The sequence below is a fragment of the Panthera pardus genome, unplaced genomic scaffold (assembly GCF_024362965.1).
Source record: "Panthera pardus isolate Hobbes unplaced genomic scaffold, ASM2436296v1 HiC_scaffold_25, whole genome shotgun sequence".
NCBI classification, from domain to species: domain Eukaryota; kingdom Metazoa; phylum Chordata; class Mammalia; order Carnivora; family Felidae; genus Panthera; species Panthera pardus.
The window spans coordinates 52,401,178-52,473,266 of NW_026526821.1; the positions used below are offsets into that span (position 1 = coordinate 52,401,178).

Genomic DNA, 72,089 nt, shown 5'->3' on the forward strand with positions numbered 1-72,089 from the left:
AGTTGTATGAACTCTTTGTGTACTTTGGGTATTAACCTCAAATATTTTGTCCCATTCAGTAAGTTGTCTTTTCATTTTGTTCATGGTTTCCATTCCAATGCAGAAGCTTTTTTAGTTTGATGTAGATCCATTTGTTAATTTTGTTTTTGTTCCTTTTGATTTTGGTGTCATATCCCAAAAATCATTACTAAGATCAATACTGAGGAGGTAAACGCCTATGATTTCTTCTAGAAGTTTTGTGGTTTCAGGTATTTATGTTCAAGTTTCAATATATTTTGAGGTTTTTTTTTAATTTTTCAATGTTTATTTATTTTTGAGAGAGAGAGAGAAAGAGAGAACAGGGGAGGGGCAGAGAGAGAGGGAGACACAGAATCTGAAGCAGGCTCCAGGCTTTGAGCTGTCAGCACAGAGCCTAACATGGGGCTTGAACTAACAAACCACAAGATTATGACTTGAGTCAAAGCAGAAGTTTAACCAATTGAGCCACACAGGCATCCCCTATTTTGAGTTAGTTTTTGTGTGTGATATAAGAGTGATCAAGTTTCATTTTTTTTCCATGTAACTGCTAGTTTTCCCAGCACCATTTATTGAAAAGACTGTCTTTTCCAATTGTATATTCTGGGCTGCTTTGTCAAATATAATTGGCCATATTTGTATGGGCTTGTTTCTGGACTCTCTATTCTATTGATCTATGTGTCTATCATCTATCTATCTATCATCTATCTATCATATATCTACCTATCATTATTATTATTATTATTATTATCTATCATCTATCTATCATCTATCTATCATGTACCTATCTAGAGAAGGGGAGAGAGAATGCATGAGCACGAGCAGGGAAAGGGCAGAGAAAGAGAGGGAAAGAGAGAATCCCAGGCAGGCTCCACAGTGTCAGTGCAGAGCCTGATGCATGGATGGATCCCACAAACTGAGATCATGACTTGAGCTGAAATAAAGAGTTGAACACTTAACCAACTGAATCACCCAGGTGCCCCAATACCACACAATTTTGATTACTATAGATCTGTGATATAGTTTGAAATAAGACAATGTGATGTCTCCAGCTTTGTTTTTCTTTCTCAAGATGGCCTTAGCTATTTAGGAATTTCTGCTGTTCTATACAAATTTTAGGATTTTTTGTTCTGTTTCTGAGAAAAATGCCATTGGGACTTTGATAGAGATAGCACTGAATCTGTAGATTGCTTTGATTAGTATGTACATTTAAACAATATAAATTCTTCCAGTCCATGAGCATGGAATATTTTTTCATTTATTTGTGTCTTCCTCAATTTCTTTCATCAGTGTCTTATAGTTTTAAATGTACAGGTGTTTCACCCCCTTGATTAAATTTATTGCTAGGTATTTTGTTTGTTGTTTTTTGTTTTTTTTGATGCAATTGTAAATGAGGTTGATTTATATTTCCTCTCTCTGATAGAGCATTATTAGTGTATATAAATGTAACAGAATTTTGTAGGTTGATTTTGTATCTTACAACTTTACTGAATTCATTTATTAGTTCTAACAGTTTTTTGATGGAGTCTTTAGGGGTTTGTATATATAATATTGTGTCATTCTGCAAATGGTGACATTTTAATTGTTCTTTTCTGATTTTCATGCATTTTATTTATTTTTTTCTTGCCTAATGTCTCTGGTTAGGACTTCCAATACTCTGTTGAATAAAAGTGGTGAGAGTGGGCATCCTTTTATTGTTTTGATCTTTGAGAAAAAGTTTCAGCTTCAGGTGTGGGCTTGTCATATATGGTCTTTATTATTTTGGGATGTATTCCCTCTACACTTAGTTGCAAGTTTTATCATGAATTTTGTCAAATGCTTTTTCTGTATCAATTGTGGTGATCATATTACTATTATCCTCCATTTTATTATGGTGTTTCCTTATAATTTATTTGCAAATATTGAACCATCCTTGTATCTCAAACACAACTGATAATGGTATGTGATTATTTAAATGTATTATTGAATTAATTTTTCTTATATTTTGTTGAGGATTTTGGCATTTATGTAAATCAGGCATATTGATCTGTAACTTTCTTTTCTTGACACATCCTTGTCTACTTTTGGTATCCAGGGTAATGCTGGCCTCATAAAATGTGTTTGGAAGTGTTTACACCTCTTTTATTTTTGCAAGAGTTTTAGTAGGACTGGTATGAATTATTTTTTGAATGATTAATAGACCTCACTAGTGAAGCCATCTGGTCCTGTGCTTTTGTTTGTTTGAAGGTTTTTGACTGCTGATTTAATCACCTTACATGTAATTGGTCTGTTCAGATTTCTATTTATTCATGATTAAGTCATGGTAGGTTTTATGATGCTAGTATTTTATCCATTTATTTTAGATTGTCGAATTTGTGGGTATATAATTGTTTATAGTTGTCTCTTGCGATCTGCATTTCTGTGTTTTCAGTTTTGAAATCTCCTCTTTCATTTCTTATTTTTTTATATTTAAATCCTTTATCTTTTTTTTTCTTGCTGAGTCTAACAAAACTTTGTCAATTTTTTTTTATATTATCAAAAAAAGCTGAAAAACATTAAAAAACCCAACTCTTAGTTTCATTGATCTTTTCTATTGTCTTTTTAGTCTCTATTTCACTTATTTTCACTCTTATCTTTGTTATTTCTTTTCTTCCACTAACTTTGGGTTTTATTTTTCTTTCTGTAGTTCCTTGAGGTGTAAGGTTAGGTTATTTATTTGAGATTTCTCTTGTTTCTTGAGGTAGGCATTTATCATTATGAACTTCTATATTAGAACTGCTTTTGCTGGGGTGCCTGGGTGGCTCAGTCAGGTAAGTGTCCAAATCTTGATTTCAGCTCTGGTCATGATCTTATGGTTGTGAGATGAAGCCTCACATTGGGCTCTCCTCTTGATGTAGAGCCTGCTTAAGATTCTCTCTCTCCCTCTTCCTCTGCCTGCTGCCCCCTCAGAGAAAACCAGAACTGCTTTTGTTGCATCCCAGACATTTAGTATGCTGTGCTTCCATTTTCATTTGTCTCAAACTACTTTTTGAATTTCTCTTTTGATTTCATCTTTGATCCACTGGTTGTTTAGTAGTATACTGTTTAATCACATACTTAGGTATTTTTCAGCTTTTCTTCTTGTCACTGATTGCCAGTGTCATGTCATTGTGGTCAGAAAAGATAGTTCATATGATTTCAATCTTCTTAAATTTGCTAAGACATTTTAAGTGAACTAACATATGATCTATCCTGGAACATGTTCCCTCTGCCTTGAGAAGATTATGTACAGACACACCTAGGAGATATTAAGGGTTTGGTTCTAGACCACCACAATAAAGTGAATATTGCAATAAAGCAAGTCAAGTGAATTTTTTGATTTCCAGTGCATGTAAAATTACTACTATACTGTGGTCTATTAAGTGTGCAGCAGCATTATGTTTAAAAAAAAAACAATGTATGTACTTTAATTAAAAAAAAACATTATTGCTAAAGAATGCTCACCATTATCTGAACTTTCAACAAGTTGTAATCACTGATCACAGATCATCATAACAAATATAATAATGATGAAAATGTTTGAAACATTGTGAGAATTGCCAAAATGAGACACATAGAAATGAAGTCAGAAAATGCTGTTGCAAAAACGGTGCTGATGAATTTGCTAAATGCAGTGTTGCCAAAAACCTTCATTTTTCAGATTTCACAGTATCTGTGAAGTACAATAAAACAAGGTATGCCTGTATTCTTTCATGGGATGGGATGTTTTGTTAGGTTCTGTTAGTTAGGCTCTATTCGGTCTGTTATTTTCCTTTGGAGTATATTACACATCAAATCCATTGTTTCCTTTTTGGTTTTCTATCTGGATGACCTATCTATTGTTCAAGGTGGGGTATTGAAATTGCCTACTACTGGGGTGCCTGGGTGGCTCAGTCAGTTAAGCATCTGACTTCAGCTCAGGTCATGATCTCACAGTCCATGAGTTCAAGCCCTGTGTTGGGCTCTGTCCTGACAGCTTAGAGCCTGTAGCCTGCTTCAGATTCTGTGTCTTCTTCTCTCTGACCCTCCCCTGTTAATACTCTGTTTCACTCTGTCTCTGTCTGTCTCAAAAATAAATAAACATTAAAAAAATTTTTAAAAATTTTGAAATTGCCTACTATTGTATTATCATTTATTACTCTCTTCAGGTCTATTAGTATTCACTTAATATATTTAGATGCTCTTATTTTGGAGATATATGTGTGTGTGTGCATATATATATATATATATGTATGTATACATATATATATATATAGTTCTTGATGAATTGACCACTTTATCATTATCTAATGACTTTCTTTGTCTCTTCTTACAGTTTTGACTTAATGTATATTTCTTCTGCTATAAATGTAGTTCCCCTGGCTTTCTTTTGGTTTCCATCTTTTTCCATCCTTTTTCTTTGAGCCTATGTATATTCTTGAAGCTGAAGTGAGTCTTTTGTGGACAACATATAGTTAAGTCTTGTGGGTGTTTTTTATCCATTTTACCACTCTGTGTTAGAAAATTCTGATTAAAGAATTAATCCATTCACACTTGATGTAATTACTGATAGGTAAAGACTTACTGTTACTATTTTGTTAATTTTTTTCCCTGTCTTATAGTTTCTTTGTTCTTTTTTATCTGTCTGGCTGTCTTCCTTTACGAATTTTTGATTTTCTGTAGTCATATACTTTGATTACCTTCTCTTTATCTTGTACATATTTACTATGGGTTTTTGTTTTGTGGTTACCCTGAGGCTTACTTGGCACACCTTACTAATATAACAGTGTATTTAAGCTAACAACTTAAATTTGGTTGCATAAAAAACTCTTCACTCTTATTGTCCTGTCCCCGTTTTATGTTTTTGATGTAACATTTTGCATCTCTTTATATTGTGTATTGTTTAACAAGTTATTGCATAGCTATTTTTGTCTTTTAAGTTTTATTTATTTATATATTCATTTATAAAAATTTATTTTAGAGAGGGAGAGAGAGCATGAGTGCAAGAGAGGGGTAGGGGGAGAGAGAGAGAGAATCCTAAGCAGGCTACATGTTCAGTGCACAGCCTGATGCAGGGTTTTATCCCATGACCCTGGGGTCATGTCCTGAGCTGAAATCAAGAGTCTGCTATTCAAATGACTGAACTGCCCAGGTTCCTCCAATGCAACGCTATTTTTAATGCTTTTATATTTTAACTTTTATATCAGAGTTAAGTGGTTAATTCTCTTCCATACTACAATAAATAAAGTTTATTTTTGGTCTTTGATTTTAGATAGTTTTATTATAATACTTGTTGTCAAAAATCATTTTGGATTGAAATTATGGGGTGATCTATTAGCTTATTAAACTTTGATGTCCAAAACTCTCTCTAGGTTTGGGAAGTTTTCAGCTATTATTTCTTTATGTAAACTTTCTCTTTATTACTTTCTTCTCCTCTTAGGACTCTAGTGTAAATCCTTTCTCTTATTTCTCTTGTTTATCTTCCGATAACAAGTGCCACAGGCTTTCTTCATTCTTTTTCATCCTTTTTTTTTTCTGTTTGCTTCTCTGACTGGACAGCTGCAAATGATCTATCTCTGAGCTCACCAATTCTTTCTTCTGCTTGGTGCTGTGGGTTGTTGACGCTATATTACATTCTTCATTTTAGTCATTGTATTCTTCAGATCCAAAATTGTGTTTGGTTCTTTTTTATATTTTCTATATTTCTGTTGAACTTATCACTTCGTTATATTGTTTTCCTGATTTTGTTAAATCTTTATCTATGTTCCCTTGTAGCTCTCTGAGCATCTTCAGAATTATTATTATTATTATCAATGTTTATTTATTTCTTTTGAGAGAGAAAGCACAGTGGGGGAGGATCTCACAACTGTGAGATCATGACCTGAGCCAAAATCAAAATTTGGATGCTTAACCAACTGAGCCACCCAGGTGCCCACAGAAGAATTATTTTTAATTCTTTGCCAAGCAATTCTTGTATCTCCATCTCTTTGGGGTCCATATGTGGAAGTTTAAAGTGTTCCTTTGTTGATGTCATGTTTCCCTGATTCTTCATGATCCCCATAACCTTTTTCAGGTGTCTGCACATTTGAAGAAGTCATTACCTCTTCCAGACCTCATGATCTGACTTCTGTAAAGAAAGCTCTTCACCTGTAGGTGTGAGAATCCTGCAATGTACTGTGACACTGGGTCTAGTTGTGCAGGGCAATGTGGTGGCTCTAAGTCTGGGGTGGCATGATGTCTCCTTGGCCCAAGCCTCTGGAATCCACACTATCAACAACTGAATGGTTCTCATGAACATGGCAAGAGTCTGCAGTGGCTGTAAAGCCTATAGGGATCTTTAGTGTCACCTCCAGTCCAGTGGCTAAGAACTATGGCAGACAGCATTGGTGACTAGAGGTGGTGTTCTATACATACTTAGTTGAGGGGGCCAGCTGGAGACACCTGTGCAGTAGTAGTGGTTAATGGCAAACACAGTAGTGGGGGCCACAGCCATCAGCAAGGGTCTGGGTCAAGTGTGGGTGTGCTGGAAGCTGTGGGAACCCTGCATGTCAGCATGTATTCCTTGGACTTCAGAGTCTCCTCATGGGTGCATGTATGACAGTGGAAGGTGATGAAGGGAGCTGGGCCACTGGCATGAAGGTGCATAGCTGGAAGGGGTTGCTACAGGCAGACCCAGTGGTGCAGGCCAGTGAAAGGAGCTAGGTATGGAGCCAAGCTTACAAGCAACCGTGTGGGCTAGTTGCCAAAGAGCCAGTGGTGCAAGATGGTGACTGGAGATAGGACCAGATATGGGCCACAAGCATCTGTTAGAACCTAGGTTTTGGGGTTCACTTCTGTGTCTGTAAGACCTTTCCATGGACACATACATGATGGTAGAGGCTAGTGATTTGTAAATGCACAGCTGGAGGGGTTAGTATTAAGCATATACATTGAGATGGGGGGTCACATGCAGAGGTCAAGGCTGGTGTGTTGTAGCTGCAGAGGCCTCAGTTGGTGCAGCTCCTGGACTCCGTCATGGTGGGAGTAGAAGCAAGTAGGGAGGGACTCAGGAGGCTGGAGTCTGTGAATACAAATACCCATGGGGTGAACACCTGGTAAAAAGGCTGCTTTCCTGGTCATGGGTTTCTTCAGAGATGAAAGCTCCTGGGGTCCTTTGCAGAGCAGGTTACAGGGAAACTCAGTCATTCAGCATGGTTGGTACCAGTGTCCTCTGCTTTTATTCCTTGATCCTAGCTGTCTCTGTTCATCTTACTTTACAAGTGTCTGAGTGAGGTGACTTTGAAGTGAGTCCTTCATGTGGTACCCTAAAACCTAGGCAGGCTGTTTCCTCACCTTGGTCTGTCTTTCTTATTGAGGGGTCCTTTCTAGCTGAGGAATTCCCATGTGGTGCTCAGCAGTGCTGGTCTGAGCACTGCTCAGGGGGATGGGATGATGCAAGCAAAATGAAATTGTTCTTCCTTACCTTTTTGTGCACTTATTCTCAGGGTTTCCCACTGTGTTCCTGAAGTTTCTTAAGTGGACTCCTGAGATCTCCCAAGGATGTTTTTGTTCATAGATAGCTGCCCAATTGTTGATCTTTGTGGGGAGATGGAGGCTGGGGTCTCCTACTTGGCCACCTGGGTGATGTCCTGGAGTCTTTTTGTAATATGGTTTATTAAATGAAATCAGAATGTGGTTTCTAAAAATATGAATCATCTGCTTCCTAATAAATACAGTTAGAAGTTTTATGATTGCTTGATCTTTGATTTCTACTAGTACCTAATAAAATTGTTGCCTTATCTCATAAAATTGAATAAATGATTCTATTTCCACCTCAGAAACACTCTTCAGAACCTCAGGGCTTTCTTGTTGGCTAACCAAGCATAATATGTGTGTACTAGGTAATACCTGGAATTATACTTCTGACCTGTGGATTTACTAATATTCTCAGAGGAAAAAGATCTGAGTTCCATAACTCTCTAAGTATCTGTAAGTTTTATTTGTGTAACCAATGGGTTAATATTGACAGAGTAATATTTTTAGGGTATTGGATTGGTTTCTTTTCACATACTATAATAAAAACCAGAAAGGGGGAAAAACCAGAATGAAATATGTGTACAATTTTGTTTCTTTGGTACCCCTAATTAGCTGAAATATTTCTAGTAAGGGAACTACAAAGGGCAAAGGCAGGGAATCCTATGGTTTGCTTCCTCTCTATTCAATTCAATTTTTGACATATTTATAATGATCATAAATTAGGACACTTTCCCTGAATTATCTGAAGTCCTTTGTAAGATATGTCTGAAACCAACAACCATTATCTATAAGCAAAAGGCCAGACAAGATAAATAACTTCTAGATAAAGGATGGATCATTTCATGCTCTCATGGAAGCTATTCCTTCAGTGAAGAGGGAGAGATTAATCCACAGAATATGATATCTTATAACCATGTGCATTATGACAGTGGCCTTTGATAGGCAGTAGATTTTCCCTGTAAAATTAAAAGCATTCTCATTTTTTTCTGTTGTTTTATTTTATTAAGCTCTAGATTTTGTGAACACCTAAATATTGTTTTAGAAACCATGAAGAAGTTGTGCTCTTGAAATATTAGCAGAGTTGATGCTCAAATATTGAAAAAATACATTTTTGTAAAAATGGAAGTGTGCATAGCTCCTACTTTTTCATGCTTTGAAAAGGACTGCCTTTGTTTTGCTAGTCAAAGTACAGAGTAAAGATATAGGGCTGAGGAAGACAAAAATGGGTAAATCCCTTCCCAGGAGGAAGAAAAAGCAAGAGAAGGTCACAGAGAAATCCTGGCCAGAAGTTTTGGGAGAGAAAGAGAAGGAAGACAGGGCAGGGCCAGACGTGGTGGAATTTTGGACTTATGTGGAGAACTTATGACTGTTTGTGGACTGGTAGAAATTTCCTTTTGTTGCCTCTTCAAGATGGCAAATTATATTACAGTATATTAGACTAGAATTTGTATTTCTTCTGAATGGAACATACGACAGATTTCTTCTGAATTGCCATCTTACAGTCCATCATCTCTCTACTACCTTAGCTACATTTTTTCCCCATGAGGACAAAAGGTGACAGAAGTTCACATATTAATCAGATTGTTACTACCCATATGACATTATCTTTGATGTTTGAGTGGCAAGAGTGGGACTCTTCTGTTACATGTTATATTTTTTCAATCAAAATTGTGGGAAAAGGTTAATTTGCACTTTGTCATATAGATAAAATTTTGTTTCAAGTTCTAGGGAAATGCAGATTTTGCTCAATAAAATGAATACATGTTGAATATGGGGAACTTTCTAGTATTTGAGTAAGCTGACTCAGAAATAGGTGACTATCCTTCACCAGTATGTTCCAACATGGATTAAAGGACCACCTGGAAGGAGGGAGTAGGCAAACATTACTTTAGGGGTCCAGAACTTTAACCAACTCTTTCAAGATTCCAGTGGATCTCTTTTCCTAGAAAAACTTGAAAAAGGAAAGAAAACGATACCAACTATAACCTCTACCAGTGTACCTGCTTTCAGGGCCATGACCAGGACTCATGGTCTCCTTTCTTTGCTAGCCATCTTAAATTCCCTTTACCCTCACTAGCAAGTCTGAGGTTTTGATGACAAACTTGGTGACTCATGCAAGCCTCATCCCTGAGAGATATAAGGGTGGGCCACCTTGCCCCTTTTCAAGTATATTTGCTGAACTTTTCCCTTTATCCTCACAAGTAAGAAATGGAATAACAAAGGCACAAAGTAATCTCTTGAATGCTAAATGCATTCCTCCCTACTCTCAGGGGACAACAGCAGTTCTAGCTCCCTTTGATGATCAGGGTCAATATCCCCATTAAGATGGTGACTTTTCTTCTTGCTTGATAGAGCCTCAGTTAATGAGCTTGAAGTGCCCAGGAGATAGGGGTAGCTTTTAATACAATGGGATTCTTGCTGATTTCATTGGCAGAAGTGTTTCCCCTTTGGAGTCAGGATTTTCAACTATGCAGAGCTCACAGTCACAGGGATAGGTAGCACAAATTCCCCATTGGGTCAGTAGGGGTGTTGGTTAGTAGGCTCAGTTACGCTTCCCCCTTCCTTGGTTCCCATTTTTCCTACTGGGCACACAGTACCAGATAAAGGTCATTCCCAGGTATATACTGCATTCTAGAAAATGTCACTCTATTATCATAAAGTCTTTCCTCTGAAGCAGTGTTTCACCTGTACCTTCACCAGGTTGTTACACTCTGATAGGCAGGCAACTTCGGGGTAATATGTTGCAAAATATGACCAAAGAATCCCATGGACATAGGCCTACTTTGCACACCTCCTTTGCTATAAGTAGGTCCCTTGGTTTGATGTGAAGTTATGAGGAATCCAGTATTGGAGAAGCGATACTCTATAAACTCTTAGATGGGAGCACTGTCAAGAAAGTCAGCCAATATCCAGAAAAAAAACTATATATATATATATATATATATATACACACACACATACATATATATGTATACATATATTATACATATATATACATATACACACATACATATATATATATATATATATATATATATATATATATATTCTATCCTTTTCAGAATTAACTGCTTATTCTTCCAGAGCAGAAGAAACCCAGTAAAATCAACTTGGCACCACATGGCCCATTGGTTCGCTAAAAAATGATGCCATATCAGGACTCAGTGTTTCTGTAGACTAGACACTTGGGGTAGCAGTATCTAGATCAACTTGGTAAAAAGGAGCCTGTGTTGCCAGTACCATCTATAACTTCTATCCCTGCCACCATGGCCACTTCACTCATGTGGTCATCTTGTCAGCACTTGAGTGTTCAGTGACAAGGGGTGGTGGTGTCTTGTATGCTAAATCATTGGTGCTTCTTCCAAATGAGAAATTTTTTGATGGGAACACTTGCCTGAGGTACGGGATTTAACATCCTGGCAAGGACCACTGGAGATAGTATAAACTCACTCCTGGAATGGTTCCCAGAAACATAAAAATGTTTTGGCCTAGCTCAGTGAAGTTGAAATACCAGAATTACCATATTAGATAGTAGAGGAAGGGATTAAAACATTCTGGGAAGTGTGCTTTACTGGAGTGGAATACACAGTAGTGATGGAAATTCAGTGGTGTTTTCTTTTGTAGGCCAAGGCTAATGGTAGCAGGGGCTCATTGATAGCAGTCAGGGCGACAGGAGATAGGACCTCAAAACAGTAGAGTCAAAGTGGAGGTACTCAATCATAGTAAGTCAGGAGATATAATTATTTTAATAGGCAACAAGATTGGGTTAAGGGGGCATGACACATAGAAAGGTATGACAGTGTATGGCACACAGTGTTCCTGAGCAGTGAACACTACAGATGAGAGATGAAAACAAATGATTTTTCTTTGCTTACAGAGGTGAAGAACACAGTTGTCCCTCTTACCTTGTAGTCTCCTTGGAAGGATAATGGGCATGGGTTCTAATTCCAAACTTTTTGGTATTTAAATAAAATCTCCAAAATTCAGAAAAACTCAAAATTTGGCTTTTATGATCTAGCTCTTCCAAGATCTGAGCTTTGTTTCTCCTGAAATGTAAACATATAGCAAGAAAACACTCCAGTCTTCCCAACATCTTTGGGTATAATCCAGAGCCCTACTGTGGGCAACAGTCATTTAATATAGAAGTTTTCTTATACTTTGGGTCTTATCAATTAACTAGAAAAATGGCCTCAGAGATAATTCTCATGGTATTTAGAGTCACAGAAAGCTTGGGCACTCACAGGAATACTAAGATATCCAGAGAACTCTTGGAATCCCATTGTTCTATGCAATTGTGTCAGATGTAGACTCATGTAGTTGTTAAATTCCAAGTTAGAGTTATACTCTAAAGATCATCATTTACAAAAAATTACTTGGCACCATGAAGGGTCAATTAACTCATTCAAGATTAAACCAAGAATGAAGGGTACCATCTCCTAACTCCTTGGTTCAACTGGGATGAAGGTAAGAAAGTAAAATTTCTAATAGGTCATCAACATGAATGTTGAAAACTTGTTTTACTTTAGCTTATGTTGTTTAAAATTCTCTAAAGTTTTTCTTAAATTAGAAGGTAAAGTGAACTAAAATTAATTTTAACTTTTTCCTTTTAGCCATCTTTCTAAAAACAGTGATCTCAGAATTATTTTGAAAATAATAGATGTAAAAAAAGAAGACTGAATCAAATATTCATAAGGCCATTGTCAGATAGATGGGTTTATTTTATGTTATGTTTTAAAATCTCTAGTAGCAAGTGGTTTACTGGAGCTTTATAGTTCTCTCCAAAAAGTGAAATGTAGGAAATACTAAACTTAGTGTTATTTAATAGAAATTTTATTCTAAAAACTGAAATAAAATGAAAAGTAAGTTGTTATGAAATGGAAGCCAATGTGGGTTAGATTTTTTCTGAAGGATAAATGTTGATTCAACCTTAAGTAACAGAAAATAAATCATGCAGCATCCATTGTATCTATTCACGCTCTGTGAACACAGACAAATGTGGTCTGGGCTGCAATTGCTTTGCATGGATTCAGCCCAGATTGTTCCTTGCACTTAAGTCATAGCTCACACTTTATGCCCATGGCCATCTGTTCTTGGGACATTTTAACCTATATAGAGTAATATGGTTTGCAATACTTTTTGGATCCTGATGCTTTTAAACTTCATGTTAATTTCTATTGGTATCCGCCAGCGTATTTCCATTCCTGCCCAAGGATTAACATTTATGAGCTTCGAAGGCCAGCTTTGAGTAGTTTTTTTTTAAAAAAAACACAATTTGCTTTTTCAATCTCCTCTCATTTTTCTTATCTTAAAAAATGATTGAGTTATGTGATGCTTTTAAATGGAATGATCAAAAATATACAAAATAACTAAATTAAAGAAATTTTTTATTGACTTTTCCAAGCCTACAAACCTCCTATAGACTTTCCATTCCTTACTCTGAGCACAAAGGACTCTTGGTAGGTGGTATTGCCTGAAAATTCCCACATGAATAATGAGATAAACTTTCCCATAGATTTAGTCACTCCTTGTTAACTTTGTATTCATCCATGGACCATAATTTAAGTGCTTGCAGAACAGCACTAAAATTCTGTTACATTAGGTCCTTGAAAAGCCACATAAAGCAAATATAACCTGTAGCTCAATATATTTCAAAACATGACTCTTCTTTCTTCATCCCTAATTTAGAATCCAGGTTTAAAACTAGTTGAATATGACAAGATTCATAGGCAAAATAATTTCCCAAATAGCTAGATAGGTTTTGTCCAATTTTCTCAGTTGGAGTGCTATGTTTATATTTCCATATTTTTACATTGTTTGTGTTCTATCTAACCACCTAACCATTTAGTTATCATATAACTTCAGCCTAATAACAGATAAATGCAATCTTCATTTGGGAATCGGGCTGCAGGGGTTAAGTGGCTTGGTCATACCATTGAGATCCTCAGTCTAAGGCAAAGTAACTAGTGGGAGCTATATGTGTCTTACTTTGCCTTTCCACTCTTACCTAGTGTCTTCCAGGTTATGCCACAATGAGGCCAAAAGCCATGGAGTCTGAGCCATTCTAGTGCTATGGCTCACTCACTCCAGCTGAATTTTGTAGCAACACCAGGGGGGTTTTCACTTATTCCTCTCATTAGTATCCACTACTCTTATTATCAGGCTTTGGGTCCTACCTGGTTTATGTTTTTAACTGCTTCTAGTTCAAAATTAATAAACCAACACAGCATTTTAGCTTCAAAGTACATAGGGCGGTACTTATTTTAAATATAGAACCATAGCTTTTCAACCAAAAATAAAAACAAATTTACCATATGCTTTTTGATTATAGAGAATTTAAATATGAGGAGGGATGCCTGGGTGGCTCAGTTGGTTAAGCATCTGACTCTTGGTTTCGGCTCAGGTCATGATCTCACGGTTCATGAGTTTGAGCCCCACATCTGCACTCAGTGCAGAGCCTGCTTGGGATCTCTATCTCCCTCTCTCTGCCCATCCCCTGCATGCTCTGTCTCTCACTGTCTCTCAAAATAAATAAATAAACTTTCCAAAGTATTAAATAATAGGAGTATTAAATAATACCATTTGGGGGTTCTTCTTTGGGTCACTATACAAAAAATGAAGAAGTAATAATTTGTCCTTATCTTTGTCCTACAAAGAGCTTTGTAGCTCTTTGGATCTCTTGGAATATCTGCCTTAAGAGAATGCTCATGATCAAATTAAACTCTCTTAATACAGGAGTAAAATGAAGAAAGCATACATAGGCTCCAATATACATTGTCTTTTCTAGCTCCTAATTTTCTGTAGTATAGATTTGTGATAAAGCAAAATACAGACTCTCCAGTAGTGGGTCCATGATAGCAGACAAATTGGTATATTTCCTCCTATAACTATTTATTCTTTTCCTTAATTCATCCTGAAGCTCATCCTAGACCTCTTCTCTTTATATACCCAGAGGCACACATGCTTATGATTTAGGCTTAAGGGGCCAAGGTTCTTCTGAGGGTATATATAGTTACACGTTTAAAGACACTTTGATAGAGTTAGGTGAGAGATATTAAAGTACATAGAGAATAATGAGAACCAGTTCTTAGTGATTGGTTGTGTATCCCAGGTCAATAATTATCAAACAGCTATTTGATTTTTAAGATGCAGATTTCTTGGTATTAGTGGAAGAGATATTCTGTCTATTGATTTCTTTGATTCAAAGAAAGTACTGTGTGTGGTGGCAGAACTTCTTTTCCAGGAAAAATAATTCACATTGTTTTGAGACATGATATTCATATATTGCCCTAAGATTTATACAAGGTGCAACATTTCCATTTCATATTTATACAGGTTCCAGCAATGAGATGGTTTATTTCAATTCTATTGCATAGTTGCCTGGAAGCACCACTTATATTTTTTTTAAGAGAGGGCCCCAAAAAGCCAAGCCTAGACAATGATCTCCTGAATCTCACCAGGACAATTTAATACAATATCATTACATTGAAAACATTTACATGTATAGGTGAAAATCTACTTAATTTAAGCATAGTTTATATAGTATTGTGACAGACAAAAATATATATTTAGAACCATTATACATATCTGTCTGCTCAGGAGCAAACTTATAATAAATTATACATTATGCCAGGGTAAATTTTCTCGAAGACTAAAAAGAAAATGTTACACTTTATATTTAAAGTACAATGTTAATTCATTATTTCTAAATTAAAAAACCTAATAGCCATTCCACTAAATTCACTTATTTCAGGCTTACATTCATTTTACATTCACATAAAATTCATTACTATTAACTGTAGCAGTGATGTTGAATTTTGACACTGAGAGTTTGAAGGCTTATTGACATTTCAGTCCAAGCTTGATGTTTTAGAAAATATGTGTGAAAAAAACACATTAAAATCATCCAAGAAACATGTTACAATTATTGTAGAAGTATGAAAATAAAATATATGCTTTATTCTAATGCTTTATCCACAGGTATTGCCTCCAGAGGTTAATATATAGCCAGTGTCTAAAATGTTCCTGTCGTTTTATTTTCATGGAGGATGGATTTTTGAAAATTAAGTCCACTGAGCAAAGCTGGAAGTATACAAAGCCTCCAGCACTGCCCATGATGTCAACACAGAGCGAGGGATGAGCATAAGGTATTGTCTTCTGCATGTCACAACTTTGTTTCTTCCTTGGAAATGGAGAAATATGCATGCAAATGAGCCTAAGTAAACATCCTGTGATTGCTGTTTCATTCTTTTTGATCGTCAACATTTTTTTTGTCCTTTTAAAAAACCATCTTGTTAATATTTAGCACATTTGTAAGTGTATTTTATACTAAATTAGATTTTTATAAATCTAGTTTGAGAGTAGGTATGAAATAATGTGTCAAATAAAAATAGAACATTGTCAGGGTGCCTGGGTGGCTCAGTCAGTTAAGCTTGATCTCGCGGTTCATTAGTTCTAGCCCCTAGTCGGGCTCTGTGCTGACAGCTCAGAGCCTGGAGCCTGCTTCAGATTCTGTGTCTCTCTCTGCCCCTTCCCCACTCACACTCTGTGTCTCTGCCTCTTTCTCTCAAAAATAAGTAAACACTAAAAAATTTTTAAAAAAGAACATTTTTTATTGGCTTACATCATTTTAAGTTGCCTAGTTTTTAATGTTTTAGAGGAGTTAAACTTTTTTCCCTTTTTATCTTTATACTATTACAAAATAAGTGGAGTGGAAGAAATTTTCATTGTTAATATTTATTCTTTTTCACTGGATTTAAATATGGTTATTGCACATATTGAGCATATTTGGACAACTGTTGCCCAACAAAATTATGAACTATAACATCTTCAAAGAGACTCTACATGCCCGCTTACTCTATTACAATATGGGTGATGTCTTCTATGGAAGCTGATGCATAAATAAGTTGTACAAAAACTTAGGGTGATGGAGTGCATAAAAATAATTATTCAGGCAGTGTGTTGGAGAGCATGGTACATTGGAAAGACTAGATGCATCAGGAACTGTAGTCCCCAACAATTAATCACTTTTCCATGCCAAATGTTTCCATCATTGCACTTTGTCCTTAGTGAGATTCATGCCCAGTTCTCTCCATCCATGTCTGAGAACCTTGGGATTCCCACACCACTTCCAAAAATGTGCTCCTTCCAAGTGCTCTATTGGGTAATAGGCATGGAGTAGATTCTGAGCAGATAGATGAGTAAAAAGAATTCTCTTTTTATTTAAGTATAGATGATGTTTTTATTTATGAGAGAGAGAGTGTGTGTCACCTGGGGAGGGGCAGAGGGAGATAGAGATAGAGATAGAGATAGAGACAGAGACAGAGACAGAGAGACAGAGAGAGGGAGAATCTTAAGCAAGCAGGCTTCATGTCCAATGTGGATCTCCATGTAGGGCTTGATCTCACAATCGTGAGATCATGACTTGAGCTGAAATCAAGAATTGTACATTTAACCGACTGAGTCACCCAGATGCCCCAAAGTATAGATGATGTTCTATAAACATTCTGAATGCGACATCATATTCTCCATCAAGTTTTGATAAAGCATTAAAATATGGGATGTTACAGCAGGTAGAATTATCTAATTCATATTCTAAGAATCACCTGTGAATTTATCTCATGTGTCATTTGATGCTTTTAGGCAATTACAATTTTTTAAAAAAGGAATGGTAACTTCCTGAACAACACTTTCATACTTAACGTTGAACACTGAATTAACTTCATTTTGTCTATGAATTGCAAAACAGAAACATTTTTGGACAAAATGTTTTAGTTTAAATAAGTCATGGTGCCTTTCTTTATTTGATCAAATGCTCAGATAATTTTTTAGCTCATCAATTCACTCTGCTTTTGTAGACATAGCTCTGATTATTTCTATAATGTGGCTACGGGGAAAGCATTTAAAATTCTAAAATGGTACAAACCATTAAATAAATAAATAAATAAATAAATAAATATAAATATATACATATACATGTGTGTATATATATACACACACACACACACACACACACACACATACATATTTTTTAACTCCAGAAAAGGAGCAAAATAATATTTAATGACCAACCTCATGAAAGTTATGTGGACACCAAATGTTAAAATCGATGGCTTTTTCCCTTTAGGACTTATTTTTATTTTCTTCTTTCATCTGCATCTTAAAATTCACTGTCTACTTTGTGTAGTGATGATTTGTCTAGTACCTAAGACTGGCTTTTGCAAAAAGTGCCACAGAGTCACTCTCTTAACATTAAATCATCTTCACTAATGAATATCCAAAATTGAGAGGGTTTTATTTTTCTAGTTTTATCAGGAGGTGCCATTTGTCTCTCATTAACCTTAATTGGCGCTATACTGTTATCTCACCTTAGATAAGGCTCAATGTCACTTCCAGTACCAATTTAGATAGTAATATGGGACACTACTTCTTTCATCATGAAGCAAAACTTTATAAACTTCAGATGAAGACAAAAACCTGCTCTTGTCACTTTCTGCTTAATGGCCTTCTTGATTTATTGCTTTAAGGTTGTCTAATAATCATGCCTTCCATACTCTAGGTATGCTTCTCAATACACATGGTAGCTGTTGGGCATACTCAGAGCAGCCAGTGCTCCTCTACAAAGATGGATTCTACTTTTCCTATTACCTTGTGCATAAAGAAATTCCACGACACAGTATTTTGCATATGTGTTTGCTTTGCCTGTGCTCAGAATAATGTGTGTCACTACAAAGAGAAACAAATTGCATATTCAGCAAATGTTCTAGTTAAGAAGATGCAAGAATAGGTTAACCGTCAGGACACCAGGACAATCACCCATTAATTTCTTGCACCATTCATTTGAGTGATGGCAAGTTACTCTCTGAACTTCATCATGAAAATAAACCAGACCCACTAGTGAGTGCATTAGCAGACAAGGTCTAGATCAAGTCTACTGAATTTCCTTGGCTGTTTCATACCTACTTCTTTTTTCTGAATAAAGATAAATACTCTAACCCTCTGTTCTTTGAGTGGGGCTTAATTCACTTTTGAATATTTAACAAAAATATCTAGAGTCAGAATCAAACGAGGATGAGAAATACCGATGAGAAAGCAATCTGTTGCTTTCATACATGATTCCTTCTAACTTGGCTTGCATTTGTGCAACTGCACTTTTGTATGGATTTTTATCCACCTGAATGCTGTTTATTTTTTAAGTATATTTTTTATATGCTGCAACCCATCTTTCCTGGACTAGCCTGCTATAACACTCTGTTTGTGAAAGCAGTATTTCATGTGGATGGGGTCATTAGGAGTTATCTTCAGTCCCAGACCCTTCTGGACTTGAATCAATGTTGAGGAAAGCCTCCTTATTGGTAAAAGTTGAGCTGAGAGTTATGCTCTGTCGGGGCTTCACAGGTGCAAGTTCATCTAATTTAATATTTTCATTTTTGACCAGAATTGTCTTATCCATGTTTTCTTCACTGTGCCTTGCAACAACAGCATCAAACACATCTAATTTGGGTGGCAAGGTTCCACTCTCAAATAGATATTTGGCTAGATAGGAGATGCAAATGTTGGATAAGAACGAGGTAACCATGGAAAGGGTTTTAAATGGGAATCTCTGATTATATATGCCATTCTTATCAGGGTAATAACCAGGATAAAAGATCAAGGGCTGCAGGTACAGATATGGCTCCCCGCCAGTTATTCTCAAGAAAAGGCCAGACACATAACCTGCCACAGCCCCATATGTGTTGGTTCCCTTGACGAAGAGCACACAGAGCAGCTGCGGGAAGATGATGATGTAAACGAGATCTGAGCTGAGGTACCAGAGCCCATACACAGTCTTCGTCAGCAAGGCCATGGCTGTGGCAGAAGCTCCAAACACAAACACTGTGATTCGCATAACCCAGATGATTTCCTTGTCTGATGCCTGCAAGAAAATGCCACAGTGACAGCTTTTCACACGGTGCACTGGCTCATTTAAGTGAAGAATGAAATGCATTTCTGTGCTTTAAAGCAGGTCTAAACAATTCCCCTGGTTCAAATAGCTCATTGCAGGCAAAACCAACCTAAACGACAGTATAGGAAGCAAGCAATCCAGGTGGCTTCCCTGGCGGGCCTTTGGGAGAGGTTTCTGTGTGTCTTGTGCAGGAAGCACAGGTCAGCTGCACTTTTCTCTGAATATGCAGGGGGAGAGGTGAGAGGAGCTTATGTGCTGTCACAGGGGAATAATAATGCAAGAGATGGGGCACCTGGGTGGCTCAGTTGGTTAAGTGACTGACTTCGACTCAGGTCATGACCTCATGGTTCATGAGTTCAAGCCCTGCATCGGGCTCTGTGCTGACAGCTCAAAGCCTGGAGCCCGTTACAGATTCTGTGTCTCCCTCTCTGCCCCTCTCCCGCTCATGCTCTGTCTCTCTCTCTCTCAAAAAGAAATAAACATTAAAAAAATTTAAAAAAATAATGAAGAGAGGATTTTACGTACTTTTCATATTAAGGAATAGTTCTTATGTGGCCAGGAGGATGTATGGCCCACCCTTCTTTCCTCTCTTCTAGGAGTCCTACCATCTTTAAGGCCAGCCACCTTAAAAACATGTGGGGCCATTTTGTTAACTATGACCTAGAAAACTAGGGAAAAACAAAGAACAAAGCCTTAGTGAAGGAAGAAGGTGGGCAGGAACTCCTGGCTGTTCTGCACCCACTTGATTCATTAAGGACAATCACACTGAGAGGCTATTTTCTCATGAACATGGACTTGGGAGTTCAAGTGAAGGGTGGGGCAGATGCTACACAAATGACCACAAAATAACATACTCACCATGCTCTGCTTCAAGTTTCTTATAGTACATGATTAAACTCAAAGTTTTTCTAAGATGTTTTGGGTTTCATTACTTTCATTAGAAAGACAAGAAATGTGAATTGTAGCAATATGACTGTACCTCTTGAAAAATGCTTACGTTGGTTTGTTCCCTTACGTACTAACATGAATAGTAACATGCATTAAAAATATTCATATACAGCATAAATAAAATTCAGCATTATTTAATCTTGTGTGCTTAATCAGAGTAGGGTCAGATTTTAATATAGGATATTAGTAAATATATAATATTACAGATAAAATAAATGCAATGATGACAAAAGCAATAATGCTACACTGGAAAAGACTGTTCTTACATTTTGTCTGAATGAAAGCTGGTAGATGTTCCGGGCAAACATGGAACTTGCTGACAAGATAGAAGAATCTGCTGATGACATAACAGCAGCAGAAACTGCACCGAGACCAAAGAAAGAGATGTACACAGGGCAGAGGTACTTCAGAACAATTGGTAAAATCATGTCTGCTTCATCGTTGTCCTTGGGATCTAGAGGCTTATATGTAGTCTGGTTCCAGTCTGTTGAATAGAAATGACAAATATAATAATAACTAAAGAACCACATGCTCTTTATCCATTTGGGGGTCATCTTATTCTCTGGGAGCTTTTGAAATAAATTCAGAATGTATGAATTAGTCTGATCAGAGAAGTGTAATTAGTATAATTAGGTACGTTGGTCTAAGTAGGTAGGAAATCCATGTACTGGTCAAGTGAAATGGTCTTATATTCAACTCTGGCTTCTAATGGGTTTTGGTTACACTTAGCCCTATTCACAAGACCTGTTATCTATCTATCTATCTATCTATCATCTATCTATCACCAGCTATCATCTATCTATTCATTTATCTACTACCTGCCTATTATCTATTTCTTTTCTGCAGTTGTGACATCAAATTGTACAGAAACATAGAAAACATGTTATAAAACAAAAGCATAGATTATTTCTTCAGCCAGTTGGAGGTATGAGGGGACAAGTTCCTCCAAAACTTGGTTTTGGAGCTCCCTCAGCATTGTTTTTCTCCCAACTAAATCCCTTCTTGCATTGAATTCCACTTACTTGAAATAGGAGGCATGATAGATAAAGCAAAGTCCTTGTTTTATTGAGTAGAAAGTGCAGGTATGAGGCTGACATTTTCAGGAGGTTTTTGAACTCCATGTAATGGAACTCAAAACATAAAAGGCAAAAGGACTCCTGAGGAAGCAGGAGGACATGCGCATCAGAGGTGTACAGGCAATGTTTTGCAGCACATCTCTGGCTAAGTCTGTGGGCCAGGCTATTAAAAGCAATGAATCAGTTTGATAGTTGTGAGGATAAGGAAAAAAATGGGCAGAAGATGGCAAGTGTCGGATCTTGTTAAAGCAAGAAATAAAAGGAAGAATCACCATTGGATTAATCCAGTGTTTTGCAAACCTGAATGAACATTGGGATCTCTCATGCGTGCCTTTAAAATGCAGAGTCCTACATCCCTATCCTGAAATATTCTGATTGCATATGTCTGAATGATGATAATATTCAGCCAAATCTGGGAATTCACCAAATTATAGTTAATTCGATAGATTGACCTTTGGAGTAAAATTTAATTACAGAATACCATCAATTTATGTGATCTTCACAAAATAACACTGTGAAGCTGACTTAGAAAAACTACATACATGGGGCACCTGGGTGGCTCAGTCGGTTAAGCATCAGGTCATGATCTCACAGTTCATGAGTTCAAGCAAGCCCTGCATCAGGTTATCTGTTGTCAGCACAGAGCCTGCTTCAGATCCTCTGTCCCCCCCTCTCTCTCCCCCCCCTCTGAAAAATAAATAAACATTAAAAAAAAGAAAAAAGAAGAAAAACTACATACATAAATTATACAACTGTACATTTTCATACAGAGAAGAATGTATGTAAATGTTTGAAACATTTTTTAAAAAGCTAAAGTAGGCAACATGAAGTTTCTTGAAATATATAAAAGGTTTTTTGAAAAAATAAAATAGGTAAATGTGCTTTTAAGTTTTAAAATTTGAAACTTGGAAATTATTCCTGCTATTGATACTATAAAGAAAATAAAACACTGTACTTTTTTTATTTCAGAAAATTTAAGTTTTTTATCATAATTGAAGGAATTGCATGATCAATTAAACACGGTCAGCATTATTTTCCAAAATTTTCCATTGTTTATGCATGTATCTATGAATTAAAGTTTATTTAGAGAGAGAAAGAGAGAGTGTGCATGCATGAACTGGGGAGGGGCAGAGAGAGAGGAGAGAGAAACCCAAGCAGGCTCTGTGCTGTCAGAGCAGAGCCCAATGCAGGGCTTGATTTCATGAACCATTAATTTTTCATACAACTGAGTGTTTTGAATTATAAAAACCTATCAATTAGCAGTCTAAGACTCACCAACATTAATACTATGCTTCTCCAACAGAATCTCAGGTGAACCACTAGTAAAATATGCAATAAGATCATTTAAATTTTATGATATGTTTGCCTGCTGAACTCTAGAATTCATAGAAGGAATTACATCTTTAAATTTATTTTTTAACAAAGGTAATTCTGCATTGTGCTAATATGCTTTTGCATATTATTCACAGAATGGCTATGAAGGCTTCATTGTAAGGGTTACAAAAAATATCCTGTTGTGCACCACACAAGATGGAGAAAATAGTGGTGAAAAACAAACAAAAAAGTTTGTCTTTGAATATATAGTTCTTTACTGTTTGTACCATTATATGCTGAAGAATAAAATGGAATCTTTAAATGTACATTACTATAGCTCCTTTTTTATTTGCTGAACTTCTTTGATGGCATAAGTACAGGACTGAATAAGAGTGGTTTCCCTTGGATCCTACTATTTTTTTATTCCCCCATTTTCCACTGCAGTTCAAACCCATGCTTTGTTGAAGCCAATTTTACAGCATTCCTTGAGATATTATGGTACCAGAAACAACAACCAAGAATATGAACCTATTCCAAAAAAATAGCTGACATTGTGTTTTTCAGTGTGTTGCCCTACAACACACACACATACACACACGCACACATACATGCACATATGCATGAGTGCTCCTGATGGCCGGATCTGTTTTCTGATTGTGACATAAATGCTATCTTTTATTCAAAGGCACATAATCACCTTTGTCAGTCATCTTGTTAAGTGTTTGTTTATGTCATGGATGAACAATTGGAATTAAGAGTGTACATTATGAATCATGACTACTTCTTGTAAAAGTTAAATAATCTAATAAACAGCTGTACTAATTGAAAATAAAAGTATCCACATGAGTATCATCCTGTATCAACTTTACAAACACAGCAGAGTAAAAGGTAAGCTTCTTTAATCTGTTTTAATGACCTTTACCTACAGGACCCCTTTGAATTTGGATTATTCTGTTGTATTTTCATGAAATACCCTTGGAAGCTGCATAGCATAGATATATAAGCATCAAGAGTAATTAACAAGTTCAGTAAAATTAAGGGTGAGATTTAAAAAATGTTCTAGATAGAGGCTACTGGGAGATAAGCATTTCATAATGCTTTTTTTTTTTTTTTTTTACTGATTTTGAGTAAATTATTCTCTAAGTTACTTAGTGCCTTGAGTTTATCTTTATCTTGAAAACTTATTTATTTATTTCTCCAAGAAAGAAAACCTGTAATTAGCAAACTATAAAAAATGTAAATCAGGAATCTCAAGTTCAAAATGGTCTGTAGGTGTCAGGTAAATTTCTAAGCCAGTGGCTCTCAACTTGGGCTGCACTTTGAGCCACCAAGAGGCTTTAAAAACCACTGCTCTCAGGATCCATCTTAGATTATTAAAATAAAATCCCTGTGGGGCAGGATAGAAATGGGTATTTTTTTCAAGAGTCCCTTCCCCTCCCCAGATGATGTCAATGTGCACCTTGGTTGAGAAACATTGCTAACAGGATTACATAGACACAATTGATAAGTATACCAGCAAGGGGGGGGGGGGAAGGGCATGCTCACAAATGTTTTATTGGTGGGGAGAGCAATCAAATACTTTTTGGAGGCATGGAGCTAAAATACAATTGTTTGAGTGCTATAACAAATGTCTGTATATGAATATGATGAGAAACAATCAACTATGTGCGGATAAGAGGGAAAACGGGGGAGGGAGGCCGGTTGGGTGGTAATTGGTCACTTCAGTGAAGCCTCAGTGGGTCCATTAGTGAAGTTGCAAGAGATATACCTGTTGATGCTCCAATGGCCCCAATGAGTATGGCTGGTAAAGCCATCACCAGGCACCCAAAAGCTGCCAGGAATGACAACACTTGAGCATAGGTGGCTGAGGATGAAGAGAGGACCCTCTGGAAGTAGGCTTGCCATGGGATTCCACCCAGCATCTGCATGGGAACAGCAGGGACTCAGAATAAATTAGAGGCAAATAACATCTATTAGGTATTTTTTAAATAAGAAGTTGTACAGTTACATGCACAGTAGTCATTTGTATGGCTCTCATACATGCCAAACATCTCAACTGCAATCATCACATTTTCAACTGCAAAGAATTTCTTCAAGTTTTTTTCCTTCATGATTATATCACACAATCTTTTCTATTCTTTGGTTTCCCTACTTTAAGCTGCATTGCAACTACCCAGAAGCCCAGAAGCCTTAGCTTTGTTTTCATCTGGAGGTTCTTTTTTTTAAAGTTTATTTATATATTTTGAGACAGAGAGAGAGAGAGAGAGAGAGAGAGAGAACAAGCATGGGGGAGGGGCAGAGAGAGGGAGAGAGAATCCAAAGCAGGTTCCATGCTGTCAGCCCCGAACCTGAAGTGGGACTTGATCTCATGAACCATGAGATCATGACTTGAGCTGACACCAAAAGTAGGTCACTCAATGACTGAGCCACCCAGGTGCCTGGGGATGTACTTAAAATTCTTACTGAGGATACACAATCATAAACATTTTGGATATAGTGAACTATAATGTAATTTGTTGCCTGCTATAAAGAAGTATATACAGCTGCATGGCAATCAGGAACACCTGATTGAACACCTGTCAGAAATGACAGGGAGTCAGTTCTGAAGCACTGAGAAGGTGTCACTAGGCAGAGATGGAGAGAGAAGACAGCAGCACCTGGCAAAGAATCTAATGTGAAAACAAGAAGAAACAAACAAACAAAAACAATGAAACAACTATGAGACCACCATGTCTTTGGCTTAATTAAAGGTCAGGGTGTGTGGGAGACAGGAGGCAAGGGAATACCTTCCCCTTGATTACTGCCATGGTCCTCTGACTCTCATACAGTCACTGCTCATGAGTGAACTGGTGAATGAATTCCCCATATCACAATGTATTGAAGTTGTTTCTTTAATTGCCTCTGGAATGTACTGTTTATCATTGTCACACCTGTACCAATGAGAGTGCTTGTTACATATTGACTCCAGAACAATCTCCTCCTTATAAAAGCTATACATGTTCAAAAGTTAAAAAAAAAAAAAAAGTAAAATAATAAATTCTAAAATACATAATCCATGTCTCAAGTCTATATTTTTCCAAAACTTTTCCCTTGGTTTGCAACCTGTAAGTCAATACAGATCTTCTCTGACTTACAGTGGGATTATATCCCAATAAATCCATCATATGTTGAAAATATCTGAAGTCAAAATCAAAAATGCATTTAATACATCTAATCTACTGAACATCATAGCTCACCCTAGCCTACCTTAAAGGTGCTCTGAACACTGACATTAGCCTACAGTTGGACAAGTCATCTAACACAAAGCCTACTTTATAATAAAGCATTGAATATCTTATATAATTTATTGATTACTAGACTGAAAGTGAAAAACAACACGGTGTATGGGTGCAGAATGTTTGTCAGTGTATGTTGTTTACTCTTCATGGCTGGCTGGGAGCTGTGGCTGGTTGCCGCTGCCCAGCATCACAAGAGACAGGATAGTACCGCATACTGCCAGCCCAGGAAAAGATCAAAATTCAAAGTATGGTTTCTACTGAATTCTATTGCTTTTGCACCACCATAAAGTTGAGAAATTGTTAAGTCAAACCGTGATAAGTCAGGAATGTATGTATATCACTAACATTTTCTATGCCAATGAACATTCATCAACAATTTAGATGCTTATATGAATCTCTACACCATAAATTACATGCCAATCTCTCTGGATATTTAAGTCACCAGAGCTTTGTAAGTGAGGTGAAATCTGACCTCCACAAACAAACAGAAGCTCTGATGGTGAGGTGGAAGATGGGTGTGGAGAAGTGAGATTTGGGTGGGCTGCTGCAGGGAGACCGTGAAGGGCCATTACAATGGGCCAGGTGAGGAATGTTGTCAGTGAGCAGGTTCAGGGTGATACCTTAAAGGTATCCAGAGCAGGAGTCCATAAATCATAAATTTATGACAAGTGGAAGTTCAGAGAGACAATTGGAAGGCTGGAGACCACTCGTGAAACATTTGGAGGCTTCCTTCTGTAGTTCATCCATTCATTCATTATCTATTATTCCACTTTTCACTTGTGTTGCATTTTGAAGAATGAACATAACTTAGTCATATAATTTTTTGAGGTGGAAGAAACCTTAGCAGTCATTGGATATATAGCCTTATCTTCAAGATCTGTAAATCTGAGGACTAAAGTGTCGTGTAGGAGAAATAACTTTTGGGTCTTGATTCTCCATTTCAATCCTTCACTCAGACAATGGTGTGATTATGAACAAACTGCCTATCTTCTCTGTCATAATCTTCTCCTATGTAACCATAAATATATCTGCTATGCAGATATAAGTTCATACACACATAATATTTAACCCCATTATCCATTGAATTCATAATTATAATCCAATCTAGAAAAATGTCGGCCAATACATTTACAATCCTTGGGAAAGAAGCTCTCCTCACCAACACTAGAAACAACTTGTTTTCTTGTTTTCCTGTCTTCTTACCAGGAAATTCCTTATTGGGACAGACAAATCTGCCTTCAGGGCTGAAATTTACCGAAGTGCCATAATGACAAAGTGAAATTACAAACTATTGTGAACCCTCTAAAAAGGAAAAAAAATAAACAATTTCCCTTTAATTTTCATATAACTGTTAATCTATTTCTTACTTTGAAATCAAAATAAGTGTTTATTTTTGTTAGTAACCATTCCAAGTAGCAAAATCACAATACCTGGCAGTTTCTTTTGGTTTTCCCATTTTTCCTCAATCTGTGATCTGCCTTTATTTCTTCTGTGCCCCACCTTCACCACAAAGTCCTGTCAAGTTCCCAAGCTATCTCCAACTTCCCAAGACTTCTTTCTTGGGATCTTTCCTGAGGGACACCTCTTTTTCCAATTTCTGTCTGCACTAAAGGTCTTATGGCATGACTAACTTACTCAGTAATTAGAGACTGAATGGATTACTTATTTCAGAATAAGTGGGTTGTAATGCCTAAACCAAAAATACAAATTAAAGCTTTTAGAAGGCTTGGCTTCAGATTGGGGAGGTACCTGGGGGTAGGGCATGGTGTTCTTCACTTATAGCACAGCAGAAATGGGTACACACCATATATTACCCCATTGACATTGTCCCTTGAAGGCTTCACTCTCTCTCCACTTTGACACTAATCAGCTACCACAGTCAGTAAGTGGCTCCAGCCTTCCAACAGGAAGTAGTCAGTGTGGAAACATACATGAGCCAGTAGGTGACATATACATATAAGTCTTAAAATCTTAAAAATATGTTTGATTTTAGGAAAAATGAGACTGCATTCCTCAGGTAAGGGCATTACTTACCAACAACAGAAAACTATCAAGCCAAGTGTAGATTTCAAATGATTCAATGGTCCCCAGCCAAGGCTTTTGGTATTTGGTGTGCAGAGCAGTGTACCCAATGTCAGCAACTGCAGAATGTGACAGGGCGAAGGGGACACTGATCCACTGCAACCAAAGAGGGACATGAGACTGTTAAGCTACAATTTTTTTTACCTGTTTAACATATGCAAGGTTTCGCCACATATTTTGTTTCCTCATAGACCACATAGCTTGGTTGTTCCTCTTGTTCAGACAGAGGAGAACTTGGAATTAAGTTCTCTGCGGGATGCCATGAAATACTTATTTACAAAAGTTAGACTAACATATTATCTATACCTGTGCTTAATTACACCATTTCATATCAAATATAAGAGCAGTCAACAAATCTTTGAAGAAGAAAATATTAAATTTGAGAACATTGAGTATATTGATATATAAACACTTGTTGTTTTCTTTGAATTAGATAAAGATGTCCAATTTTTAACATGACAAGGAAAGACCTGATTGAGAACTTGGTGGATGACACAAACCTTCAGGCATGAGTCCGGTGCTAATACAAAAAGAAGGAAGTGAATGGGGAGACCATCTATATGGAACAGGGCAAAGAGGAGAACACACAGGATGTGCACACACATCTTTTGGGCTACAAGTGGCTTAGGGAAATGGGAAAGATAAACATAAATATATGGAGAGAAATTTGAATTGTAAGCTGAGGGTTGGTGTTTTGTTTTGCAGGCAGCTAGAAGCTAGTGGCATTTCTTCTAAGTTTTTTTTTTTAAGTTTTTATTTAAATTCCAGTTAGTTAACATACAGTGTAATATTAGTTTCAGGTGTACAATTAAATACTTACAAAACCAGGTGTTCATCATGGCAAGTGCCCTCCATAATGCCCATCACCTATTTCATCCATTCCCCCACTGACCTCCCCTCTGGTAACCATCAGTTTGTTCTGTATAGTTAAGAGTCTGTTTCTTGGCTCACCTCTGTTTCCATATGCTTGTTTGTTTTATTTCATAAATTCCACATATAAGTGAAATCATATGGTATCTGTCTTTCTCCAACTGACTTATTTTGCTTAACATAATACTCTCTAGCTCCATCCATGTCATTGCAAATGGCAAGATTTCACTCCCTTTTTTACGACTAATATTCCATTGTGTATATGAGCCATATCTTCTTTATCTATTCATCAGTTTGTGGACATTTGGGCTCCTTCCATAATTTGGCTATTGTATATAATGCTTCTGTAAACATCAGGGTGCATGCATGCTTTTGAATTAGTATTTTTGTATTCTTTGAGTAAATACCTAGTAGTATGATTGCTAGAATGCAGGGTAGTTCTATTTTTAACTTTTTCAGGAACCTCCATAATATCTTCCAGAGTGGCTGTACCTGTTGCTTTCCCACCATCAGTGTAAGAAGATTCCCCTTTCTCCACATCCTCACCAACACCTGTTGTTTCTTCTGAGTTTTAAAAAGAGTTTAGTATATTTCTTCTGCATTTTAATTTCTAGATGTGAACAGTGAGCTTAGGAGAAGGATAAGTCAGAAAAAGCAGTAGTACACTGATATGACTCAGGTAAAGGCCCGAAATAGAGTGATGATATTGGAAATAGAAAGACATTGGTACTAAAAAGGATTATGAAGAGAGATTCAACAGTCCTTACATTAGAGTGGTAAGAGAGTTCAGAGAGGGAAAATGAGCAGATGAACCTCATGTTTACAGTTGTGGAGCTCCAAGGATGGTGATAAAATCAACAGAATTGGAGAATTTGAGAAAAGGAAATGGTAAGGTGTGAGTTGATACATTAATTATGCATCCATGTATAGCCATTTGAAGGTTGGAAAACAAACCATTCTTGGCCTTTTATTCAGTCAGATCAATAGACCCTTAACTTATAACCAAGACAACTTGATTCCTTATCAGTTTAGTTACATTCTGTAGCATAAAAGCACTCTAACATTTATACCCACATATATTTGCCCTACCATCTTTCTACTGGCATGCTTGATTTATGCACCTGTGCATTTTAAGGTCTGGTCTCATGAAAAGCAATGAGAAATTACATTTATTGTCAATAAATAGCTTCATCCCCTGGGGTTGTGTTTGTTAGAATACCAAGTGCATCATGAGAGCTGTCATTGCCAAACCAACCATGCCTCCAAGGTTCTGAACAGAGATTTATTTCTGGAAGTGTATGATGATGCTAAGGAGAATTGTGAATTTCAGCACTGCCCACTTGCTTTTGGCAATTTAAAAATTAAAAAAGTAGGAGTCATTGAGCAAATTAAATATACTTGAATTCAATTAAAATATAAGTGAATGAAATTCCATGAAATGCACATCAATTCTAGGGGAAAAAGAGGAAATATTATGATCATTGCTAGCATATGTTAATTTAAGGCTGAACTGTAAATTTAGTTGTAGTCAGTTCTTTTAAATTTTTTCCTCCATTATTAATGATGCTAGAAAACAAACAAAAAAAACAAAAACAAAAAATGAGTCTGAGATTCAACTTAATTTTTCTGACTGTCTAGTGTGAACACTAGCATAGGGTGAAGAGCTTTTCATTATGAGAAAAATAAGGAAAAAAGAGGAGGCTCAAGGGTGCTTTAATCATCTGTGGAAAGTGAGTCATGATGTGCAGTCTCAATGTGCTCTGTCCGTGGCCTTTCTACAAGGGCACCACCCCTACAGGACACACAGCTGAGATAACATACACATGTCTGAACTCAATACAGTGCCCAGCACGGAGTGGTCACACCATTTTCTTTATACTACCTTAGAATTGTCTTAGGCATTGGATATTATATGGATAATAATACAGTCTTGACATTTTAAGATGTTGAGTTTGCAAAGGCTCAACATTGACTAAAATGTGCATCTAAAACACAAAAGCACTTTTAATATAATACCAACAATATTCACGTCTCCATAATTCAGTATTTTTTACTGAATAAACACACATATATTACCTAATTTAATCTAGAACTTACAAACAATACATAATAAATCTTGTGCCCTTTCTTTGTTTCGAGACCCCAAATAGTGATGATAAATATTGAAATCCACAGTTTTTCCAATGGGATAGTTTCTGTCTTATGAGCAGTCTTATGGAATTAAAACTAATACAGGGGAAGGTTAAAAGACTAATGCAGGTAAGCACCAACATTGACATTTTAACTGAGTGAAGTGTTTTTTGCTTTCAAACTCAAGGGAGAGCATACATAAGTTTCCATCAAATGTGGGCATGAAGCAAAGCAAGTCCTAGACCTTGCTAAGAATTAAACTGAGGGCATATTTTCTGTCAAAATCCAACTAAATGACTACATTTTTTCATCCAATTAATTGAGAAATTTAAAGTCTCAAATCATACACAACTTACTATGTATTGCTCATGATGGAAAATAACGTTTCTATTCAATTTTGCTGAGTTAGTATAAAATACCACATTATCTTTTAGAAAGAAGAAGGAAAGGAAAGGAAGAAAGAAAGTCTGTGAATGGCCCCACTTACCAGGCCTATGAAGATGCAGAAAAGCTGAACTACATCCGTGTAGGCCACGGAGTACAGACCACCCACCAGCGTGTACAGAGTGGCAATGAGCGCAGAAACAATGACAGAAGCTTGCACATCAACGTCAATGATCACGCTGATGGTGGCTCCTGAAGAAAGCAGACAAGAGAATGCTATGGTCAAGGTACTCAAATGGATTCCACTTTCTGTTCAAGGATACACTGAATGTTCAGTACCAGCAGGTAGTGCCTCTGTGTCATGTGAAATGTATTGGATGATAACAGCCAAAGTGAATTGTCATATCAAAATCTTAAAATCTATAATATATTCTTCCTTCCTGAAATTGGCACTTTGGTAACTTATATAGGTGGGGGCACCCAAAATTGATGATATGACCTCAGAATTCCATGAAATATATTAAATTTAATACCATTATAAGAACTTTCAAGGGCACCTGGGTGGCTCAGTTGGTTAACCATCCAACTTTTGGTTTCAGTTCAGGTCATGATCTCATGGTTGGTGAGTTCAAGCCCTGCATGGGCTGGCAGTGTGGAGCCTGCTTGGGATTCTCTGTCTCTTTCTCTCTCTCTCTTTGCCCCTCCCCTGCTTGCACTATCTCTGTCTCTCTCAAAATAAATAGACTTAAAAAAAAAAAGAAATTACAATAATTTTACTAGCTATCTGAAACAGACTTTAATTAAATATATGCAATGTATCTACTCATATTCACGAGATAAGCACAATCACCCACTTCTACATTTTACAATTAATGTTCATTTTCCATTTTGCATTAACTCTGACCCCTGCTAGCTTTTCTTAGATGACAGATGGTATAAAGTGCCAAGGTTTAAGACAACATTGTATGAGAAAGTAATAAAACTGGTAAATTTAATCCAGTCCTACTGCTAGGACACAAACGTATTGAACCCTAGATTTCAACATCATATTTTTTTTAAATTTTTTTTACATTTTATTTTATTTTTGAGACAGAGAGAGACAGAGTATGAACGGGGAGGGGCAGAGAGAGAGGGAGACACAGAATCTGAAATGGGCTCCAGGCTCTGAGCTGTCAGCACAGAGCCCAATGCGGGGCTTGAACTCACAGACCGTGAGATCATGACCTGAGCCGAAGTCGGACGCTTAATCGACTGAGCCACCCAGGCGCCCCTCAACATCATATTTTTAAGTAATTTTCCTTATCAGAATTTTAAACCTGCCTTAGAAATAAAATTTATGTTTTTCTTACTTTCTGACTGTTTATGTGTTTTTGATGTCTATATTTCCAATGAGAATATGAGGATAGGGACACTGGACCACTATGGTTCTTGGACTTCCAGTTCAGAATTCACCTGCTGCTTTACAAATCCTTTCTCCACCATTTTCAAAAGTTACATAGTTTATGTTTCATATTGTTAAACACAGCAATTATAGGAACCCCAACATACGTGCAACAAATCTGTGATTTTTTTGTATCATTAATTTCAATCTTATGTTCTGCTACCACTCCTCAAATGCATGCTAATAGCGTATGCAAACCACCAGAGACGAAAATCCATTTTCTTAAGGAGCAGTGTAAACTATTTTGATCTAAGATAACAATATAAAATATTTTTCAAGAATTTTTTTCTGAGTGATTTGGCTTTGGTAACAAAATTAAATTATTTTTATGAGTAAAAATGAATTAGTAAAAAGATAAGTCTGGTATTGGAGAATGAAGATGAAGGAAGGTGGTCAATTTGGATCAGTGCAAAGGTGGTGACTTTGGATAGCAGACTGAGTTTTTGCTTCATGTTGAAACCTTAGTTGTGATTCTTTGCCAATCTTCTTTTGGTCTGGTTCTTGACTTTAACAACATTTCTAAGTCATGTCTCAGGAATGAAAATTCCAATTATTACCTGCCTCTTTGGGCTGCTGTTTAACTTTCTACCGTTGTGACGTTTTTATTAATTCCATACCTCCAAAAGGTAGGGAGGGAGACTGCATGCTACAGAAAAAAAGATCACTGGACTAGGATTTTAAAGACTTGGGTCCTGGTAAATACTGCCATTTGGTTGTAACTCAGTGGTTTTAAAGAAATCACCAATTTTTCTATCACTATTAAGATTGGGGTTAATTTTTTCTCTAAAATATTTTCTAAATAATTCCATCATTTATAGTGACTAAAATTGAAGTTACATTTCCAGATCTGCTGTGAAATATTAGTTTAATCATGAGGCCATAAAAATAAACATACAATAAAGTTATAAAAATTCATCGAATTTGAGCTGTGAGAAGTATAAATACACATTTAAAAAAAAATGTATGTAAAGGATGTTGTCCATTTATGCCAAGAAGGTAGTTTAAAATTCTCCTAAGTTTCAGCACATTCACAAGAAGGTGATAATGTTATATTTGTCTATTCTTAAGTGTTCCAACTTATTTCTAATAGACACTAATTTTGAATTGTCCCACTATTATTTTTGAAGAAAATATGTGTTAATTTAGAAAGACACATTCTCTTTACAAAAGCATATATTCCAAACAATAGCAGCAATGTTTTTTATACATGTTTTTGATATGTGTGTGCATCTGTGTAGAGAGGGATATATAGATATCAACACATTTTACATATATAGTGACATAACACACAGATGTAGATACACACACATATACAATAATAAGTAACTGAGTGAAGTTTAGAGTTTGGTTTAAGTTTATATTTCAAAAATACTTTAGAAATATTAGTTTATTATTTTAACTCTCCCTTCAGGGCTCTGTTACATAAATTGATCTGTATTCCATGAAAGTGAACATTTTGTATTCATTCTGTTAGCTACTGAGCCCACTCCTTTTTAAATATCTCAGCAGGCTGTTCTTAAAACCAACATTTTCTAGTGTTAAAACCAATGACAAACTACCATTGCTTGTAGGCTAATGACAGCGAGGTGGGAAAGGAGATGTATTTTTACACATAATTTCATTAGGCTATAGGTGCAGTGGTAGTTGTGGAGAATTACTATATAGTACCTAGAAAGTGCAACATTTTCCACTGAGTTATTACAATATTTTATAGCTATCAAACTCTTTTCTTTTCTACATCAAATCATCCCTTCATTTTATAGTTGGAGACCAAGAAGATAAGATTATATGGGAGTTTAAAAAATAATGTCATGAAAGGAAGTATAAACTAATGTCTGACATTACAGAGGTCAGATCTGATGATAATACTGAAGCCGGAAGGTAAGTTTGTAGTATAGAATATACACCATAGAAGGAAATTCATCTTATCTTACTTTTGCTTTGACCACTTAGGGTCTAGCTATAGACATAAGCCTTTTATCTTCATTTGTAAGAAGAGATGGAGAGAAACATATGTGGATGCCTGGATATCAAACACGGACACAGCTCACTGAGGAAGGTTATGGAACTTCCAACTCTATTAATCTTCAAGAAGGAACTCAGCACTCAGTGAAATTTCCCCTTGATGAAAAGGCAAATTATTGAGCCTGACCGATCTTCCACTATCTTGTTTTCTAAACCTTGCAAGTGGGCTGAGAACTGATGGGCCAAGGATAAGTTGTTCTTAGCATTAATTGGTCTTAGTAGTAAGTTAGACCCTAAGAAGTCTCCATTCATTTTCTAGATCCCTAAACATATATACAACCCAGTACTTTAGGATGTACTGGGATTACACTGAGAAAAGAAATAATGTTGTTCTTCTTCTCCTCTTTTGAAGAAAGTATAGCCATAGATGATTCATTCATTCATTCATTCTTTCATTCATTTGTGAGAAGATTATAACTGTTAACAAGATACAAGTCCTATCTTCAAGAACTTTAGAACTCCCTTTGTGAGGTTGGATTTGGGCATGATATAGATAAACAGGCACATAATAATACAAAGTGACAAGTCCAATGAAAATAAAACTCTAGGTATCTAAGGAAGCCCATGGGAAAGGCATCTGGCAAGGTCAGGATGTCTGGCCCAAGGAAGTGACATCTATAAGAAGATTGAAGGACATTTCCTGGTTTTCTAGGCAGATGTGCAAAATTGTAGGGGGGGAAAGGAGTCCAAAGCAGAGGGCACCTGGGCTTGCACAGTGTCAGAGGCAAGACAGGAGGTCTAGAGTTCTGGAAAAGTAAGGAGGAGTGGGGGGGAGGATGATGAAAGAAACAAGAGACTAAGTCATAAAAAGCTTTATGGGCCCACTTAAAAGTTTAGAAAGGGACAGTAAAGGGACATGATCAGATTTGTGTTTTAGAAGGATGAGTCTGGCTACCATATGTAGACCAGAGGAAGAGGGCTGAACCATAAGCAGGGAGACGGTTGCATTAAATCAGGTGAGGGAAGCTGCAGGTAGCCTGGTTTGTGGCTGAAGGGAGTAAATTTGTGTATGTGCTGCTCATCAACCAGAGAGAGGCAGAGGTCCTTACCTAAGGCAGAGAAAATGGCTGCAGCCCAAAACATTTCTCCCATTAGTGCAGGAATAAATAGGAGCCCACCCATGCGTTTTCCATAGATCTGCTGAAACGGGTCTAACATAGTCACATATCCTTTGGAACGCATAGGCTTTGCAAAGAACAAACCACCTAAAAGAAATTAAAGTGTTTATGAGAAAATAAAAAATTCATAATATAATAGTCTTTGCCAACATTTTATTATGTTATAATTTCTCAAGGGAAATACATTTTTTAGAACATTTATATGTGTGGAGGAACCAGACTAAAATACACTGTGAATACAGAACCAAGACATACTTAGTAACAAAACATGACTTTCTTAATACGTTTGTCATTGTATGCATCGAAAGGGCCATTGAATAGTATATCTGAGGCATGTAAATTTAAAAACATGGACCAGCGTGGCATTCGCTAAAATGCCTTTGTATCACCCAGAATAACATTTAGACACTGATTAAGCACAAAATCCAATAAAAGTATTTTAAGGGCAAAAAATATTAGGAACTCTGTTATATAATATTCTTGACCTTTTCTTAGTTTTATTCACCAAAAGAAATTCAGGTACAATTCAAGTTGATTCATTGTTAATGATATCTCTACACTATTTTTGAAAGAAAAAAATCATACATTAGGAAATTAACTATTCTCTTGCCATCAGATCAAGGGACTAAAAACATATTCCATAATCAAGAGACCAAATAATCTAAGCATTAGTGTTACTGATTTCTTGTAATACCTACTTGAGAGAATTCTGGTAACATTTTTTTTACACAATAGTTATTTACAATTTGACTTGTTATTTCATTTGTTATTTGTACTCCTGTTCTTTATGCTTTACCGAGTGTGTCACTAAAGTTTAAATTTTCACTTACCTAAAATCAGACTCAGAGAATATCCAATTGGTGCCTGAGCCCAAGCTAGACCATAGTCTGGTACATACACTGCTTCAGCTGTCCCATTGATGTAACCTCCTCCGACCCAGGTGGCTGAAATAGAATGAAGAGTGAGGGAAAGACGCTGCCAAACTCCTCATACCCCAGACCTGCTCACGTTGACACAGTGGCCAGTAGCCTCCTGTGACTGCTGAGCACCTGAAATGTGGCTAGTCTGGATTGAAGTGTTCTGGGTGTAAAATATATACTGGATTTCAAAGACTTCATATGTGAAGGTGAATGTAAGGTGTCTCAATAATTGTTTTTGCATTAATTATATGGTGAAATGGAAACATTTTCAATGTATTGAGTTAAATACATTCTACTTTATTTTTTATTACATTATTCTACATTATACTTATTCCTCTACTTTTTAATGTTCTTTAAAAAAGGTTTGTAGAAAATTTAACATTACCTCTGCGACTCACATTGTATTTCTATTGGACAGTGTTGCCTGGCGTTTGTTGAGGTCAAGTTTCTTTATTTTAAGGTTTTTCTGTTTTAATTGTATTGATCTTTTCACATGGATCACGATTATCTTCTCAAGGAGGGGGCAGGGAGAGGCATTCACAGTTGTAGATGTATGTATTTTTTAAAATTTTATTTTTAATTAATAGGGTCACTTCTTAAACACTCTGGGTACATAGGATTTTGGCAGAGCTGTTCTGCATCCTAACATTTTACTTACTGTCTTGAATTATTAAAGGAGAGAGGACACTTTTACTCCAAGGTGTCCTAAAGTGACTTTAAATTATCTTTTTCCTCCTTCTTTTCAAGTACCTAACATATGCTTAGGACCTGGGCTGATACTAGAATTTGAATGTTGACTGCATACCCACTTGCATTCTTCATTCTAACCTGGGTCTTTTAGTAAGATATTTGATATTTCACAGAGAATAATAAGAAATATGTCTTCTCCAGATGTTATTTAATAGAACTCCTGTAGCATAACAGTTGAAGGAAGAGGTCAAGGGTCCAAAGAAAACACATGTTGGGTAAACAAGTTTGGGCAAAGAAGGATCTATAAACTCTACCATTTTCTCTGAGAAGGCAGTATCATATATGCTTCTTCCTGAAAAGCTAAAGTTAATGGAACACTTAAATCCTTATAGTTTTTTTTAATGTTTATTTACTTTTGAGAGACAGCGAGAGAGAAAGAACGGGGGTGGGGGGGTGGGTGGGCAGAGAGATAGAGGGAGACATAGAATTTCAAGCAGGCTCCAGGCTCTGAGCTGTCAATACAGAACCTGACAGAGGGCTCAAACTCATGAACCACGAGATCACGACCTGAACCGAAGTTGGTCACTGAACTGAGCCATCCAGGTGCCCCAAATCTTTATAGTTTATTTCCTTTTAAGAATATTGCCAAAATATCTAAAAGAATCCCTTGTAGAATGTGTGAAAAATTATGAGGAACATGGGCTGGCTTATCAGATAGGAGTCTGAATTCTAGGCTATATCATCCAACTGGGAAAAAAGTTTGACTCTGAAAAGTTCTCTGAAATCTCACAATTAGAATGTAAGTAAAGTAAACATGTATTTGAAACTATCAAAGACAAGTGTTTCTACTGTGTTCATTCCAAAATTTATCTGCATTTAATCCAGATACCAAGCAAAGAAGGGAATGTTTAAAGGTTAGTGTTTTTTTTAAAGGTTAACATGAAAAGACCTCCCTAGAAAAAAAATCTTAAGCGCATTTAAATGGAAATACAAAAACCCTAAATTAGGACAAATATGCATATATCAGCCCCTCTCATCTGCTTGCTAGCTTTTACATGGCTGTGAATAAATAACAAAAGCTATTATTTGTTATTCTCATTTTAAGCCCTCCTGTAAATTTAAACAGGGTTTCCCCCTCCACTAAGTGTCTAACTAGGACTTGAAGAAATTATTTTCACAGTCATAGAATCAGACTTGATCCTCCTTCTAGGAGAATCTGAAAACTAGGAAACTGGAACTCCTAAGAACACACTAGCAATGTTTCATTGCATAAAGGAAATGGTCTTATGAGCACAAAGCTTATAAGTGATCATTTTTCATTGTGTAGATGTCCTCTCCCTTATCCAAAAACAAAATTGGTGTCTGAATGATTGTAAACATAAGAAGTGAAGACTTGGTTACTTATCCTGGTTAAAGTCCATCCATTTTTATCACTCTAGTCCCTTCTATGCCAGAATTTGCTCTGCATGTTTGTATATTTCATGTCAGATTTATCAGTGAGAATAACTCTTTTAAACTATATGCATTTTTATTTTTTAATCTTTATTCTTTAACAAATATATATGATCAATGAATCTGACAAGGTGTAGATAATATGGTTCAGATTTTAAATGAGTTATGATATTGACCAAGGTTCTTTTCAGTTCTTAAAGACTGAAAAAAAAAATCTTTAAAAATTGAGATAGACTATGAAACTTCATATGAAATAATCATGATTCAAATTCTTCTATACACTTTAAAAAACTGTTAGGTTGAAATAATCATTCTAGATCATAAAAACAAATTCTGAAATATTACCTTTATGAACACAATAGATCTAATATTAAACTAGAGTCATAGAACACTATAATAATTTTCAATGAATAAAAACTTTGATGTACAGCAACTCATTTATTCTTTTCAACAATTTTTTGAGTGAAATCAGTTTTTATTGTTTTATTTCGCTTTTCTTCTCATTTTCTTGGTATAGGAGAAACCTGAAGGGAATACATAATCACAATGTTTTGCTTCACTTCAGATGCCAGTATCACATCTGGATCTTTAGGGTAAAAAAGAAGCATTGTTGCTATAATGAAAAATGAAAATTAAGATGTAAAGTTGTGCATGGTGTTCATCAGGATAATAAGGAAACAACATCTGAAAATCTATACCAACATTTCAGTAAACATACGCAAGTTGTAGGGTTATGGATGATTCTTAATCTTTATGTTTTCCTACTTATCTGTGTATATTAGATATCACAGAAAATATTTTGCACAATACAATTTGTTCTATATATGTGAGTATATAGAAAAATTGAGACACGGGGGTAAGAAAGGACCTTTTTACAAATGTTGTGCCTTTATATTCTAGAAAGGAAGCAAAGCCAGCTAGAGGCCTGCACTTGGTGCATTGCGGAGGGGTCCCAGGGTGTGGCTGCCAAAAGACCAGGGTTTGGTGCTAATTCTAGTCCTTACTTCCAGAGACCTTTCACAGTGGTCAAATATAAACTGCCTCATAATGATCATAAGAAACTATATACAGTTGAAGAAGAATTAAAGGAACATAAAATGTGCATGTCTGAAAAATAAAACCTATAGTCCATAAACTATTCTAGAACATTGTAGGTTTCAGATGGCCAGCAGGGATGCAGTCTTCACAGACTGTTCTGTTAAACTATTTCATATACAGATGAGTCATATTTAAATAGCACATCAGGATGGAAACTGGGCATCATTTGGATATGATTTCTCATGGGATATTTTCCAATGGGCCCTCAGAGTTCTGGTTAGTCTGGATTATGTTGCTAATGTTTAAAAACCTAGTAAGAATCAGAAGTGAAATGTTATTGTTAGTGAATATATATCAAATAATATTAAAGATATAATTTTAAATTGTTGTTTTTCAGAAATATTTTCAACAACAAATAAGAATATAAAAGAGAAACAAGTTACCACTTAAACAGAACCACCTTTGGGAACAGGAGGAAAGATATCAGCTTCTCTGAGCCCAAAGGGTTTTGAATAGGAAAGGGCTGCAGATGCAGGCTAAGGCATTTCAGTTGGGACACGCCCTAGCTTTCCCCCTTTTATATCAAGCCTCCTGGAAATCTTTTTTTTTTTTTTTTTTTTCCCCAGTGCTGTGGATTTTTCACATGTGATTATCTTCCTCTGAGGAAATTGGTTTATTAAATGGGAGGATTAGGTTTCAAAACAGGGCATCTCTCAATATGGAATTGTGTTGCCCCTAATTGATTTATTCAGTTGAAAACTATCATGAGTTAATGTTCACTGACATTCATCATTTAAGACAACAAAAATTCACAACTTTGTACCTGTATTAATGAACATGATGAGACACTGACTTTATCACATAGCTTGTAAGACTAAGACACTTTTCTCCTTTGTTTTTATTCTGTTCCCACCCACTGAACTGTCCGGATCCTCCAGATTTGTTTCATTGATATTGTGTCCAGCGATTTTTTATAAAATCATTTTGTTCAAGTACTACTGAGTTGACACCCACTTATTTTTGTTTCAAAAAAGTAAAATTATTTTTAGGATATGTAAGTAATGAACTTAAAGAATCCCCAAAGGACAAAGGCTAATGTTTGCTTTGTCACTCTGAGAAGCCAAGGAGGGGTGGGCAGCATGGACCAGAGGCATCAGAACCTACCTGTCATGGTAAATCCACCCACCAGCAGACCAATGTCTCGGCCACCAACTATGATGGCCTCGCTGCGCTCTTCTGAGCTGCCACTGTTTTTGGTTCTCCAGGCAGCCCATATTCCAACCAGCAATATTAGAAGGTAGAACACGATGATAGCAATCAGTCCTTCCACATGGAAAGCCATTTTTATCTAGGGGTCCAGATTCTTCCACAGTGAGCTACTTCATTAAGATTTCTGAAGAAAATACAGTAATGCATTATAAACCAGCCAAGCATGCATAAGCAGCTGGGAATAAACCAGCTGGCTCATGAAAGATCCTGTGCCACTTACAGAAAAAGCACATTGAAATCGCATATGACACTACCAGTTGCCAACACATGTCCACTATTTTATTCTAATTAGTATTTAACAGTTTAACATTGTTTTGAGCCTCCAAGGGGGAAAAAAAATAGAAATGGCTGTTTACCAAATGTAATCATGGTCACTTTTTGTGCTTAATAAATTCTTTTAATTTAAAATTAACCTTGTCTTGTATCGTAACTGAGACTCAGTCAAGATCATTTACAAAGAGGATGCATCTGGCTTTTGGAACTAACTTACTATTCCATCTAGAATTATTGTAAGACTACCCTGAGAATTCTAACATATTCTTACATTCAGTCATCCATTCATTCTTCCATCTCTCCTTTCAAACAATTGTAGGGAATGGTTCCAAAAGTAATGTGACATACAAATATCTGGGGAAAAAAAAACTTTAGGAAAACCAGTTTCAAAAGCACATCAACTCTAATTTTCAACAAGTGCCTGTGGTCCAAGTTACTGTAGCAACTATAGATGGTACATTGTTTAAAGAATGTACCTTTTAGCCTGCTCTTCTGGCTCTTCCATTGTTCTTTGCTCTTTTCATCTCTCCCTCCTCCTGAACTTAATGGTAGGTACAAGAAAACAATTTAAAAATACAGTATTGACTAAATATATAAGAGGGGGTCAAACGTATTAAAAACAAGACTTCTTAAGAGACATGTCAAATTCTAACGCCTTCACCTTCAGGAATTCTTGTTCTCTGTTATTTTTCAACCCTCGTGACCATGGCTATTTCATGCACTCGCCGTTCACACAAGCACGTTTCGGGGGGGAAATGCAGGTATTTGTGTTCGCAAGTGGGTGATGAGTCCTTGGGTGAAAGAATTAGCTTCCCTCTGATTCAGGGGAAGCAAAAGAAGCGCGGGCGGGCTGGGTGCGCTCCGCCTTTGTGAGCAACCGAGCTGGGAAGTTCTTTTCTGGGCCCAGCCTGGGGGCTCCCCAGCACCCTCCACCCAACCCCCGCCGACCCTCCCGCTACCCCTCGGTCCTTCTCCTGCGCCCAGACTTCCCGCCGCTGCAGCCTAAGAGCCTTGGGTGCCAGACAGTGGACCCGCCCGCGCATCCCCACCAAGAGGCAACAAAAGCCGAGTCCTTCCGACCTAAAACGCCGGCTGGGCGGCCACCGGGTCCCCGAGGGAGCGGGCTCCGACGCGCCCGGGATGGCTGCTCTGCTCCTACCTGGAGTCGTCGCCGCGCAGAGAAGTGCTCCGCCGGCTGGAGCTCCTCTCGGGACCGCCGCCCAGGCACCTTGGTGGTTGGGGGCTGTAAGGCTGCCGAGGGAGGGGGAGGGTCCGGGGTGCCAAGGGGCGAGGAGTAGCGCCAGGCTGCTGGGTTCCTGCCCCAGGTCTCCCAGAACCTGGACGCGCGCGGAGTTGACAGGTGTGGGCGCCCCGGCGGAGGACGCGCGACGCGGCTGAGGTGGCGATCGATGCCAGTATTGGCAAAAGTCCCCTTTATAAGGGTGGCTGGCGGGGGCGATCGTCAGAGCTGGGCAGGCGGACGTCAGAACAAAGTGGTGCTGGGGCGGGTGCCGGGGAAAGTGCCCTCGCGCGCGGGATGGGTGTGGGGGTGAGGAGGGGCGGGGGCTGAGGAGCTGGGCGGGAGCCCGGGCTCTGGGGTGGCTCCTCTGCGGGATCCCGAGCCCAGGCGGTGCGGACCAAGTGGCTGCCACTCCCTCTCCCCTCCTCCGGAAAGGAGGGCGTGTTCCGGAGGGTCATTTTCCATTCTGACTTCCCTGGGCTCTGGTTCGAAGCAGGGGATGGGGAAACTGGGAGGGTCCCAGGGCATCTTGTTTTCAGATGGAGCAGCGGAAGTCCAACAGACCGGAAGGGTCTAGAATTCTTGTCTTCCCAGACTGGCCCGAAGTGGTTTCTTGTGCCTCTCACGGAGTAGAGGGGCTATCTCCCACTGCGTCCCATGGGCCTTGGGTGGAGGCTGGTTCCAGCTGCCCTGGTGAGGGGTTCTCTGAAGAAGACTTTTCAGGAAAGTTTCCGAAGTCATTTTTAAATTCATATCCCTTTCGCTTAAAAATGGGATTAAAATGAAAGACTCTAAGAGTTGTCCAAAACAATGAAGTATCGCACAAGCCAGACAAGATAGTTTTCCTTGTAGATGTAACTAGGTTGCTTACCCACCCAAATCCCCTATTCTAGCGTCACAAAAAAATTTGCTGTAAGTTTAATATTATCTATCATTTATCTATCTATCCATCCCTAGATAGCTATATTTAATGCCTAGATTATTTACATATGAACGGATATAGTTACACATGCATAGCATAGAGTTATATTTATTTATCTAGATATATAGATGGATTGGTAGATATAAATATCTGCTTATTTTATACATTCTTTCTTGGGCCCAGCCTGGGGACTCCCCAAGCACCCCCCCACCCAACCCCCACCGACCCTCCCGCTACCCCTTATATACCCTTGTATATACCTTGTATACCCCTTATATACATTTGTGAGTGTATGTAAAAAGATAGAATAGCAACAAGTCCCTCTGGCCACGTTTTTCTTTCTTTCCACGTTGAAACATGCCAATGTATTAACCAGTGAAATATGAAAATCTAGTAACTGATAGAATAAGTAAGAGTAGTTCTTAACTACTGTCCACTTCTTGCAAGGTGAAATTTCACACCATCCCCCATTTTCTTATGCTGCATTTGAAAGTTAACTTTCAAATTTATGTCACTACCCCTTTTCTTTGTTCTCTGTATAAACACTAACTACATCAGATCACCTTGTTTGAGATAAGAAGTCCCATGGAATTCAAATTGAAATTAAGACAAGGGAGAAGGGTCTGCGTGAACAGTTATCTCATTTAGTTTGAATGATTAGCTCACTGCTTTTCTGGAAAAGGTTTAGATAACCTTTCAATGTCACTCCATTTTTTTTTTTTTTTACATGAGGGGTTATGAATTTAAGCAATTTTAAGGAACTGATAGAAGGAAAACATAGATGGAATTTCATATTATTACTCAAGTGTTTTTCTTTTTTTTTTTTTTAAGTTTTTTTAATGTTTATTTATTTTTGAGAATGAGAGAGACAGAATATGAGCTGATGAGGGGCAGAGAGAGGGAGACACATAATCTGAAGCAGGTTCCAGGCTCTGAGCTGTCAGCACAGAGCCTGATGCCAGGCTTGAACCCACAGACCGCAGGATCATGACCTGAGCTGAAGTCTAATGCTTAACTGACTGAGCCACCCAAGGGCCCCTCAAGTGCTTTTCAATAGAAATTCATTCATTCATTCTTGATTTTGTATTTGACAGTTATGTATAAGTCAATTTCTGATTCTGGACTTAGGCCACAGAGTAATTTCTGTCTTTCTTACCAGAATACACTTCAGGTCAAAATGATAAAAATCTTGTGGTTGTAGCAGGGCATATGTGGGCAGTGATAGTGTTTGAAATAGTGCACAAGGCTAAGGTCCTGAGGGCTAGACTCAAATCCAAAGAGGGACAAAAGAGGTGGCTGTCCTCAGAGAAACATCACCATGGCTTTCAGCTACAAGAATCAGGAAGGCAGCCAGGGCACAAAGCTCTCTGTGGGGCCCACCTAATCCACTTTAAGAAGCCAGATTTGCCAGCTTCTAGATTCAGTGCCAGATCTGGGAAGGTACGATGACCTTGAAGGTGGCCAAAACAATTCTGACCTGGCAGAGCAGCTATCTTTCATGACAGAAAGCACCAGTCGAAAATAACAATTGCTGATGTATTGAGCCTACTTCTGTGGAGACATTTCCTCATTTGCTGAGCCCTTTGAGCTCCTGCTTCTGATCTGATCAGGATGCTGCTTGTGATTTTCTGCTGTAGGATGTCTGCTCCAGACACCCACTCCTCTTTTGTCTTTAATATGCACCTCTTCTTCTGCTCTTCTAAGAATATGTGAAGTACATGGCAATGGAAGTTCAACTTCAGCTTTGGACAATAAAAAAAGAAGGTTTTGCCTTTCCAAATCATTTATTTATTTAACAGAAATTTCCTAAGCGCATTTTATGTTCCAAGCACTGTTCTGAGTACTAAGAAGCATGTGGAAAATTATATAGTCCCTGCCCTCAAGCAATTTATCATTAGTGAAAGGAAAGCAGGAACAAACAAGCAAAAGCTCTACTTGAATATACTATTATAAATACTGGCAAAGACGTGTCATATCTACGCACACAGATTTTAGAGAAAACACACAAAAAGGCTTTGATAAGACTGGGGTATTGTTCTTGGAGGAAGGGGAGATTTATACATTCAACAAATGCAATGTGAGGACCTACTCTGTGCTAGGAATTACGAAAGGTGTGAGGTGAATAGCCTGAAATGAAGACAGCCCTGTCCTCATCGAGTTTATAGTCTATGGCCTTTCTACTCAAACTATGGTCCATGAAACAAGTGTCAAACATCATCTCTATTTCTTTTTCTTTTGTTTTTATAACATTGGTAATTTGAGAAGGACATCACTTGGTATACACACATTGAACATCACTCAGATATGAATGACAATGCATAATAAGATTTTGAGGGATCCGTTTTCTTTAAGCCATTATCCTTCATCATGTCTCAGTTTCCTCATACAATTTTTACTTGAACCTTTCATAATTTCTAATTGATTACATTCAGCTTCACTTATAATTTTGCCCTGTCATTTGCAAACCAGGGTGATCATCAACAGTCACAGAGTACTTTAAAAACTGTGGATCCTAGGGCCCCACAGCAAAAATTATGATTCAGTAAATCTTGGGTAAGAGTTCAAAAATTTCTTTTTAAATAGACTATTTTTTAAGAGTATCTTAGGTTCACAGAAAAATTGAATAGAAGGTATTTCCCAAATACTCCCTCCCTGATATGTACACCTTCCACTGTTATCAATACCATCCTCAGCACTACCACAACCCAGTGGTACATTTGTTACAATAGATGGGCCTATACTGACACATAATTATCACCAACAGTCAATTGTTTATGTTAGATTTCACTCTTGGTGTTCTTTCTGTGGGTTTGGATAAATGTACAATGACATGTATCCACCATTATAGTGTCATACAGAGTAGTTTCACTGCCCTAAAAATAATCTGTACTCTACTGGTTCATTCCTTCCTCACTAACCTGTGGCAACCAGTAATCTTTTTGCTGTCTTCATAGTTTTGCTTTTTTAGAATGTCATATAGTTGAAATCAAATGGTATGTAGCCTTGTCAAGTTGGCTTCATTCACTTAGTAATGTGCATTTATGTTTCCTCTATGCCTTTCAATAGCTTGATAGCTCATTACTTTTTAGTGCTAAATAATATTCCATTGTCTGGTTGTATCAGTTTGTTTTTTTTTTTTTTTTTTTTTTTTTTTTATCTATCAACCTACTGAAGAACATCTTGTTTACTTCCAAGTTTGGGCAATTATGAGTAAAGCTGCTATGAACATCTATGTGCAGTTTTCTGTGTAGACATAAGTTTTCAACTCCTTTGGGTAAATACCAAGGGGCATGAGTGCAGGATCACATGATAAGAGTATGTTCAGTTTTGTAAGAAACTGTCAAACTCTTCCAAAATGTCTACACCAATTTTTACTCCAATCAGCAATAAATGAGAGTTCCTATTGCTCCACACTCCCAGCAGCATTTGGTGTTGTCAGTGTTCTGAAGTCTAGCCCTTCTAATAGATGTGTACTATTATATTTTTATTTTAATTTGCATTTACCTTGATACATATGACACAGATAATCTTTTCATATTCTCATTTTCCATCTGTATATCTTCCTTTATGAGGTGTTGTTTAAGACTTTTAGCCCATTTTTAAATGTTATTTTCTTGTTGTTGGATTTTAAGAGTTCTCTGTATCTTTTGTTGGATTTTAAGAGTTCTCTGTATCTCTATCTTTATTACCTATGTATTCATAAAAATTTTCTTCCAGTCTGTGTTTTTTTTTGATTGTCTAGACAATGTCTTTTGCAGGGCAGAAAATTTTAATTTAATAAAGTACAGCTTATCAATTATATCTTTCATGGATTGTGTCTTTGATGTTGTATATAAAAAAGTCATCTTCATAGCCAAGGTTATCTAAATTTCCCCTGTTATCTTCTAGGACTTTTATAGTTGTGTGTTTTACATATAGGCTTGGGATCCATTTTGTGCTAATGTCTGTGAAGAGTGTAAGGTCTGTGACTACATTCATGTGTGTGTGTGGGGGGGGGAGCGGGTTCAAGGACCATTTGTTGAAAAGCCTACCTTTGCTTAATTACATTGCCTTTACTCCTTTGTCAAAGATCAGTTATCAGTTGATTACATTTATGTGGGTCTTTTTCTGGGCTCCCTATTCTTTTCTATTAATGTATTTATCTATTCTTTCACCAATACCATTTGGTCTCATTGCTGTAGCTTTATAGCAAGTCATAAAGTTGAGTAGTGTAGGTCCTCCAACTTTGTTTTTCTCCTGCAATATTGTGTTGGCTTTTCTGGGTCTTTTGCCTCTCCATATAAACTTGAGAATCAGTTTCTCAACATCCCCAAAAATAACTTCTGGGATTTTGACTGGAATTATATTGACTGTATAGATCAAATTGAGAAGAACTGACATCTTGACAATATTAAGTCTTCCTTTCTTATCCATGAACAAAGGATATCTCTCCATTTACTTACTTCTTTCATCAGTTATATAGTTTTTATCCCATAGATTTTGTACATGTTTTTTTTTATTATATCTGTATTATTTTAGGGGTACTAATGTGTTATTGTGATTTTAATTTCAGATTCCACTTGTTCATTGTGTTTATAGGTATATAGGAAAGCAGAATTTTTTTTTGAAGGCTTCCTGGTGATTTTGATAATCAGCTAAGTTGGGGATCCTACTGCTTTTCAGGATGGAAAAAGTTTTGAAGTCAAACCACACAACTTTAGATGATATTTGCTAGTTATGGGAACTTCAGAAAATTATTTTGCCTTTTTTGAGTTTTAATTATTTTCCTCTAAAATGGAAATAAAAAAATGTGCAAGGTTATTGTTGATTTCATAGGAATGTAATGATTGGGACAGTATTTTTTAAAACACTAAGTGCAACACGTATTTTCCCACTGGTGATCAGTATACAGTAGGTAATTGCTGCCTCAGCTGTAACTTCTGTTATTGCTGCTTGATTCACTGTTGAACTGCTGATGTTCCAGCCTCTGATAGCAGTTAATTACACAACTATTGTGGTGGATAAATGTTCCTGACCATTTCCTTACCTAATGTTGAAGAAATGTTTTGCTAATAACCTCAGAGCTGCTTCAGAAGCTCATATATTACATGAACCACATCATAGACTAAGGTGCAAATTCTACTTCTTGATCCATTTTTAGCTAAAGCCAATTTATGCCTTTGTAGGTAGGGCTGGAAGGACAGGTAAAAATTCACTTTCATAGAGATACATGTGGAAGAGACATCCAACTTCATCATCTTCCTGACACTCAGTCCTCACCAACAGTCCCCAGAAACTTTTCAGTGAAACCCTCTTCACCTTGGTCACCTTGTATAAGGCTAACCCCTTTTCATCCAAGAGAAACTTCCATGATCCTTTGTCTACATGCAGCCAGAGTGATATGTCCCTCTTCCAGGCTGTTTTCCCATGGCACTTACTGCTACCTATTGATGGTCAACAGATCATATGTTTATTTTTCTATTAGCCTGTGAACTCTGTGAAGGGAAAGATCACATTCCATAAATTTTATCTAGTCACACTTAGCACTGTGCCTGGAATACTACTAGTCAAAAATTTAGTTGAGCTGAACTGCCTTATTCTTTTACAGAAGGAAAATTGAGACTCAAAGTAAATGAAGACCTGAGTGCATTAGAATAGACCTCCATGGGCTGACAATAACACTCAAATTAATCACTTGGAAACAAATCAATTAGATTCAAATGCAATTGCTAGCAAATGCCAAGTTTTTTCCTTCTATCCTTATGATAAATGGCACATGATGACTAAATCTTCATATATTTGAAACAAGAAGTTATATGGGAATTATATAATTGTATAGCCTCATCATAGTTTTTAAAAGTATAACAGTGATGAGTAATGTATTTTAGGGTCACCCTCTATTGGTGGTGTCAAAGTCATTCTGTGAAACCATTGTTATTCTTGGTAGTAGCAGAAGACATTTTTCCTTATGTTTTTTTCCTAACATTATATTATGAAAATACTCAAAAAAACATTCAAGTTGAAACACATATCAAAGTTAATACTTGTATAGCCACAATTTAGATTCTTTCAGAACATTTCTTTTTATGATATCTATCTTCTACCTATTCATCAATTTATCTCATTTGTTTGATGCATTTGAAAACAAATGACATAAGTACAATTCCCCCTGAACAAACATATCATTAACTAGAGTTCACTAATTGTTTACAGTTGTTTCCTTTCCTATGGAGGTAAAATTTACATGCACTGAAATTCATGAATCTTGAGAGTGTATTAGCTGATTTTTGGTAAAAGCAAAGACCAATGTAACCAGACCCTGATGAAGATATAAAACATTACTTTGCACCCCATAAAGTCTCTTATACCCCTTCTGAATCAATCCTTGCCATTGTTCCAGAAAGACAAGTGAAGTTCTAAATTTTCTTCTACTGTGGATTAATTTTGCCTATTCTAGAACTTCATGTAAATGGAACCACAATGTATGTACTTCCACCCAGCATATGTTTTTTTTTGAGATTCATCAACGTTGCTGACTGAATAAGCAATGTGTTCCTTTTTTGCTGTAATTTTCCATTGTGTGAATATATCACAGTTGATAATCTATTGATAGGCATCTGGGTGCGTTCAATTTTTGATTATTATGGATAAAGCTGCTATGAACAGCTATTTTTGTGGTTACAGGTTTTTATTCCTCTTGGGTAAATGCCTAAAAGTGGTATTTCTGGGTCACAGAAAATGTATACTTAGATTTTGTTTTTAATGCCAGATCATTTCCCAAAGTAGAGGTACCATTTTACACTCCCACCAACAACGTATAAGATTTTGCTTCATATCCTTGCCAGCATATATATATATATATATATATATATATATATATATATATATATAATTTTCCTTTTAATTTTGGCCATTCTGGCTTTATGTAGAGATGTGTCATTGTGAGTTTATTTTTCATTTTGTTGATGTGCTTAATGATTAATAGTATGTCTTCTTTTGGGGTACTTACTGGCTCAGTTAATAGAGAATGTGACTTTTGATCTCAGGGTTGTGAGTTCCAGTCCCATGTTGGGGGTAGAGATTACTTTAAAAAAAGAAAATCTTTAAAAAAAAATAGTATGTCTTCTTTTGTGAAATATACATTCAATTTTGTTTCCATTTGTGATGAGTTACTTGTTTTTAAAAAAATTATTTTGTTGTAGACCTTCTTTATATATCTATTTTACCTTTTTAAAAATGTTTGTTTATTTGTTTTTAGAGAGATGTAGAAAGATCGTGAGCATGAGTGGGAGAAGGGCTGAGAGACAGGGAGAGAGAAAATCCCAAGGAGGCTCCACACTGTCAGCACAGAGCTTGACATTGGGTTCGATCTCACAAACTGTGAAATCATGACCTGAGCCAAAATCAAGAGTTAAATGCTTAACAGACTGAGCCACCCAAGTGCCCCTATATATCTATTTATTTATTGAAGATCAGGAGTTTTTCATTCTGATCAAATCTAATTTTTCTCTTTAGTTTTATTAAAGTAGTTGAGTAGTTTTTTTTAGTTTCTAGTTTGTTTAGTTTCTTTTGTTCCTCTAAGACTTTATAGCTCCAAAGAATCTTCTCTAATATTTTCTTTAAAAAGCTTTATAATTTTAGGTTTACATTTAGTTCTATAATCTATCTCAAATTAATTTTGTGTATGGTATCAGGAAATTTTACATTATTAAAATTTTTTTCTGCCCCAATCTCTCTTTTTTCCACATCTGTGTCTCCATGAAAGATTTTTGAAATTTATTCCTCAGATTCTTAAGATTCTAGTTGTATTTTCAGTTTATCCCCTTAGTATTGCAGAATAGATCATTCTTATTGAGATACATTTAAGTTCACTGACTTTTGAAATTTTGGTGTGGGGGGTCATCTCTATTGTACTTTTACTCTATCCAATATTTTTTTAAAAACGCACACATTGTATTTTATAGTTCTGGTATTTCTACTTGTTACCTTTAAATTGTTATCTCTGCTGAATTCCCTATCTTTCCAGTATGACATATTTTCTTTATGTAGTCAAACATAGTTAAAAATAGGTATGTTAGTGTCCTGGTCTGCTAATGGCAGCATCTGGGTCACCTACAGTTTATTTCCTGTTACTATCTTTTCTACTGGGAATTTTTCACATTTTTTTTCATTATTAATTATGTTGAGTAGTTTGGTTTGTATCCTAGATAATATGAATGACAGATTTTGGATTTTGGTATATTCTTCCAAAGAATTTTGCTATATATGATGTTTTCATATCCAAATACTGGACTTGTCTCTCTGTTTTTAAAACATATTTTTAAATTTTAATTGAAGTATAGTTAGCTTACAATATTATGTTTCAGATGTGCAACATAGTGATTTGGCAATTATATACATTATAAAATGTTCGCCACAAGTGTAGTTACCATTTTTGCCATACAAAGTTATTACAATATTATCTACATCCCCTATGCTGCACTTTACATCTCTGTGAGTTATTTGTTTTATAACTGAGAGTTTGTCCCTCTTCATCCTTTTCACCTATTTTGCTCATCATCCCACCCTCCTTCCCTCTGTCAATACCAGGTTGTTCTCTGTATTTGTGATTTTATTTCTGTTTTTTTAAACAGAATATATATATATAATGTAATGTGTATATATGTGTGTATACACATTCCATTATATACATTATATATATAAAAAAATATATATATATATTTATATATATAATCTTCTTTATCCATTCATCTATCAATAGACAGATTTCTTCCATACTCTGGATATTATAAATAATGCTGCAATAACATAGGGGTGCACATATCTTTTAAAATTAGCATTTTTTTTCTTGGGATAAACATCCAGAAGTGGAATTACTAGATCATATGGTATCTCTATTTTTAATATGTTGAGGAACCTCCACATTGTTTCCCACAGTGGCTGTACCAATTTACATTCCTACCAACAGTGCATGACTGTTCCTTTTTCTCCACATCTTTGCCAACACTTATATCTTGTCTTTTTTTTTTTCTTCTTCTTCTTCAGAATATAAGACTTTATTAACTTCTTCAATGTAAGGTATGTTGCAGACTTTGAGTATGGAATTCTCTCTTGTCCAGCAAGACAGCAGATGCAGAATTAAATACAAGAGAGGCTAATGTCTGGGAGGAGACAAGAACCCCGAGTATGGGTCCTTGCTCCCTATTTATTAGGATCAGAAGGCTTACAAATGTGATGGATGTTCAGAAAGAGACAATAAAACAATGATCATTAAATCCAGTGTGTGAGAGAAAGGGGGTTTTGAAGATATGTGGTGTTAGGGGTTTGGGTCAATACAAAACAAAACCCTGGTGTTGAGCAGGTGGCTGTTTATGGCAGGCACCAGGCATCCTGTCTGTTTATCTTAACTTGCCTAGGGGGTAAGATAGATAGAGCATGCTACCTCAGGGTCAACAAGGCACTTTTCTTTTGCTAATTAGCTCCAGGCAGTTTCACCCGTCTGCTGTGGTCTATTGCCCTGTTTACCACTTCTCAGATGCTTTCATCCTGTGGAAGCAGCTTTCTGCTTTTGTTCTATGCTGGGGGCACTTTTTCTGTTTGTCTATTCTTGGATGCTTTCGTCCTAAACTGTGTTAAGCCATTGGTGCAGGCTCAGGGAATTCCTAACCTTACTCCCCAATAAGGTAGAACTACACTGCAGTCTAGATCAGTTCCTTTTGCAAGATTACAAATCTCAAGAATCTTCCATTCTACTTCCTTGGACTTTTCTCTATTTTTCAAAATGCATAATGAATTAAGTAGGATTATGTGTGGCTAATACAGAGTGACTTAAAGAAGAGAAAAGTTACTTCTCTCTCACATAAAAGGCCAGAAGTAGGTAGTTGCAGTGCCTTATCTACCTGAACAGCAGCAGTAGTCACAGGTTTGTAATGGTATTCACACTTACGGTACCCAATAGGCTTCATGGGACTGAACCCGGCACCAGGCTCACTTAATTTCATACGAACCAGCACAGCAGCTTGAGGCTTGTTGCAATAGGAGGCTCTACTCTGGCACCCAATTGTCAGTTCAGGTGTAAGGGAACAAGATGATTTGGGTGGGTGCACAAGCCACACTGGTTTAGAAACTTCAGTCTCCTCAAGAAGCAATATTTCTTGTAACATCCACGAGTGTAGTTTCCAGGGATTTTTGTAATAAGAAACACAGCACTTAAAGAAGCCCAAAGTCCATATTTTCCAATGGGCAGTGTTGTCATAGCCTTCTTGGTCTAGATACAGTTTACCAATAAGGGGATATTTTTAATTATAAACACTATTGCCTGACATCGCAGTTGACATTCTATTGTTATTTTATCTAGTAGATTTCCAGAGAAAACAATGCCAAAAGGTAATCTTGAAGTCATTTTACCAGGAAGAAAAAGATTATTATTAATCTATTAAAGGTTATTATTAACCTTCTTTATTCTTGTCAGTACAGGGCACTATCATCAAGATCCATTATTATTATTAATTACTATTATTATTATTGTTATTATTATTTTTAATTTCAGAGATACAGAGTGAGGTCAGGGGCAAAAGGAGAGAGAGAATACTTAGTGCAGAGTCTGACGTGAGTCTCAGTACCATGACCCTGGGATCATGACCTGACCTGAAATCAAAATTGGACCCTGAATTGACTGAGCCATCCAAGTACTACAGAGTCCAATATTCTATCTATTGCTCTGCCATTCATAACTTCTATTTCCAAGGTTACTTTATAGTCCAAAAAGCCTCCTGAATATCTAGCCACCATGTTCATGTTTCAGCAAGAAGAAAGAGAAGATGAACTGGCCCATTTCCCTTCATGCCTTAAAGTTTAAGGTAGCTTTCCAGAAGCATTTATCACTCAATACTTATAATTCCATGTCACTGGCCAGAACTTAGCCATGTGACCACATATACACATCGCTAACCAGAATAATTCTGGGATTTTGTTACAAACCCAAAAAAGAAAGAACAGATATTGAGTGAGGTAATTAGCAAGTTGGGTCAGAGATAGGATGATGGAAGAAACAGGAGACAGTCAAAGAATGAGAGAGACTTGACCATTAGTGGTTTTGAAAAGAGCCAGGGAATGTAGGCAGGCTCTAGAAGCTGGGCACAGTTCTCAGATGACAGCAAGAAAATGGGACCTTGATTCTTCAATTGAAAAGAATTGAAATCTGCCAGCAACTGAATTAACAAGGAAATATAATCCCCCACTCCCAACCTCCAGAAAAGAATGAAGTCCTGTCAACACTTTAATTTTAGCCCAGCCCATGTCAGATGGCTGACCTACAAAGCTGCAAGATAATACACTTCTGTCATTTTAAGCCACTAAGTTCATGGTGATTTGTGATGGCTGAAAAACAAAAGCAAAAACAAAAACAAAACAAAAAAACTTTTACACTTACCTTAATAAAACTTCCAATGTAAAGAACTTATCAGTGATGGGTCCCTATAGTCATTTATACCAAATTTTAAACTTTCAACTCATATCTCATCCTTAATGATTCTGGTATATTAAACTGTGCTATATTGGAAATGTGTGTATAGCCAACAAAACTAGTAAAATAGTAAAAAACTGAAAGTTACACGATAATTTTATATAAAAACTCCAAAAAGTTCATTAGTAGTTGTTATAAGAAACATTTCTTCTAGGAGTGATTTCTAAGGCAATAGAAGTGAGTTTTATGAGTTTCCATAAAAACAGAACCTCTGTCTCAGAAGAAGGGATATCAATAAGAGGACCAGGCTTCTCTATTTCCAAGTTCAGTGGTTTCCCCTGTTCATAACTCAGGTTTGAATTATCTTTCATTTTAATCTCTTCCTCTTCCACTTCCAAAGGTTTGTCTGAGGCTGAAGGCTTATTATCTTCATTTTCATGCAGAAAGCTAAAATCATGTTGGGTCTATAGAAGAAATTGTTGTCCTTGATTTGTAGCCATTCCACATCACCTGTTTTCTTCTCCTTCCCTCTTTTCTGTCAGAAGAGTCCTTGTCATGCTGAGTTTCTTCATTGTATGGCATTTTATCTTAGCACTGTTTTTTTATTGCCCTCTGTATCATCATATTCAACATTTTCTTCAGATACAATCCAGGTCCCAAGAGTGTCTTCATACTCTCCATACTATTCTTCATAGCTGTCCACTTGAAGAATGGGCCTCTCAGTGTCAATTCCTAGAACTTTGCATTTATTTTCACATTTTGATAGAAAGTCTGAATCAATAATTCCAGACAATTCCACCAAAACCCACTGCTCTACCTCTTCTTCTTCCTCTTCCTTCTCCTCCCAGCTCCTCTCATCAGTGGCCACCCTAATCCTGCACCTCTTTGGGACCTCTGAATCAGTGGCCATGCTCTCCAGGGCTACCATCTTGAGTAGAGGCCTATCTTGTGTTTTTGATCCTAGCCATTCTGACTGAGTCAGGTGATATCTCTTTGTGGTTTGGATTTGGATTTTCCCTGATGTTGAGCACATTTTCATGTACCTGTTGGTCATCTGTATGTCTTCTTTGGAAAAATGTCTGTTCAAGTCATTTTTCACTTTTTAGTTTGTGTGTGTGTGTGTGTGTGTGTGTGTGTGTTTATGTGTGTTGAGTTGTGAGTTCTTTAAATATTTTCAATATTAACCTCTTATCTGATGTATCATTTGCAAATATCTTTTCCCATTCTGTTGGTTGCTTTTTCATTTTGATAATGGTTTCCTTCACCATGTAATAGTTTTCTAGCTTGATGTAGTCCCAATTCCTTATTTTTTGCTTTTGTTTCCTTTGCTTTGAGGAGACAGGTCCAGAAAAATATTGCCAATACCAGTGTTTAAGAGTTTATTGTCTATATTTTCTGTGAGGAGTTTTATGGTTTCAGGTCTTACATTTAGGTCTTTAATTAACTTTGTATTTATTTTTGTATATGGTGTAAGAAAGTGGCCCCAGTGTCATTTTTTAGCATGTAGCTGTCCAGTTTTGCCAACACCATTTATTGAAGAGATGGTATTTTTCCCTTTTTTAAAAATATATATTTAAATGTTTATTTATTTATTTTGAGAGAGAGAGAGAGAGAGAGGCATAGAGGGGAGAGGGGAGGGATGGAGAGAGAGAATCCTAAGCAGTCTCTGTGCTGATGTAGGGCTTGATCTCACAAAATATGATATCATGACCTGAGCCAAAATCAAGAGTTGGATGCTTAACTTACTGAGCCACCCAGATGCCCTGATCTTGTTCCTATTGTGTATTATTGCCTCGTTAGTCATGTATTAATTGATCATGTAAGTGTGGGCTTATTTCTGTGCTCTTTATTCTGTTCCATTGATCTGTATGTCTGTTTTTAGGCCAGTACCATATTGTTTTAGTATTTGCTTTCTAGTATAGTTTGAAATCAGAGGATTTGATATCTCCAGCTTTGTTCTTTTTCTCAACGTTGCTTTGGTTATGTGGGATCTTTTGCGGTTCCATAGAAATTTTTGGAGTATATGTTCTGTTCTGTGAAAATGCCATTGGTATTTTAATAAGGATTTCACTGAATATATAAGTTGCTTTGGATAGTATGGACATTTTAAGAATATTAATTCTTCCAATCTGTGAGAAGAGAATATCTTTCCATTCATTTGTGTTGTCTTCAATTTCTTTCATCAATATCTTGTAGTTTCCAGAGTAAAGGTCTTTAAGTTCCTTGGTTAAATTTATTCCTTTTCCCATTTTAGGGGTGCCTGGGTGGCTCAGTCAGTTAAACGTCCGACTTCAGCTCAGATCATGATCTCACTGTTCATGGGTTCAAGCCCCACATGGGGCTCTGTGCTGACAGCTCAGAGCCTGGAGTCTGCTTCAGATTCTGTGTTTCCTTCTCTCTATACCCTTCCTCCACTCATGCTCTGTCTCTCTCTGGCTTGCAGAAATAAATAAACATTATAAAAATTAAAAAAAAATGTTTCTAGGTATTTTATTCCTTTTGATCCAACTGTAAATAGAATTGTTTTTATTAATTTCTCTTTCTTATAGTTCATTATTAGTGTATAGAAACACAACTGATTTCTGCATCTCAGTTTTGTATCCTGAAACTTTACTGTATTTATTTATTCGAATAACTCCTTAGTGGAGTCTTGATGGTTTTCAATATGTAGTATCATATCATCTGCAAATAGTGACAGTTTTACTTCTTTCTTAACAATTTGAATGTCTTTTGTTTTGTTTTATTTATTTATTTATTTATTTATTTATTTATTTATTCATTCATTCATTCATTCATTCATTGTCTTATTGCTGTGGCTAGGACTTCCAGTACTATGTTGAAAAAAGGTGCTAAGAGTGGACATCTTTCTTTGTTCTTGATCTTGGAAAACTTTTCTCCATTAGGTATGATGTCAGCTGTGTGTTTGTCTTATATAGTCTTTATTATGTTGAAGTATGTTTTCTATAAACTCACAGTGGAACTTCTTTCAAAATTGGAGTCAGTCCTCTCAAACCTGCTTCTGTCTTATCAATTAAGTTTATGTAATATTCTAAATCCTTTGTTGTCATTTCAACAATCTTCACAGCATCTTCAAGAGTAAATTCCATCTCAAGAAACCACTTTCTTTGCACATCCATAAGAAGCAGTTCCTTATCTGTTCAAGTTTTATCATGAGATTGCACCAAATCAGTCATATATTCAGGCCCCACTTCTAATTGTAGTTCTCTTGCTATTTCCACCATTTCTGAGTTATTTCCTCCACTGAAGTCTTGAACCCTAACAGTTATCCATGGGGACTAGAATCAGATTCTTGCAAACTTTTGTTATTGTTGATATTTTGACCTCTTCCCATGAATCACAAATGTTCTAAATGGCAGCTAGAATGGTGAATCCTTTCTGAAAGGTTTTCAATGGACTTTTCCTGGGTCTATCAGAGGAATCACCATCTATGGCAGCTGTATATAGACTTATAAAATATATTTCTTAAATAATAAGACTTGAAAGTCAAAATGGCTCCTTGATCCATGAACTATAGAATGGATGTTGTGTTAGCAGGCATGAAAACAACATTCATCTTGCTGTACATCTCAATCAGAGCTGTTGGGTGACCAGATGCATTGTCAATGACCAGAAACATTTTAAAAGGAATTTTTCCCCCTAAGTAGTAGGTCTCAACAGTGAGCTTAAAATATTTGGTAAACCATGTTGCAAACATATGTGCTGTCATACAGCCTTTGTTTTTCCATTTACAGATCACAGGCAGAGTATACTTCTTAATGGCCCTAGGATTTTTGTAATGGTACATGAGCCCTTGCTTCAACTTAAGTCACCAGCTGCATTAGCCTCTAACAAGAGAGTCAGCCTGTCCTTTGAAGCTTTGAAGCCAGGCATTGACTTCTTCTCTCTAGCTTGACTTCTCTCTAGCTATGAAAGTCCTAGTCCATCTTCTTCCAATAGAAGGCTGTTTCATCTACATTAAAACTATATTGTTTAGTGTAACCACCTTTGTTCACTACCTTAGCTAAATATTTTGGATAACTTGCTCTAGTTTCTACATCAGCACTTGCTGCTTCGCCTTGCACTTTTCTGTTATGGAGGAAGCTTCTTTCCTTAAATCTTATGAACAAACCTTTGCTAGCTTCAAACTTTACTTCTTCAGCTTCCTTACTTCTCTCATTCTTTAAAGAATTGAGTTGGGGTCTTGCTCTGGATTAGGCTGTGGCTTAAGGGAATGTTTTGGCTGTTTGATTTTGTATCCAGACCACTAACACTGTCTCCATATCAGCAATAAGGCTGCTTCACATTCCTATCATCAACTGCACTTATCCACTGTTCATTAGAAACACTTTTAATTTTCTTCAAGAACTTTCCCTTTGCATTTACAACTTGGTTATTTGGTGCCAGAGGCCTAGCTTTCAGCTTATCTCTGCTTTTGAATAGTCTTCCTCACTGAGCTTAATCATTTCTAGTTTTGGATTTAAAGTGAGAGTTGTGTGACTCTTCCTTTCACTTGAACACTTGGAGGCAGTTGTAAAATTATTAATTGGTCTAATGTCAATATTGTTTTGTCTCAGGGAATAGGGAGGCCTGAGGAGAGGGAGAGATGGCCAGTCAGTGAAGCAGTCTTAACACACATAACATTTATTGATTAAGCTCACTGCCTTATATAAATACACTTCATGGCACCCCAAAACAATTACAATAGTAACTTTAAGCTCACTGATCACAGATCACCATAATAAATATAATCATAATGAAGAAGTTTGAAGTATTACAATAATTACCAAAATGTGACACAAAGATATTAAGGGAGCAAATGTTGTTGGAAAACTGGTACTGATAGACTTACTGAACACAAGGGTGGCACAAGCCTTGATTTGTAAGACACATAATATCTGCAAAGCTCAATAAAGCGAAGTATAAGAAAATAAAGGCTGCTGTACATGAACCTATACGTGTGATAACATGGCACATGCATGAATACACACATTCACAAATAAGTACAAGTGAAAATAGGAAAATCTGAATAAGGTTAATAGATGGTATCAATGTCAATATCATTGCTGTGATATTGTAGTACTGTAGTATATGTACTACAGTTTTGCAAGATATCATTGGGGTAAATGAAAAAATGTTACATATCAGTAATATTCATACTACATATGTATACATAGTATACTATTCATACTACATATGAATGTATAGTTGTCTCAATAAAAATTTCACTTAAAAAATTTATCCTGTTTGTGTGTGTTGGAGGGGTGGGGAGAAAAGACACTCCAGATAGTAAAAACATTTGTAAATCATACGTCTGATGAAAAACTTGTGTCCAGAATATAAAGAATTGTTACATATTAGAGGTCCCAAGAGAGAAAGAGAACAAAAAGGACATATTTTATATAATTATATATAATATATAATATGTATAAAATTATATAAAATATATATAACAGAGCCAAAATTATATATATGTGTGTGTATGTGTATATATATACAATAGATTTATAATATATTATAAATATATGATAGATGTATATCCCAGCTTGCAGTCATGCAGAAAACAAAGCCAATCTTCCTCTGTCTTTTTCTCTGTTTAGGTCCTCACTGAATTGGATGATGCCTACCCATTGGGGGAGGGCCATCTGCTATATACTTAGTTCACCAGTTCAAAAGCTAATATCTTTGGAAACACCCTCATGGACATCCCTAGAAATATCTGGGCATTCTGTGGGTCAGTCAAATCGACACATATAATTAACCATTACACAACTCAATACTAAAAAAGGCAAATAACTCAATTTTGTAAATGGGCAAAGTATCCAAGGAGACATTTCCCAAAGAAGAATGACTAATGAGCATATGGAAAGATGCTCTACATAATTTGTCATTAGAGGAATGCATATTAAATGGAAGTCAAAACCTCAATGAGATACATACTTACTAGCATGGCAGCAATAAAAAAGATAACAGCAAGTGTTGAGAAGAATGTGTAGAAACTGGTATCTCACACATTAGTGGCAGAAACATAAAATGATACAACCACTTTAGAAAATAATTTGACAAGTTTTGAAAGCTTTAAATAATAAACATAATATACAATGCAGCAACTTCAGACAACTTAAAACAGGAATTCACACAAAAGTTTATATGTAAATATAAAGATTTATATGTAAATGTTCATATTAGCATTATTCATATTAGTCTAAAAGTAGGTACTCCAAATATCCATAAACTGGTGAATGAATAAACAATACATGGTATAACAATACAATGGAATATACTACTTAATAATAAAAGGAATGAAGTACTGATACAACCTAATACATGTATGAATCTCAAAAACATAGTAAGTGAAAGAATGCCAGACTCAAAAGACTGTATATTTGTGATTCTATGCATTGATAAGTCTTGAGTGGCAGAAAGGAAATCATTATTTGCCTGTGGCTGGTGAGCAGAGAGGGAATTAATTGCATACTGGCGTGAGGAAACTTTTTTGGGCTAAAGAAAATATTCTAAAACTCAAATGCAGTATTGTCACACAACTCTGTATATTTACCAAAAATTCACTGAATTACACTTAAAATACGGATTTCTCTTAAATACGGAGAACAAACAGGTGGTTGCCACAGGTGAGGTGGGGGGGTGGAGGTGAAATCGATAAAGGGGATTAACAGTACATTTCTCCTGATGAGCACTGAGAAATGCATAGAATTGTTGAATTATTATGTTGTACAAACTAATATAACACTGCATGCTAATTATACTTGAATAAAAAAAAAGATGCGTTCATGATATGTAAATTATACCTCAATAAAACTGCTATAAAATCACTGATATATGAAACATGGATGAATTCCAAAATCAGTTTGTTGAATGTAATATGCCTTCAGAGAAGAGTACAGATTAAATGAATGCAATTGCATGAAATCTGGCAGCACTGATTTGTGGTGAAACATAGAGCACTAGTTCCCTCTGTTGGGGTGGGGTAGGCGCTGGCTAGAAAAGAATGTGAAGGAATCTTCTGGTGCAATGGCGGTATTTGATATCTTGACAGCAGTTCGCTAGTTGTTTGTGTATCTAGATTTGCTAAATTTTTTTAAATGTATACTTGAGACTTAGATGTTTCATTTTGTAAACTCTACTTCAAAAAACATAAACAAATATTGATATTCATAATGAAATGCTTATGGGTGAAATATGTCTACAACTTACTTTGAAATCCAGAAAAAAATAAGGTAGAATGATTGATGGATGGAAGGATGAGTAAATGTGTGAAATTTGCAAATAATCACAAGATGTTAACTACAGAATCTAGGTGATGAGACTGTGCATGTTTACTATACAGTGCTTTCCATTTATTTGTATGTTTAAACATTCTCATGATATAATGTGGAAAAATAACACAATAGGTATTGCTCCAACTAATAGTATTTTGTCAAGGTCGTAAGCCAATTATATTTAAGACCAGTATATTCTTTAATATATTTGGTAAGTGTAGGAATCTTCCCCTTTTTATTGAGAAAGAATAACTTGTAATTTTCTACAAAATTGTTAATATCACCAGAGGTTTGTTCAGTGCTGTTACTTAAATCTAAAAAGAAGTGTTAGGATTGCCACTACATGTCTTTGTTTCTATTTCAGATTCCAAATAAACCATGGAAATAAGATGATCGTCGAGAAGCAAATGGCTTGGAGATCTACAGGATAAAATTTCAGAATCCTCTAATTGATCATAGTTTTCAGCTTTAGGGCCTGTTTGATTTACAGAATTGAAGTGAACCTGGAATGTGATATCTGGAATAAACATTTGGGTCAATTATTTAATGATTTATGGTTTGTTTTCATTAAAAGTTGTAGCCCAGTACCAAAAAATTTATTAAGGTAATTGGCTGTAATAAAAAGAGAAACATATGCTATATGGAATGTAAGAAACAAAACAGATGAACATAGGGGAAGGAAGGACAAATATGATAAAAACAAAGAAGGAGGCAAACCTTGAGAGATTCTTAAACACAGAGAACAAACTGAGGGTTGAGGAGGAGATGGGGGAAATGGGTGATGGGCATTGAGGAGGGCACTTGTTGGGATGAGCACTGGGTGCTTGGTGTAAGAGATGAATCACTAAATTCTACTCCTGAAACTCTTATTACACTATATGTTAACTAACTTGGATTTACATAAAATTTAAAAAAAAGATTAACATAAAAAGAAGGAAAACATGTGATTAAACCAAAATTGTATACTTGCATTTCATGTTTAGGCTAGATACTTGAAACTTTTCCTTTTATAAATCTTTTCTAGTCTTCTTGCAAAAAAGGTAATTTTAATAAATTTCAATGCCACTTACTCTTAGGAGGATATAATTACATTTCATTCCACCCCTTTATATTTGCTTAGTTTTTTGACATAAAAACTTTTTCTGTGAAATTATCAACCAGGAAATAAAGGCTTCTGTTATACTTAATAATAATTTCTTTCTCTGCATACATATGTGAAATTATATGTGTATTTTATTGTACTATATGTTACTTAAAAGGCAGAAGGCTTTTGTTTTTCAAAACTACAGTAACATTTTTCCTGCATCCCTTTAAGAAGTTTTCCATTAAATTTAAATTATGCTCTTTTAAGAGAATAGTATTATGGGTGCTTTTCATTGATTGCAAAACCTTCCATTTACAAAGAGCATAGGAACATGATATATGATGGATGGGCTGTCAAATGAATTGAATAAACTGTTGCTAAAGCAACTTCAAAATGAGTCCATGAGCTACCTGAGCACATTTGGTCTTAACCGGTTTTTGATTGCAGTAACAATACCATATCTTGACCTTGAAAAACAACACATTTCTTATTATTGCAAATATAATTTAAAACAATGCAGATTCACTCTCTATATTTCAGGTATCATCAGTAAGGATTTGGGTAACCGGTTTATAGCACTGAAGTCAATAGGGGATTATAAATGCCAAGAATATGGAGAGAAAGCAAGCTCTAATGTAAAATAAAACCAATCAAATAAAAACTCTACAATTATCATTATTCCAATAGGAGAAAAATCAATATCATGGTTTTTTCAATGAAGTTTTATTTTAAAATACTTTTAAATTCCAGAAAACCTCTGATAGTAGAGGGTATATACGACACTCAATTTCTCTTACTGTTAGTATCTTACATTAGTATGGTACATTTGTCACAATTAACTAATATTGATATATTATTATTATTAACTAAAACCCATAATATATTCAGACATCTTTAGTTTTTACCGAATGTCCCTTTCTGTCCAGAACCTTATTCAGGATGCCATATTATAGCGAGTCATCATGTCCCCTCATGTTTCTCTAGACTGTGGCAGTGTCTCAGATTTTCCTTATTTTTGATGGCCTCAACAGTTTTAAGGAGTACTGGTCAGGTATTTTATAGAATGTACCTCAATTGGGTTTGATGTTTTTCTCACAATTAGACTGTGATTATGGGCTTGGGGGATGTAGGCCATTGGGGGATGTATGATATCATTCTCATCATTTCATATCAAGCATACATGCTATCAACATAGTTTCTCACCACTGATGTTGACCTAGATCACTTGGCTGAGATAGCGTTTTTCACTTATCTCCACTGAAAAGTTACTCTCCTGTCCCCTTCCTCTTTCCATACTATACTTTTTGGAAGGAAGTTACTATGTGCAATCCACTTTTAAGGGGTAGAGACTTACACTCCACTCTTTGAGGTGGGAATATCTACATAAATTTCTTGATATTTTTCCACATGGAAGGATAGAATTATCTCTTCTTTTCAATCTATTCATTTATTTGTTTAGCCATTTATTTATATTGGTATTGTCTCAAGGATATTTGTTTTATGCTCTGGGGTTATGATCCAAAATAAAATTATTTATTTTGTTGCTTAAATTATTCCAGCTTTGGAATTAGGATCTTTTGCCATGTCCTTTTGCCATACTGACATTGGTGTGTGTGTGTGTGTGTGTGTGTGTGTGTGTTAGCATTTCTTTACCTTCTACCACTGCAAGATGGTCCAAGTTCATTTAATACATTTCCTGTCCCAGTTGTAGAATAAGTAATTTTTTTCAGGAAATTCTAGTTCCTTTTATGGAGAATGGTATTACAAAACAAGATATGGTCTCTGGGTGTGCTCCTTGTTTCTGAAACATCATTGCTTCTACTTATCTCAGATAAGAGTTTGGAAATATGTATGAATACTAACCATGTTTACACATATATCTGTAAGTATTCTACATATATCTCTTTCTTTCTTTCTTTCTTTCTTTCTTTCTTTCTTTCTTTCTTTCTTTTTCTATTATCTATATATCATCTATACCCATCTATATTTATATTAAAACATGAATTCATACTGTTGTCTCCAACTCAAATCCAGGACCACTTTCATCATTCTTTCCATTGTTATCTCTTTCCTGTAACTCCTAACTCAAACAGTGATAAACTTGGTTTCTATCATCTTCTATCAACTTACTTACTTGTTTAATTCCAGTGTACTTGTGTAGTCATTTCATAATTTCAACATCACTTTTTAATGATAAAACAAAATAATGTTAGCCAAGGCCATCCTTGAACTTTGTATATTTTTCTATAGTAAGATAAAGGACTCTGTACTAAGGACCCACAAGAACTATTTTATGCATTTAAGGAAGTTAAAATCCAGTTAAAATGAATAATTGAAAGTAAACCTTAGATTTTTTGTGTCTCTAATTCAAATGAATTATTATTAATTTTTGCTACTTAGAAGTACAGAGGTAATTAAAGGAAAAGAGATAAGCTAATTCCTCATCCATCACTCTTGGGGCTAGAAAGAATTAATGTCCCAATTTACAGTTGAGAGAAATTTAATATTACAATGAAGAAGCCCTGCTTTAATCCACCAGACATAAATACTTACACTTTAACCATGAAAGAGTTTCCTGTATTCTCATCATCTTGACTTCATCTAGAATATATATGCTATCTTTCTTTTGAGGACTCTTTTTTAAAAGTTTTTTTTTTTTTATGATATTTTTGAGAGACAGAGAGATAGAGTGTGAACAGGGGAGGGGAAGGAAGAGAGGGAGACACAGAATCCAAAGCAGGCTCTAGGCTCTGAGCTGTCAGCATAGAGAGCCCGATGCAGGGCTTGAACTCACGAACTGTGAGATCATGACCTGAGCTGAAGTTGGACACTTAACCGACTGAGCCACCCAGAAGCCCCTTTGGGGAACTCTTATGTTTCAAATTACGGAATCCTAGATTTTTAAAAGATAAATATTTTAAAAGCTGGAAACTATAGGCATACCTCAGGTCTCTTTGCTTATTTTTTCCTAAAGATTGTTGATTTAATCTTGATATTTGAAAGATTAAAACATCTATAAGCATTAACGCCTCACTTAATTCAATTTTACAAAGTCTGTGAATGTGCATCTAATGGGCCATTTGGTGAGTCTTCTCCAATTCCTAACAGTAAGAGACATTAATCATTCCTTACACAGAATCATCTGGATTTTGCATCATGTTCTTCATATTGTAATTAATGATTAGAATCTGTTTGCTCTGTTCATGCTGAATTTAAATACATTCTGTTAATAAATGTTTTTGACATTAAGCATTGCTGCTCAGTAAGGAAGAAAACAAAAATGAGCATTGTCTTTACTAGTTGGGTGTGGGTATTCAGAAGATATTTGATACAAAAATTAATAGAAATTAATACTGAAATCATTTATGTCACTAACTCCCTTAAATAAATTAATGAATAGAAAATTTTCAAATAGCACTAAGGATAGATATTCTACCTATATTCCCAATGCAAAATAGTTTAGAGACACCTTAGGTTATTAAAAGGAAATTAATTCTTTATGCAAAGAATTTAATTTTGTTTCAGACAATAGTTAAGCCTATTTGAACTATAAATTCCATTTTAGACACTTTTATGTTTCGTTTCTATTCAGATTAAATTTTATTAGCTGCATGCAATTAGTCTGTAATTAATTACATTTAGATGGTTACATAAGCAGATCTAATTATATGTTTCTGTTAATGTTAGTTATAGATGATTTAGACACATGTACACTCTCCTGCTGGTAAAATAATCCATTTATTCTTTCTACAAATATATATCACCTACCACGTGCCAGGCTTATGTGCACTTTTATGTGCTTATGTGCACTTATGCAGCTTTTAAACATTTTTTTTTTTTGCATTTGACATAAAAGTTGCATAATAAAAGTAAAACTTTATTTAAAGATGCATATAATCATGCTATTGTGATCCTCTGGGAATAAGTATTTCTTCAAACTCTGCTGTTATTCTGAGTAAGCAAAATGAAGCACGTATCATCATTTGTGTTTTTCTTTGCTCAACCAGAGATTCTCACTCTTTTGTATACAGCAACAAAGACTATAGAATGTCATCATAGCTGTGCATTTCTAATGATTGGCCCAGGGCTTGTCACTACACTTATTTTCTACTTTACAAAGTATTTCAAGTCGTGCGGAAGGACTTCCAGAGCCGAGGGATAGTTGGCTGTGCGTAGCAGCTCAGCGCTTAGCTGAGCCCAGGCCCAGAGGCCAAGGTCAAGGTGATACTTGGTCAAGAACTAACATCCCCACCCCCCTTCCCCCAGGAGACAGAGAGCCCCGCCCCACTGCCCCCCCCTCCCCCCCCCCGTACCCTATCAGAGGTTCACCTGCCCCTTGCCTGACTGCAGCTCAGATCACAACAAGGCGCAGAAGCTAGGCCCTCACCTGTGCAAGCCCACAGGGAGAGAGACCCGCTGTGTGTTACCACGAATGGTGGGGCAAAACCTTTGTCGGGTACTATCTTCTGAGCTGTCATGTCCTGATTCACCGTCCTGGGAAAAACCGTTTGTACAACTAGTGGCTGTGATCACAAATTCAACACAAAACCAAACTTGAAGGGGCATTGTGAATGCAGACATAAAAATCAGCAAAAACGATATATATGCACTTTCGAAGGTTGTGAGAAGAACCTTTAAGAAACCCCAGCGGCTACGAATCCATCGGTGCCAGCACCGCATGCAAATGCGTACAAGAAAGGTGGGACACTCACTTTGCCTCATCTGGCAGGCTGAAAAGACACATGGGAAGGCCACGACGGCTCTGTGTGTCCAACAGAATGCTCCTTTGTGGCAAAAACGTGGATAGAGCTTCTAAAACATGCGAGAGAAACCCATAAAGAGGACAGAAAATGCAAAGTATGCCAGAAAGCACGTGAACACAAACATTCCCATAAGCAATATATGAAAACCCAGACCCCAGAAAGGAACTCATGCAGCTGCCAAGAGAGCCCTGTGAGTCAACCTGTGCACTGCTGCGTCTCATCTGCAGAGCCACACTCTCTCTTCTCAGGAGGAAAGGCGCGCGCTTGCAGGTGAACCAGGCAGCTGTGGCTAAACGTTTATGATGGAACAGAGTCTCACTGGGCATGCTGTTGTGCGTGGCCATGGCAAGAAGAAAATGAAGCTCAAAGTAAAACTTTCCCTTGAAAAATGGGGTTTGGCCCCTCGTCTCAGTGGATATAATCCTCCTAACACGAAACAAGAACAAGGTTTATCCTCGCCTGAACGTGGTGCGTCACTGAACTGTCCTGAAAACAAGGTGCCCTGGACGGTTGGGATACTTACCCCAACCAGACATCAGATTGCTTTGTTCAAAGGACTGTAGACCGGCCGGCTCAGTTATTTCATCCCAGAAAAACATTTTTGCTGATTAAAATCACTGATGCACAACAACAAAAAGAAAATATTTCAAATGAAAATAAATGTGGCAGTATTATAAACAGAATAGTCTTTTATTAAAAAAATAGTAACAATTCTTTCACTTATTAGATGCTCTTGGGCTGTGCCTAAGGCAACAGTTTTGACCCACTTGCCTGTTCTCTCTACCTCTACAACATAAGTCATTATATCTGGGGAATAAAATCCTGGAGGCGGGGGGAATGGATAGGACTTTCTTTTTCTTTCCATCCCAGTAATTATCACTAGTAAAGTGAGTCTAAATCTCTGACACAAATGGAAATATACAAGGTTTATTGTTACTGTTATTATTGGCATTAGTGACATACCTTCACTGAGGCTTCAACTCTTCTTTACTCAGTTCTCTGGCATCACCTGGTTTCCATATGGCTCTTCTGGCAACAAAGTGGTGTTCTATGAGCTGGATTCAATCTAAATATCTGCTTTGTTTGAGCCACATAGTTTTGGCCTATCTGAACATCTTGAAATCAGATTTCACATAAAAATTCAGATTTCCCATGAAAGTTGAAAGTCTGACCTGGCGGGTTGTTAGTTCTCATAGGACAATACCAGGCATGGATGAATGATCACTACTCCCTTGAAATGTGGAGCCATAGACCTTAGTGACCGCTCTGACTTTCCTGAGACTAAGAGCAAACATCATCTTGCCTTCCTTTTTTCATATGTATTTTGCCTTTTATAGAGTGAAGGTGAAAAATAAAATGGCTCTTTCAAAAGTAGGAAAATAAGAGATAGAGAGGGTCAATTGTTTCACCATTTCTATCTCCCTTAATTGTATTATTTGCCTGAAGCCCATACATTCTAGTTTGTGACCTCTAGTATACTTGAACATTATTCTGAACAAGTATGCACTTGTGTACATATGTGTACTGGAGGTTTCATTAGCTAAATTCTATGCAGTGGCCATTGAATGAATGAAATATTATGCACTCATTTAGGAACTGATTTTGCAGAAATGAGGGAGACATGATATTATTATAAAGGAGTGCATGGTCCAGGAAACTATCATGGAAGTCCATAATAATTATTTCCTAACTAATTTTACTTCTTTAAAATGTACTTCCTTTTATTGTGTGTTACATGATAATCTCTTGAACGAGAGTTGAATTTCCTATGTCATTAGCTGTTAGTACAAATATATACTAGTCTTTAGATAGGAGCCAAAATAAAAACTCACATGTTATATAGATACTCTCCATTTAAGTCTGATAGAATTTCCCAAAACTTATTGATAGTGTGCAGTGAAAAAATTTGATAACTGATTTATTGAGGAGGAGAAGATTATTTCTACTGAGGAAAAAGTAATCCTGGCAAGAATTATAGAGTTTCCCTTGAGAAAAGGAGAATATCCTCCAAAGAAAAATAGAACAATTCATCTGTCATTACTTGAGCATCAGTCAGATCTATGAATGGATTTATAATCTTGTTTGAGACAGGAAGTAAAAAAAGGCAAACATCTATAATTTCAGGCAGGTGTCACCATCACTAACTTTAAACAATTTCATTGTACACACTGGGGGTTCACGAAATCATGGTGTCTATTTCCTAATCCATCTGCTGGAAAGGGTCCACCAGAGGGAAGTCAATTCATAAGTCACAATGGCAGTGGCTTTAGCTAATGCCCTTACAATTTAAAGCTATAAGTGATTGCCCAGTTGAGAGTCCTCGAGGCGATTATAGGTTGGTTGATGCACTATTAAAGGTGAGGCTAGAGACTCTCCATTATGGAGAAACAGAGTGAAGCTGAGAAAAAAAATCCTATGGCTTGCTTTGGAAAGTAGCTATGGAGTAACAATGGTGGAAGTTTGATATATTCTTAGGAAAGCCATAAAAAATTTGCCTCCCCTACAGCACAGCTGTATCCCTGTTTCTTTCTCTTTTCTCTCTCTCTCTCTCTCTCTCTTAAAACTTTTCCTGTTTGCAAATGGTTAAAGCAAAACAGTTGTAATAATTCAGGAACATCTGAGAAAAGCAAATGTTTAATCTGATGTCCTTAATGCCTCCAGAAGGAAAAGAATACTGTGATCTGATTGCTTCTTATTGCTGACAGTCTTTTTGTCTTTAGAACTCAGATCACGTTAATAATTTTTAAAATAATATGACTAAAATGTCATTTCTCATGTCTAAAATTGGCAAACATTAAAAGTCTTATAAAGATTTCCTAATTTATTGTGTAAAATCTTTTCCCCAAACTGCCTCTAACCACATTAGGAAATGATTTCTTTGTACTTCTCTTCAAGCAAATGATCTTTCAAATAATTCTCCTTTATACTCAGTTCATGTATGAATTATCTGCATTTCAGCAACATTATCTGAATTAGCAAGATTAATTATTAGATTTCTGGGTGATGAGCTAAAAGTATCACCTGAATAAAATGTCATATTAATGGCTGAGTGATTAACCAGTACTCAAAGACAGGACTCCTTAATACACATATTCTTTCCTCCATGAGTAATATTACAAAACTCCTTTTAAGGCTCAGCATGTTCTTGAATATCCATGTATTCCATTTTATCATCATTACTACTGGATTGGATGATGGCCTAATTGCCCAAGTGATATGAGCCAGCACAAGTATTGAGCTTTCTGAGTATCGTTTAGTGTTCTGCTGCCCAGAAGGAATGAGAAGAAAGAATTGACTACTTATCAGTTCATCCTTTTAATCTTCCTAAAGCAATATGAGATACTATCAGATGAGGCCACTAAGGCTCTCTTGAGAGTAAATAATTTGCCTGAAGTCACATAGCTGGTAAATGAGTCTTGGAACCAAGAGTCAGTTGTAATTCTCCATGATTCCAAAGTCCATGCTCTGAACCTCTGTCCCTATAGTGTCTTTGAATACATTTGAAAATATTTCTTGCCTCATGGATTTTTGTTGACTCTGTATAACTATATATAAATACAGCTAATACCTTTTTGTTAAAAGTATTTTGGTATTTTTCCAAAAAA

At 36.4% G+C, this 72,089-nt stretch overlaps 1 protein-coding gene, 1 long non-coding RNA gene and 1 pseudogene across 2 annotated transcripts; 1 reads left to right on the forward strand and 2 right to left on the reverse strand.

The window, feature by feature from the left end:
• Positions 1 to 11,866: 11,866 nt before the first annotated feature.
• On the forward strand, positions 11,867 to 15,748 carry LOC109258067 (uncharacterized). Its single transcript, XR_002076177.2, has 2 exons — positions 11,867 to 11,970; positions 15,484 to 15,748. It is a non-coding gene; the product is annotated as an uncharacterized LOC109258067 (long non-coding RNA).
• Positions 15,749 to 17,805: 2,057 nt separating this feature from the next.
• Positions 17,806 to 43,339, reverse strand: SLC5A7 (solute carrier family 5 member 7). Its single transcript, XM_019434616.2, has 9 exons — positions 42,915 to 43,339; positions 41,378 to 41,606; positions 36,944 to 37,057; positions 36,045 to 36,200; positions 31,633 to 31,781; positions 28,098 to 28,241; positions 24,554 to 24,707; positions 20,662 to 20,879; positions 17,806 to 19,417 (listed from the first exon to the last, which is right to left on the reverse strand). Exons 2-9 carry the CDS (start codon positions 41,553 to 41,555, stop codon positions 18,791 to 18,793), a joined length of 1,740 nt encoding a protein of 579 aa, XP_019290161.2. The 5' UTR covers positions 41,556 to 41,606; positions 42,915 to 43,339; the 3' UTR covers positions 17,806 to 18,790.
• A 12,203-nt stretch (positions 43,340 to 55,542) lies between these two features.
• Positions 55,543 to 56,288, reverse strand: LOC109258049 (general transcription factor 3C polypeptide 6-like; annotated as a pseudogene).
• Positions 56,289 to 72,089: the final 15,801 nt, after the last annotated feature.

Bases quoted from the DNA above. Each gene is read 5' to 3' on its own strand.
- SLC5A7 (XM_019434616.2), bottom strand. From the start codon at position 41,555: ATGGCTTTCCATGTGGAAGGACTGATTGCTATCATCGTGTTCTACCTT. The intron at 37,058-41,377 runs GTAGGTTCTGAT...ATTCTATTTCAG, and splicing joins GGGTGGATTTACCATGACAG to CCACCTGGGTCGGAGGAGGT. The intron at 20,880-24,553 runs GTATATCTCTTG...TCTATTCAACAG, and splicing joins GGCCATTGGAGCATCAACAG to ACTGGAACCAGACTACATAT.